Raw genomic sequence first — 72,089 nt, 5'->3', positions numbered from 1 at the left:
TCATGTAATTGCAATCAATTTGCTCACAATTTTTAAAATGCATATGCATTGGAGATCAGCCTGCCATGACTCTCAAGCTAAGTCCTACCCTGTTTTTGTACAGTCAACCAGCTACAAATCGCTTTAACATCTTAAATGGTTAAAAAAGTGTTGAAAGAAAACATTTGCAAGATACATGAAAATCACACACCATGCAAATATCTACATGCAGCTGTACTTGTCTGCTTTTACAGGGCTGCTTCTGCGCTAGAGCAGGAGAATTCCATATTTGCAACAGACATGACAGCCCACAAGATTTAAGCAGTTTCTTTCTGACCTCTAACAGGACAAACTGACAACCTTCGAACAAAACTCCTGTGTGTGATAGCCTATTTACACTGAAATATTTCCAATAATAATAATATTGCATCATTATCTATTAATTAGAATAGTTATGTGTTATCACTGCATTTCATAACTCTCTGGATATTGCTGCAATAAAAGTGAGTGCTAAGATGCTATCTACAGTCATCTCACAGACACCTCCACAGATCCAGGTAACTGACAGACCTAATAGTGTCTAAAGCAGCACACAACACACTAGTTCCAATTCACTTTTATTTGGTTTGGTTTCTATTTCTGAGAAGAGGGTGTTTCTACCTAGCCCATGCTGGTTCTTAACACATGGTTTGCACTCCTCTGCTTGCCCAGGCTGGTCCTGAACTCCTCTGCTAACCCAGACTGGACTCAAACTCATGGTTTCCTGTCCTCAGCTGACTTTGCTAGCATGTCAGGCAAGTGCCAACAGTCTCAGCCTCTAATTTAGTTTTTAATGACACCCTCAATCAACTGCCCCATCACACACTTGATGATTTATTTTTGTATTATGTTTAGTGTGTTCTAAATACAATCTAGTGTTTAGTGAAGGTCAAAGGGCATTTGATTAGTTCTTAAAACACAATTCAAATTTGCTAGTATTAAAAATATCTCTATAGGAACTGGTGAGATCACTGTGCTTAAAAGAACATACTGCTCTTCCAGAGAACCTGAGCTTAGTGCCTGCCACCCACATGGCTTGGCTCACAACTGCCTATGACTCCAGCTCCAGGAGACTTGATGCACTCATCTGGCCTCTATGTGTGCTACACTCGTGTGCATAAACTCCCTCACACAGCTGCACACATTTACACATAATTTTAAAACATTAAAAAATTCTTTAAAAACATTTGCCTATTAAACTTCTTTCACTATATATTTGGGTTATATGACATAAAAACTTTGCTTGTTCTTCTGGCTGATAAATCTTTATACATTATCATGTATAACGTGGGATTTTTAAATCATGACTTCATTCTAGAATGACCACATTATAATGTGTGATTTATCTCAGATCCTTATCATTTTGGGATGCAAATATTTAAAATCTTTTCTTATTATTCTTCAAAATTACTCTTCTTCTTCTACTACTACTATCTTCAAAAATGTAACAGATAATACAACACATGGTTTCTAATTATTGTTCCCACACTGTTCCACAACCCTCTTGTTTATAATGTCAATTTTTAAACCACACAGCCACTGAGGAACAAGCGATCTGTTATGCCATCTTATAATTTCTACAAGCATCTGTCATACATTTGGCCCCTCTATTTTTACCTTCATTCCTTTTTAATTTAGCCCATCCATATTAAATTCTCCTTTAGTTATAAATGTACACGGGAAAAATCAACCAAAGTGTTTGCTTATAGAAACATGTGTTTTATAATCCACAAAGCTGGCAATAGCTGCTCCCTATATTACTTGACATACATTATATCTAAAATACATAAGTTACATTTTAAAATTGTTGCCTCAATGGTTGTGATTTTACAATCTTTCCCTAAGGAGTTATGATACAATGTTGCCAATGTTTATATTGTGCACAAATGACTTCTGTGATGATACTGAATTGTGAGACCTTCAACGGTAACTTGGTCCTGGGTTGAGCTAAGGCTTGAAGCCCTGGAAACCCTGAAGGGACAGTAGGCACTTCTCCTGTTCCTGGGCACCAGGCCCCTGTCACTAGCCACAGCACCCCATAGCTTTGTGACCATCAGTCATGTAAGGACAACACCCCAAGTCCCTCCACATGTAGAGGACGTGACCACAGGTCACTTAGGCTCAAGAGGAATCTCTATTTTAATGAGGTACCTAAGACCTAGAGGACTTAGCCAATAAGCTTTGTCCTCTTATTTTTGCAGGGAAGAACAGACACTCCTCCCTGCAAAAGGTATTTAACCTCAGGCCTGCCCTGAGAAGTGGGGTATGGTTTTACTCATCCACTTTCCGCCATGAAAATAAATGTCTTAAGACTACAGACTCCCTTTTTTCATCGAGATCTGTCGTGGGAGCGATGGAGAAGGTCTTTGCCTATAGAGCCGTGTCTAATCTCCTGCAGAAGGCCTCTCTGCGCTCCCAGCCATGGCCACCAAGCCCATGCCTGCAGCTGCCATCAAGTCAAGGACTCCCCCACTGCCCCACCCCACTACACCCCTTTGGGACCAGATGGAGGTCCCCTCCCCCCCCAAACCTGTTCTCAGCTCTTCTGCTGCTGGACCCCAATAACCCTACACTGAATTCTGCTTTTATTTCTACAAAACATAGTGAATGGTCATTATCGTACTCTGTAGTTTCTTGGATAATTTTCTTGATGACAAAGTTTTACCAACAGCTGGATCATGTATATTTGGGGGCCAATCAAGCATAACAATACTTTTGCCTTCTTGTTACAGCCTTTGGTCACATGAGTACTTATAAGATTTTCTGTGATGTTTTTACATAATTGTTAATGTGTTACTATTATTCCATGCTTGCTAAGAAATATATAATAAATGCTAACAGTTACTATACACAATTTGATTTTTTTTTTTTGATCCAAGGTAATCTTTTTGAGGTAGAATAACTATAATGTCGCCATTTTTCCTCATCTGGAAGAATTCATGTCACTGTGCTGTGGATCAGACCTTGAGTGCTCCAAGGCCATAGGCTGAAGAACTGGATAGTCCGTGTGCTATTGGACAGTTGGTGGGGTTTTTAAGAAGTGGGGCCAGGTTGAAGGAGTTTGGTTGGTGGAGGAGACATTGAAACCCATGCCCCTTCTTGTCTCTGGCTTTTTAAAGTTTTTAATGGTTCTTTGTGAACTTCACATCATGTATCTCAATCCCACTCATCTCCCCCTCCTCTTGTACCTGCCCTTGCAAACCCCTCACAACAGAGAAAAACCACCTCACTGTGGACGCTGTAGTGTGTCACAATGCATGCCACAGTGACCCCTTTGTCCAAGCTTCTTTGCTTGCAAATGTTCATTGCAATGACTCATCTGCCTGGTACAAGACCTCTGGCTTCTGCGACACTGTCAATACTGAAACTTCACTGGGACTCCTCTAGGATACCCTGTTGTTACCTGTGTCACGCAGAGCCTGTAGGTTTGGATCTGTAAGACCCGCCCCTTTATGCACTTCAGCAGCTCCTTGGTGGAATAGGAGTTGAGGTGGGCCAATTCAAAGCCCTGGATCTGGGCCTGAGAGGTATCTGAGATGATGAGCCTGCTGGTAAGGCCCACTAGCAACCCTCGAAATCAGAGCCAACTCTACCCTGCTGCCCAGATGAGTTAGAGGCTCCACTCTCCCGAGTATTGCAGGCAGTGGGACATGCCCCCAGGGCCAGCTCTACCACAATGTCCAGGCAAAGGGTGGGGTCAGTTTTGCACAGCCTTCAAACATTATGTCCCTAGGCTGAAGCCAAGACCAGGGATGTCCACCTAGCCTTTGATTGTAACACGCCCTTGCTGCAGCAGGGCCACAAACCCAGATGTGTCCCCCAGCAGCACCATAGGCCAGGACCCACCATGGTCCCAGGTGGCATCACTGGCTACTCCCATCAGGCTGTTCTCACTACCTTGAGTCTCCAGTTCTGCCTCTCTTCACTGTGTTCACATTCTTCTGTTTCTCTTTCTCTTCCATTTTTTCACTGCTTACTTGCTATTCTCAGTGGCACCAGGGTGTCTTTGAGTGTCTCGGGTCATCTCAGGAGTGGTCTCAGGAGTGCTATTCCCCACCAGTGCTTTATGGCACTGGGCAGGGGTCACCTCAGGAATGGTCTGCTCCCCCCACTCCCTGTTAAGCACAACACCAGATTGATGGTCATCTCAGGCTAGCCCCTCACCCAGGCCCACCCAAGTAACCCCATAAGAAGGTTCTCTGTGTTAGGCTCACTCCCACCTGGGACCTCAGGCCTCTGACTCGATCCCCACCCTGAGAGCCCATCTGAGCTTTCAGGGTGACTGGCAAGTGGTTGTCTCAGGCTAGATCCCTGCCTGGGGCCCCCTTATACTGGACTGGTGGTCATCTCAGGCTCACTTTTTTCAGGAAGTGTTAGATTACTAATTGTTCAGATATTCCCAGGTCAGGACGCTGAGCATAGACAGCCTCTCCTCTCTGCTACCTGCAGACGCACATGTGACACAGCGGTCACACCTGCAATGCCTCTAGGGACAGTTGTCTCTGACATTTTGCTTCCTGGCCACCATGATGTAAACTAACCATATCTACCACATATTCCCACCATGGTACCCTTCATCTACCACAAACTCAAAAGCCACAAATGGCTGACCATGGACTGTAATCTCAGAACCCAGGAGTCAAAATAAAACGTCAAGTTCATTTTCCCAGGTATTTGCCTCAGTAGTGGAAAGACGACTAATAAGGATTACTTCTGAAGTACTCCTCCATAGATTTATTTTGGAATACTGTATTTTCTTACAAGAATTGTATGGTTTTCAACCGAAGCATCAGATCCTTTTGTTTTGTATTCAAATGAACGGATCAATAATTGGCTAGGAATTTCCCACTTTTATTTGTTCTTTTGTTTTGATATAATGGGGTGGAGATATGTGCGTGCTACAGCACATGTGGAAGTCAGAGGACAACTCCCAGGAGCCAGTTCTCTTGTCCCACAATGTGAGTTCCAGTGATTAAAGTCTTTCCTGCCAAGCATCTCACTGGTTCCCGTTGCTCTTGAAATACTTCGTATGAGTTTACCTTAAGGTGGGAGGTAAATCTCCACCCTGCTTCATTAATGGCTAACCTTCAGCCAAGCAGTACTGATGTGAAACTGTTCACTCTTATGTTCTGTCATTCCACATAGTTCCCCAGAAAATTTATTTAACTAGGAAGTTTTTTTTTTTTAATTTCTAAAAATCACCCAATGTTTCTTTTCTGTTACTGATGACTAGCTCAAATTTTCTCTTCAACATATGGAAGGATGTAGATCTTTTACACAATTTTATAAATTTTAAAATAATGCCACATCTCCAAATTTAGAAGTCTATTTTGTAACACCCTCCCCATAGTAACTACAACAAAGCCAAATGCTACAATAAAATTAACAAATTGTTACATGGCAATCTCTAATTTATATCTATGCAAACCATACTTTCTGAATTTTTACTGGAAATTGAATCATTGCATAGTTACTTGTGTCACAATGTAAGACTCTTACATGAAATGGTAACTTGGCATTGCAACTGTAGCCCAGGAAACAGGATCCAGATGGCACAAACTGTGACACGAAATAGATAGTTAAGTCCATGTGGGAAGCCAGTGGAAGAATTTTCTAAAAGATATTTACCAAGATAAGTAAGCAATTTCCATGTTTGGAGACCCAGGTTCCTGGATCAATATGTTTCTTACTGCTCCTGGAATGAAGCACATTCCCCCTTCACAAGGGGACACAGGATGAAGCTCTCCATTACAATGAGACACTCCCATCTGTGGGGAATTGGTCACGCTGTGTTGGGGCTGGTAGAGCAAAAGTCTTTACTCTAACAAGTCAGAAATTTGACATAAGAAAGATGCAGATTCTCTATTTTTGGAGTTAGCAAAAATAAAATATTTTTAAAGATTCAATTTGTCAACAAAGATGGCTGTATTTGAGGGGTTTTTGTTTTGGTTTGGTTTGGTTGGTTGTTTTTTTTTTTGTTTTTTTTTTAACTCCCTGGCCTTTTATTATTTATATTTGCCTATCTGTCAATGCTGCCCATGTATGGAATAATGTTCAAAACCTAGTCATCTTTCTCAAGGCCTAAACTTTTGGCCTTTTAGGTATTTGTAAATGTTAACATCTTTTAGTTTCTGTTGACTCAACAGGCACACACCCCTGTGGGGTACTGTGCAGTAATTCAGTCCAAGAACACAATGTGCAAGAACCAAATGCCAGTAGTTAGCTCTCCCATCTCTTCAAATGTTTGCCATTTCTTTGTGTTTAAAACCTTGAATTCTTCTAGTTACTTACAAAATGATATGACCAGCTGTAAGCTACAGTGACCCCACTCACTTCCTCTGTTGTTTTATTTATCAAGTCTCTGTTATCCCCTTTTCCCTGGCTTCTTCCTCATCTCCTTCTCTTACTGTTTCCACATTTATCTTAAATAATTTTCAACTTACAGTACATTCTATGTTAGTGTTGTCACTAACTGGTCTGGGACTTTAGTGATGAATTAGCAGGATTTAGTAAACTTCAAGTGTGTTTCTCTATCTTGTACAATTTGCCATTGTGGTTATAACAATCTGTTTTCTCCTCTCTGAATGGTAGTGGGTCTTGAATCCCCAAGAATAAACTATTCAGAGCTGAGGACGTGGCTTCATGGTAACCTGTTCTCGTAGTGCATGTAAGGCCCCTGGTTCAGTACTGGATACCGGAAACAACCTCCATCACTGGACAATGAAGGCAGGCAATTGTGATGACTACGTCTACATCCAGATGGCTGGTGAGCATCTCCTCTGTGTATGTTTGTGAAGGAGTTTCCATAGAAATCAGTGTTTGTCCTGGTTTCACTTTGGCTACTGTGATTAGATACCTGGACAAAAAGCAACTTAGGGGAAAAGGGGTGTACCAGGCTTAGAATCCCAGGCGATGGTCTGTGACAGCAAGTATAACTAAAGAGCCAACTCTGCCCATAGCTAAGAAGAGAATAATATGGACTCCTACATACCCACAGCTGCTTGATACTGATGCTGCTCACATTCAGGGTGAGCCTCTCAGTGTCAGGAACCACTGAGGATGATCCCCTATAGGCGTGCCAATTCCAACCAGTTTTAGATAAATCGTCATTAAGAGTCTATTCCCATATTTCCAGATGGTGCCAAGTTGACAGTTAAAACTAACTAGCACAGTGCTTAGCATTAGGGCCAGAGAAGATGATCCAGTCACTGATGTGGGCAAGCTTCCCTCCTCCTAGTAGGGCCCTCCCTACTAGCTCAAAGGAAAGGGGGGTTCCTTGTGCCTGTGGTACCTTCACCCACTGCTGACTGTGGACACTGGAGCCCCTGGTTCTCACATGTTCACCCTTTAGGTCTCACGTGTTCCTGTTCTTCCACTGCCGAGGTCTTTGGACATCAGCAGTTCCTTGATCTTTCTATGGTCAATTCGGACTGGACTACCTCCAAAGCTCTCCCAGTTCCCCAGCTCACTGACTGTGAAACTTCCTGGTTTCCATCTAAACCTCCTCGTGTGTCTAAGGAGGGATACAGGCATGTATGTTCTCCAGTGACTTGAGTCACTAGAGTATGCCAGTTAGGAAGATCTAAGTTAAAAATGGAGGATCCTTAGCTAGTGTGACTAACTTTTCTGAGGCCACACATGTAACAAGATCCATCCTTTGCCACTCTCCCATGATATCTTCCCACAGGGAGGCCACCAAATGTTTCCCACGAGGCACGCCCATCACAGTGCACTCTTACCCCTCATAAAGCCAGGCTCACAGAAGCAGCAGTATTGGAAGAGGAACAGCTGTGTTTTGTCTTGCTTTGTTTTTGTTTTTTTGTTTGTTTGTTTGTTTTCAACTATGCCTTTCTACCAGAGTTGTCCAAGAAACCACATAGAATCCTTAAAATTTAAAATTCAGACCAAATGGAGGAAACTCTGCTTGAGACAAATCATTGTCCCTTAAAAGAAATATTTCCTGATGAGGTAAAGAATTACATGAACAAGCAAAAGAGCATTAGAAAACTGTTGGGTGCTTAAGATGTAGGTTGACACCTTACCTAAAAGTCATGAAGGGTTTGATGCCCAGAATCACATAAACCAGGAATGTCACAGGCACCTATGATCCCAGCACTAGGGAAGTAGAGACAGGAGAATGAAAAAAAAAAAAAAAACCCAGGGTTGGGGAGTCGGGGAGTTGGGGAGCTGGCTTAGTGGCTAAGTGCCTGCCTGCAGAAATGTGAGGTCTGGAGTTTGAGTCCCAGGGACTCACATAAAACCAAGTGCTGTAGGGCGTCTCTGCAACCCCAGCACTCTAACAATGGGGTGTAGAGATAGGATAAGCCTTGGAGACCTGAAAGCCAGCTGTCACAGCATAGACAGCAGCTCACAAAGAAGAGACTCTATCCCAAACAAAGTGGAAAGCACTGATTGACAGCCAAGGTTGACCTCTGACTTCCACATGCCCACCATGGCAGTGCATGTCCATTCTCTCAAACACAGACATACAAAGCTAAGGTTAGCCTCAGCTATACAATAACTTTGAAGCTAGCCTGAGCTACATGACACCCTGCTTCAAAAAAAAAAAAAAAATAACAAAATGTAGTTTCAGTGCTTCAAACTGAGAAATACATCCTTTCAGTAAACTCCCGAGACTCCCTGAACAGTTTCTTTAAAGAAAAGGGGGTGATTGTACACCTTTGAGGGAAACACAGAGAATTTACATCATAGTCAAGTCACAGGATGTTCCCTAAGATTTAGTCTTTTAGATTCCATATGAAAATGAGGTACATATTGTATATTTTCATCCTTCCCAGGTGTACAATACTATCTGACGACTAGGCTCACAATGGATAGGCCCTTGGCTCCTCTTCCACTCATCTCCTGTGAGGAGCCTGCTCTCTGGGCATGCCCACACTGGAAACACTTGGGCTGTGGTCCATTTTTCATTGCCTCAAAGGTTTAAAGGCAACTCCATCACAAGAATATGAATCACACACAATGAAGCTACAGATTCCCCAACATTCTTGAGCAAGATATGCTAAGCCTCGTGTTAGGTTTGGCCCATGGAGACTTTGTCAAAGGGAGCACTCAGAGTTCCAGAGACTTGGAGAACAGCCACCTCTCAGCCCCATCATTTGTTATATGGTATAGGATAAGGCTCAAATTAATTCTATCCTTGTTTCTGTTACTGTACCCAGATACTGTCTACCTGAAGCCTAAATAATGTTTGGATCAACTTAGTGACAGAAAAATTAAACTAACTTTAATCAAATGGACAAAGCCTCAACCACGCAGACTTTTTAACTCCATAGCTACATAAGTTGGTGTTACATTAACAAACACCAAGCTCAGTGTGTGTTCTAAATAAAATCAAGTGTGATCTCAAAACCCCAGTGTGACTCAGTCACACCCTCCAACCTACACTCCTCACTTTAGTCCCTCCCTGAGGTCTCTCCAATTTTCCTTTCTTCAAATGAACAAAGCTTGTTCCTGTTGGGCTTCTGTACTTCAGGACTCCTCCTCATAGGAGATCCTGTACCCATGTAGATGCATAGTGGGTCTCAACTTGCCAGTTACACATCAATCCATCTATATGTTCCCTTCTTTGAGACCCATTTCCTGACCCAGTCCCACTATCTTAGGTGGTTCTCTCCGTCCATAAATACTCTGTGCCTTTATTATTTTTTCATATAACTTTTTTCTCTAAAAGTGTGTTGTTTGTTTATCTGTTTGGCTGTTTTGTTTTCCTGTTTACTCTATGCAACATATGTTAAAGTACCTTGCTGTGACTTTCATCCTCCAAGGAACTGACTGTTGGCTGTCTGAACCCAGGTATGAGTGTGCATGCCTGTCATCCCAGCATCCAGGGCCTGAACAGAGGGCTCAAAGCCTAAGAGGGCTTGCTGAAATTGCAGAGGACCTGAGTTCAATTCCCAGCACACTGTGGTGGCAACTCATAACTGCCTGTAACTCCAGTTCCAGGGCTCTGATGGTCTGTTCTCACTGCCTGGAGTACCTGCACTCACAGGCACATATCAATGCATAGATACTCATGAATACACACAATTTAAAGATTAAAAATTAAATGAAAAAAAATGTATTGGTGAACGAACAAAATGGATAGATACAAAGAATATCAATTAATAAAATCTATAAGCAAAGAAACTCATGCCAGACACAAGCAAGGTGTTAGGGTGAACCAACAGGCTGCTACAGCACAGGTGAATTACTGCAGGAGGAAGATACTGCATACTTCCTCCTCCGTAAATGAAGGGCTTTCCCAAAAGTGAGCAATACGCTTTAATGTACACAACTCATTTCTTCTGTCCTGCTTACTCTGGTGTGCCTCCTCCCCCAAAGTTACAGGTACGATAACCACGTGAAGGCTGCAGCATGTATATATCTGGGTTCTTCCTGTGTACAAGATGACAAAGATAGCTGTGCTGCATCAGAAGTGCTGAAAAAATGAGCCAGAAACGTGTCTCGTTCACCCTCTGAAAAGACACTCACCATGACTGTCCTTTTAAGAAGAAAAAATATTTCTGTTTTATTAAACACCCCTAAATCACAGGACTTGTACTGAAATATTGAGAGGGGAACAGACATAGTAACAGTCTAAAGATTTTTGATAAAGTTAAGATTTAACCATTCATGGTGATACATGCCTTTAAGCCCAGCACTCAGGAGGCAAGCAGATCTCTGTAAGTGGGAGGCCAGTCTGGTCTACACAGTGAGTTCCAGACTAGCCAAGGCCATGTAGAGAAACCTTATCTCAAAAGGCAAAGGAACAAAAAAAATAATATAAGCAGTCCCTTCTATTTAATATCTGTTATTCTGAGTTATTCGCATAGTGATGGATAAGCTATTTGTGGACCTTATGTTTTCAGGGCATATAAAAATAATAAAAGAACAATTTTTCCAAATATGTTTCCTCGTTGTTTCAAGATGGCATTCATTGGAAACACAAGATTCAAAGGCAGGATCTTTATTTTTAAAAACAGGAGTAACAGGACTGTCCGAAGGCCAGACAGGCTGTGGTAAGAGGTGCTGGCTCATCACCGGGCTCAGTGAACGATTTCAGTCAATCCTCTGTGAAAAGCTGGAAGTAGTTTTCTGAACACAGTGTAGGCAAAATTGAAGCAGACAGTGCAGAATTCTAATTATTCCAATTGAAAGAAACAAACTATTAGCAACTCACCACACAATGTTTTCTCCTCTTTCTAGGTTCTTACACTGGAAACTTTTCCACTCATTAATTCATTTATCCAGACAACAAAAATTTTAGCACTGGGCTAAACCGCAAAGAATTCTTCAAATTAGTGTTGCGTCTAAGGAAAAGCCCAGTTTCTGGATTTCAAATAATCTTTTTAAAACAAACTGGACAAAGTCAACAGTTGTGTTTTTGACAACACAGGGGTTAGTTCAAATGAGGGGGTGGCTAGATTTCATTCTTCAGAGAACAATCTAGATAAATGTTTCTTTCTTTTGTTCTGCTTTACTTTGATATTGTTAAATACAACACACAAAAAGTAGATTCAACAAAAAAATGTTGAATGCTTGACCTACTATTAGAAAGTAAATATTATGGACTCAAGATAGAGTTTTTAAAATTCCAAAAGGTAATGATGTTACATGGGAATGAGGGGTATGAGTGCAGCCTGAGACTCTACCTCTCTGCTGAGGCGCGTGCACAGCCTATGTCATCACTCAGGGTCCAGGTAATCTCATATAAAGCCACCATATGCTTAGTCACTGAGTCAGTGCTTCTGTTCATAAACTTTCACCCAAGCAAAAGAATAAAGTATATTCCTACAAAAGGTGTTACACAAAATACTAGGAAGGCATTTGTTTATTATTACAAAATTTGTAGATAACCCAAATATTCATAAACACATCTCAAAAGCATCATGCTGAAAGAAGCCATATACAGTTGCGTGTGTGTTGATCACAGTTACAGGCCCTATTTTTAAAGTAAACAATGATGTTCTTTGATAGTAAAAATCAAGTCAATTGTTTGCATGGGACATGGGAAACCTCTATTGGTGGAATTACAGTGGTTCAGGTGGTCTTCCAAGGTCTGTACCTCTGAAATGGTGTATCCAAGCAGGGTATAGTGGTCCACTACTTTAATCCCAGAACATAGGAAGCAGAGGCAGGTGGATCTCTGAGTTTAAGGCCAGCCTGGTCTACAGAGTTAGTTCCAGGATAACCAGGAAAGATCCTGTCCCAAAATAAATAAATAGATAAAACTCTGCACGTCCATCATGTGCAAGCTTTTCATCTCCTTCCTAAGACTGTTGTCAGCACAAAATAAAACCACGAGCCAATAAGCAGCTGCACCACACACCTCCCGGCACCCAGCAGCCACTAATGTGCTTTCTGTCTGCTTTCTGTCTCTGTGAACTGACCTACTTTGGGTATTACACATATATGGAGTTACACAACATATGGTGTTTTATGTCTAGCTTCTTTCCTTAACAGCGATGAGTTAAAACATAAACAATCTTGAAGTACCTTTTAGTCCTGAGTTCTATTGTGTGTCTAAAAAAAATTACGTTGTATGTACATGTCATAACTTACATCATCACATTACAGTACACTATAGTACATTACAGTATGTTATATTATAGTACAGTACAATACAGACAGTGGTGCTGCATCCACTGATCAACATTTCTGTTTTCACTTTTTGGTTATTGTGAATTGCGCTTCTGTGAGTATTGATGCACTTGTATTTTCTGGAGTTCAGGTGGTATAGTCGTCGCCTCTAAGTTGAAACAATCCATTCTAGAAGAAGACTTGTGAGACTCAAAAGTAAACAGGTTTCTCTCGTTCTAGACAAATGAAACCTAAAGTCCCCTCTTGAGATTAGAGGCACAGTAACATCCTGCAGACTGAAGAGACTCTGGCCAGCACAGTGACTGGAGTAGATTCTGTGACCAGTAAAACTCTCTGAAAGTCACACAGAGAGCTTCAAGGTTGCAGCCGTGTCAGTCATCATGGTGCAGTGGGCTTCTTCATGATGCAATTGCCTGTGAGTCAACCCCACTCCTGTAAGTAGCCCCTCGACCACACTCCTGTAAGCAACCCCCATAGACATATAAGTTTGCCAGTGGGTATAATCATTATTTTGGTCAGTATCAGTTTGGATCTGGGATAAATAGATGTTTATGTTGTGTCTGGCCAAGAAGAGTCTCACACAATAATCCTCAAGAGTGGAACTGCTAGGTCAGATGGTAACTCTAAGTCTGATTTTGCAAGATGCCATCAGATTTTCCCAAAGTAATAAAGCCAATTTATATCCCTGCCAGCACTGTCTGCAGACTCTGACTCCCCCGTTCCTGTCACCATTCGCTCCTCTTTTTAGTCTGTCCTAGTGAGTGTGAAGTGGATTTCACTGTGGATTTGTTGTTGATTTTGTAGAAAGCTTACACACAAAAATCTATCAACTAACATTCTTAACAGCCTTTGCTGGTCTCTCAGTAAGGAGTTCTCACCCCTCACACACACACCCCACTCCCACCCCCGACCCCCATCCCACCATGTCATACCACACCCACACCCACACTCCTCCCCACTCTTCCAGCACATCTTATTTTGCAGCCACAATGAAAATAATAGTAACACTGCTTACCTTATATGTATTACTATTATTAATTCTTAAGAATTATGGAGTTCTCACAACCTGATATGGAAGGCATTTTGATCAACTCCCCTTTCCTAATGAAGAGACTGAAACTTTGAAACCCTGAACAGGGGATGGGGCTGAGAAATAGTTAAGAGCACCAGTGACTGCTCTTGCAGAGGACTCAGGTTCGATTCCCAGCACCCATGTGATGGCTCACAACCCTCCAGTTTCTCCAGTAACTCCAGTTTCGGGGATGCCCTTCTCTGGCCTCAGTGGGCACTGCATACACAAAGTACACAGGCAGTACACGAAGGCAAAATGCCCATGCTCACAAAAATAATTGTTTTAACTAAGATCTGAAGTGAGAGTCTGATTCCCTGAGTCAAACACTTGCCACGCAAGTGTCAGGACCTAAGTTCAGATGCCCATGACCCACATAAGCCAGATGCCGGTCCCCGCATGGTGATGTGGGAGGCAGAGACAGGAGACTCCCTAAAGCTCCTGCAGCAGCCAGCCTGGATACACAGCAGTGAACAGGAGACCCTGCCTCACATCCAAGCTTGTCCTCTGACCACCATGCATGCTCATAACACAGGTGCACCTACACACACCCACACACACACACACACACCATATATACAATACAGAAAAGATTTTTTTAATGACCTAAGTCTACAGTAAATACTAAAACCTGGATCAAAATCTGGGTCAGTGACTTTGAGCTAAATTTTGTTTCAGTTACTAGATTACACTCCCAGATTGGTTGAGGCCTGGTTGCCTAATAAATATAAGTTGGCTAATGTAACTTAATTATAATCCACAAGTTTAAATGTAGGCACCAACACTGCTTTGGAAATACACATAAGTGACTTTGAGCTATGCATAACTGCCTCAGGCCACCTGTAGCGGTGCCATTCTGCCGCCACTGTCCTATAAGGCCCAGTCTGATCCCTCTATGAATACTTCCACCTCAGCTGAGATGAAATCTGGCCATGATGGTAAGAAATCTTTAGATTTTCTCTTAGGACACTATCCATTCCCTGCATGGATGCAGCCATATGTTTGGGGTCTGTATAAATACTGGCTTCAAGGAGAGAAAAAGCACAAAACCGCCCTAATGAGCCTGGCTCCACTCTCCGCTAGCAAGAACTCCTACCATTTCCATTAACTTTGCAGTGTACCTCAGGGTTTTAGATAAAAAGAGCATTCCTCTCTGTGCTTCACTAACCCCCAATCCACAGCAATCAGTCTGCAGCCAATAAAGACCAGGGGCCCTTTTTTTTAAATTTATTTTTATTGGGTATTATATTTACATTTCAGATTTTATCCCCCTACCCCACTTCCCCCCACCACCCAGGAACCTCCTATCCCATCCCCCCTCCTCATGTTTCTATGAGGATATGCCCCCACCTACCCCTCCCACTCCCACCTCCCCACCCTCACATTCCCCCCTACTCAGTGTTCGTCCTTCATGGGACCAAGAATCTCCTCTCCCACCTAAGCCAGACAAGGCCATCCTCCCCTACATATACAGCTTGAGTCATGGGTCCCTCTCTTTGTGCTCCCAGGCTGGTGGTTTAGACCCTGGGGTGCTCTGGTTGGTTGGTATTGTTGCTCTCCTCATGGGGTCACAAACCCTTCCTGCTCCTTCAGTCTTCTAACTTCTCCATTGGGAAACCCTTGATCAGATCAGTGGTTAGCTGTGAGCATCATCCTCTGAATGTGTCAGTCTCTGGCAGACCTCTAAGGAGACAGCTATATCAGGCTCCTGTCAGCATGCACTTCCAGCCATCCACATCAGTGTCTAGCTTAGGTGACTGTGCATGGGATGGATACCCAGGTAGAATGGTCTCCAGATGGCCCGACCAGGGGCCTTTTTAAAAAGTCTTTCAAAGAAAATTAGTAGCAAAAATCATGAACCACTGCAAAAGATATGTGCAAAAAATACCACAGAATGACCAGAGAACGATTCAGAAAGTTATATAATGTCCTCGAATCTCCCAGAGTCTTCAGAGAGACTACAACCTTTGCCTGCTTCATGCTTGTCACTCCTGGTCTGCTGAGCAGGGTCCAGACAGTTCTTGGTGTGTGGTTGTCCTGCCCAACAACAGATATTGGGCCAGCCTCCACCTAAATGTCTGTGTGGGACTATGCTGTGCACCAAGCTCTACAGAACCAAGAGGTAGCAGGGGAAGAGATGGCTCTCAGAAGGCCAAGAGACCAAGGGTTAGCTTTCAACTTCACCTCTTACTGGTGGCTTCAGGAAAGTCACTGCTCTGCCTCTCCCTTTGTAGGTCTCTTAAATCTTTTGGTGAATACTGCTGCACACACAGCCTGCCAAGTGCTTGGCGCAGAGCCCGGAAGACACTAATTGCACTGTGACTGCTCGCTATCAAAGGGTGTTGCCATCATAATTACCATTCCATTATCTCACAAGGCTTTCTTAGGTAAGGTCAGAAAAGTCTGGAACGGAAAGGACAGCCCAAGTCCTCTGAAAGCAGTGGCCAGTTACAAATGGACACTTATCCCAAAGTTGCTTCTACAGTTAAGGATGTCATTGCTATTAAACCACAGGCCAAGGGATGGGTGGTGCTAAAATGAACCCCACTAACTCTTTGCTAACCAAGCTGGCTTTGGGGGGATGGAAAAAGATCTTCCATGTGTTCCATCAACGACAGGACAGTTGAAAACCTTGGCCTATTTTGAGAACAAAATTGAAATTGGCCTTTTATGGACATTCCAAAGCAGACAGATAGTATCTGCAATTATTTCTTTCTTTGCCTTTCTGGAATTGCTGTTCCCTGAAGCAGGTGGCCTGAAGCAAGATGTGTCTGCTGTTTCCAGAACCATCCATGTTTGTACATCCAGTCTCTGTGCACACTCAAAAAAAAAAAAAAAATCAACAGGCACTAAACAGAAACAGGCTCGCTCAGGAAAAAAACCAGGTCTGTGACGCACACAGCTCAGCCCATGGTGATCCCAACTGTTCTCCCTCCTTGCTCAATTAAATGGATGATTTTCAGCTCTTTGCCTATTTGACCTTCTGAATGCTTTCTGAGGCAATGTGTGGTTGTTCTCACAGCTTGCCAGGGACAGCCCTTCCTGTAATCTTGTCAACACTTGAGCCTCATCTCTGCTTCTCTTAGAGGTTCTTCTCCACCCACCCTCCTCTCTAGTACCAGGGGTCCCCCCTCCCCAGGATTTCCAGCTCTGTGTCACCTTTAAGGCACACACATCCAATGACACATGACACCTACCACTGGAAGAAACTGAAAGTGAATGGTACATCTCAGTTAGAGGAGATGTACATTTTTAAAAATAATAATAATTTACGTGCCTCAAATAAAGCAAGTTAAGGCAAAGCTTTAGTATACATCGTATTTACAAGTTAGGAAGTGGCCTTCTGCAGCCAGGCAGGACCCTCAGTAGAGGGAGAAGTACACCAACCCACCCACAAAGCCTTCAACCCAAAATTTGTCCTGTCTGAAAGAAATGTGGGGACAAAGATGGAGCAGAGACTGATGGAACAGCCAACTAATAACCAGCTCAACTTGAGATCTATCCCATGAGCAAGTACCAATTCCTGACACAATTAATGATACTCTGTTGTGCTTGCAGACAGGAACCTAGCATAACTGTCCTCTGAGAGGTTCTACCCAACAGCTTACTGAAACAGATTCGTATAACCACAGTCAAACATTAGGTCAAGGTTGGCAACTCTTATGGAAGAGATAGGGGAAGGATTGAAGGCCCTGAAGGGGGTAGAAACTCCACAGAAAGACCAACAGACTCAACTAGGCTGAAGCCTTGGGAGCTCTCAGAGACTGAGCCACCAATCAAAGAGCAGACATGGATTAGATGGAGGCTTTCTAGTGCACATGCTTTCCTCCAGTATGGTAATGAACTGAACCTCTGAACCTGTAAGCCAGCCCCAATTTATAGTTGCCTTTATAAGAGTTGTCTTGGTCATGGTGTCTCTTTACAGCAGTAAAACCCTAAAACGAGAAATATGGGGGCTCACCGGGCAGTGGTGGTATACACCTATAATCACTGCACTCAGAGGCAGAGGCAGGCGTATCCTCTGAGTTTGAGGCAATTCTGGCCTACAGAGCTAGTTCTAGGACATCCAGGGCTACAGAGAGATACCTTGTCTCAAAAAAACAAATAAACAAATAGCAAGAAGTGTAAGGGCTGGAGAGATGGGGAGATGTAGATAGAATGATCCCTGTAGCCAGGCATCAGAGCCAAATTGATGAGCTCCAAGTTCAGTGAGACATGCTGTCTCAAAACATAATAGGAGCAATACAGGTCCTAATGCTGACCTTTGGCCCACCCAGATACGCAAAAACATGTGCACCCTCATACACATATGCATGTAGCCACACAAATACACACATGCATGCATACCCACAAAATAAGAGCAAAATAAAAGAAAATACATGGGTTTTACTTATTCTATGGATTCTGTGTGCATGTTTTCAAATTTTATTGAAGTGTCACAGAGAAGAAATAAGTTATTCAGGAAAAGGCTCGGAGAACAGGAGGTCTCATCAATAAAGGCAGCACACGGTGTGCAGCCTCTCAAGATACTGAGGACTATATAACTAGTGTGTGTGTTTCACAGGGAGACAGATCTGACTGAACAAGTTTAAATCTTGTGTGAGGCCAAGCTAGGGACAGCGGCAGTGGTTCCCGTCTCAGAACTTTACACACAGTAGAGAAAATACTTGGCTGGTATCACTCCCTTAACTTCTGTGGGACATGGAGTGTGTGTGCTGGTGGGAGTTGCCTTGGCAACTAAAACAGTGGGGTCACCTTGACCTACCCATTAACTGGATGGCAGACCTGTGACTGGCTGCACACGCTGGGCCCAGATTCTTCTCATTTATAAAACAAAGACACTCTTCCTTCACCCAGTGCAGAGATGGTAATGGCATATTGTTTTTGTTTCAAGGATTTCACCGTTGTGAGTTGGACTCCACATTTGTGAGTTTGCCCATCCACCAAAATGTATCTGTAGCCCTCAAATCGACCCTCCCTGTGTCCACGCCCGTACATCCTCACATTTGACCAACCAAGCAAACTTCTGACGTCACATTCCAGCTTTCACACCATGAGCACCTGTTCTTTCACACTTGTTCTACCGAGTGCCGCAGTTGTTTTCATTTTTGCACTCTTGTGTGACGGAGGGTTCTGGCATATAAAACGACCCTTGAGCTGGTGCTGAAGTATCATTTCATATTTCTAAGTACAGAAAGCTGTGGTGTGCCAGTGAAGGGTATGTGTGTGTCAGGCAGCCTTCGCCAAGGCATGAGCTACAATGGTGTTGACCTGAGTCCCATGTCAATGAATCAACAACACATACTAATCGATACTGTTGAACATAAACACATAAAAATCAGGGTTGTAAGTTAGTCTGCTGGCGAACACATGATCAGAGACTCACAGAAACATAACCCTGTATTTTCCTGCATGTGCAATATCTAGTATTTGATAACTTATTATTTCTGGAAAATGTATAGATAACAGGATTAATGAGAATAAATGCTGATATAGTTTCATTTTTGTTGCTATGATAAGCATATCCTGACATAAATTGAATTAGGGAGAAAGGGTTTCCCTGGCTTATGATTCGAGGTTACAGTCTATCACTCACAGCCATGGTCACGAGGAGAGATGAATGCAGGCTTGTGCTTGGCTCCATACGATGACCTCTTGTCCAGGAAGTGGTGTTATTCACTCTGACCTGGGTCTTCACATCACCTAAGGTGATGAAGACAATCCCACTTAGATGTGCCCACAGACCAATCAGATGTAGATCATCCCTCACTGAGGTTCCTTTCCCATGGGATTCTAGGTTATGTCAGGTTGACAACTAAAACTAACCATCACAGACTGTATGTACAATTTGTTTGTACTTTACACAAATATTTTATTGAATTTCAACATAAACTAGAATTAATATGGTCCCTAAAATGAGGAAAATAAACATCTATTAAATTAACTTAATTAATAATTAATTAATGTCACCTCACATAAACCAGCAGGTGACTTAAAACTTAGGAACTGCTTTTATTGGTTCATAGAGTTGCGGTTTCTGAAGAAGTCAATTGCTCAGAGGCATCGTGTGCCCTTGTCTGAGCTACATTTGCAGCCCCAGCTCATCTTACATTTCCCAGGTCACATAGCTCATCCACAGTCAAAGATCTTACAAAGGCAGGTCGCCAAAACAACTACACTATGACGCTTTGGCCAAGGCTCTTCTTTTCATAGCTGCTCAGAGCATCTTATCATTAAAGAGAACAGGCAGTCAGCGTCTTTCCAGCCAATGTCCTCCTTCTGCAAGGACACAACTCCAACTTTGTTACCAGTACAGAATTACTGATTCTGCTGCCTTCAACAGCAGTGTTTCTGAAAGAGACACCAAGGAAGAAAGGCTTTTGAAAAGACAAGGAAATAGCCATACGCTTGTACTAACCCCTCAGAACTCACCAATGTAGGCAGGTTTGTAGAACTCCAGTGCTCTTGGAGAGCTTCACCATGGCCACACAAGACAAAGGAAGACAGGGACATTGTCACAGACATGAAGACTCTAAGGAACAATCGCACATAAGTGTCACCCTCAAGTCTGTGGTGAATCTTAAATCAGAAAAGAAGACGTTAGTTGGAAATAAAAAATAAAAAAATAAAAAAAAGAAATGGCACCAAACTCTGTGGTTTTGACCGTTGTCCCCTGCTGGGTTTCATTTATCTGACTGGTTCTTAACTACATTTAGTGTTTACATTATGAGAAGCTGGATGAAGCTCCAGAATTCTATACTGTATGTATAACTGTTCTCTACAGTCTTCGACTAACTCAAAGATATTTGTGACATGAGGATAAAGGGAGGGAGAAAAGAACAGAGGAGGAGACTGGACTCATCCTACATCCAAGAGTGACCCTTGACATGAAGCCCGGCTGTGGGAAGGGTGGGCAGACAGCTGCTGTGGTGCTGGGAAGATCTCCCACCTCACTGATGGATTTCTCAGTGAACAGACAGGAAGTGGCTCTCTTCCTGGGGCTGGGTAGGATGACTACTCTTCCCAGGGCCTTTAAACTCCTGGCACAGAGCAGATGTCTCAAAATAGACTCGCTGTTGGGCATTCTTCCCTTTTCCCAATCAGGATAAAATTGTCCAGATGAGAGAATGACCCAGATGCCACATTTGGGAGAGTGTTAACTCACCTGCAAAGGGCTCTATTAGTCTATAGGTAGTATTTTCTCTCAACAGAAACTCCATGTTGAGGAATAAATAACTTCAAATGACCTTCTGGGATAACATGCTCCCAAGGCTCCCAATGTGCAGTCATAATATGACCATAATTATTTCTAGCTTGTTGCCATTACAAGTTAAAATTATTTCTCTCCCAAGTTCTTTTCAAGGATCTTTGCTGCTTAAAATCTTCTATTTAAATAGTTACTGGCAATTATACAGTTGTGACCCAAACAGACAGTAAGAAGCTATCTACTTACCTCCTAACAAGTTAGAATAACCAGCCCAAAATATTCAAAAGTTTTCTTCTCCATGCTCCACACGAGTCTGCCCTTATTGATAGTCTGTGGTTGGTAAGGCTACCTGAGCCCTTAACAATCTTCCTACTGTTTTCTTTCTTGACTTCAGCACAATAGATGTGACTATAATGAGCATGCAGGACACAAGCGAGCGCACAACCCATACCAGAGTTAGCCTACCAGATTAATAGCTAACCTGCAGTACTGGGCCTGATCCAAGAGAGATAATAAAAATGGTGGCACTGAGCAGCAGCATAAGCAGTACCATTAGTAAAGGGAAGAAACGTTAGTATCCATTGAGCTACAGCTGTGTTGCAGCCACTGTATTAAATACCATCTGAGGGACATGAACTCCTGAAACTCTCCCCTCCAACCTTGCAATAAATATGAACATCATCTAATCACATGAGTGAGGTCAAATAGCTTTGCAGTCTTCTCAGAATCTAACAAGTGAGTAGCATTGCACTGACCCCAGCATCTCCGAGCTTAACAATGACATGGCACTAGGCACAGTTTTTGTTGATTAAAATCAAAATGCTCCAAGTGTACCTGTCATCCGAGTTCCATAATGATCTGGCCTCTGGAAGATGCTTTCTGGCAAACTAAAGTGCCTAGGAAGCATTCTGGGCCTCCTTCATTTGCTTCACGTGACCTTGGTAGACAGCTTGCTTGAACCCAGGCCCTGTATAGGTCCTGGACACTTAGTCCTTCACAAACTGTTGCTTTTGAAGACCTATATTAACACAGCTGTCTCAGAACCTGTGGTCAGGTGCAACTGACCTCTCTAGGGCATCAAAGGTAAGTTCCGATAACACATCAGGATGACTTGCAGGGACAGTATTTCTTTTCTGCACAACTGTCCCATGAGTGCCCTTCCAAGTCCTTTCTGACTAACATGAATGTAGAGAAAGAGGGTCTGTCTTTGTTCTCTTGAGCCCCAAGTTGCAAAGGGTTCTTAGTTCACTCCATTCACTTTCTTCTTTTGCTTCACGTCTATTCAGTCAACAAATTTTGTTGGTCCTGTTTTAAAATGTTTCCTTAGTTTAGTGTTTATTGAAAAGTTTATTCATGACATAAGGCTGAATGATGGCTTTTTGGTAACTGAGAACTATTTAAAACTAAGCATTATAATCTTGTGGTGATTTGAATGAAAATGGCCTCCATAGACTTATAGGGAGTAGCACTTGTAGACGGTGTGGCCTTGCTGGAGTACATATGGCTTTGTTGGAGGAAATGTGTCACTGGAGGTGGGATTTGAGGTCTCAGAAGATCAAGCCAGGGCTAGTGTCTCACTTTCCTCATGTTTCCTGCCCATCTGGATGTAGAACTCTCAGCGCCTTCTCCAGCACCATGTTCTGCATGCCACCATGCTTCCTGCCATAATGATAATGGACTAAACCTCTGAACTGTAAGTCAACCCCAATTAGATGTTTCCTTTATAAGAGTTGACATGATCATGGTGTCTCTTCACAGCAATAAAAACTTAAGACATATTGCAAATAGAAAATCTCCCCCATCTGTTATTTTTGAACTCTTAGTATCATGTGAAGAAAGTAGATAGTCTGTTGAAGACCCACAATCAGTCAATAAGCAGCACCAAGCACTGGACATGTGAGGGAAGTCAACTTAGAGCTCATCCCACTGTTTCTGTGCTCACGGACGGTGGGAGCCACTGTCTGCTCCCCAGCAAGGACAGAGAACTACAAGGCTGAGCTCAGCATAAAGCCGACCCACAGAATCACGAGTCAGCAAAAGCAATCTCTCTCAACTCTGCTTAGTTTGCAGCAATAGAAACTAAGAGATGACTTGAGGATAATTTCATTGTGTGTAATTTATACAGGAAATATGTAAGAGTTAATCAAGTCCATCCAGCAAGAGGCAGGGCCACAATTCATAGGGAGACAGATAGCAGTTTTAATAACCAGCTGTTCCACCACCAGTCTTTGTAAAGTGTTACGATGAGAAATTACAAACAAGAGGTACCTCAAAGGGAGACTGTTTCAATAAGATTTGATACACACTGTGATGAGTCTAACCAGCACTAATGATGGCATAGAATACTGTTACCCTCCTAGAAACAGAAATCCACCATTTATCTAAGAAGATAAGGCTCGCCTTTGTGGAGTGTTACCAGGGGCACGTATATTCTTAGTGTTTTGCACGCTTTACATCACTTGCTGTTCAAACACTGGGAAGAGACTCTACGTGATTCCTACTTATTCTCATTCCTAATTATCCTATGTCCTCACTTATTACACTTTAGAAGAGAGGGTGCAGAGTGTGTGGACAAGTTGCTCAAGGTCAGAGCTAATAAGTGACAAAGCTGAGATCTCAGGCGAGGGAGCCTGATGTCCAAGGCCATGTTTCTCAAAACATTACACAGTCCGTTTGTCCCACAATGTGAATTGGTTGACCAAGATTAGTTATAAAAATAATGTCAGGTTCTATTCTGGTCCCAGGAAAGAACACATACTTGCTGACGTGGCATGCAGACCTAGAAAATAGCATGTGTCAACAATAAATCCTGACCAATGAGATTACGGGTGGCTTTCATTTTCTTTGTGTATTTCTGCATTTTCTGAAAAATTTTGGCAATGAAAGTTTTCAACTTTGACTGTAGGAAATATATTACTATTTTGAAAAACCTCAACATATTTGTTAAATGTTAAGTGAGAAGGACCTAGGTACATAACTCAGTGGTATGTTCTGTGCTTGTGCAAGGCCCTGGGTCCAAACAGCTGAGCTAAAACTAATTAATTAGTAATACTTTTTAACTGCATAAAGTTTCACATGTCCATATAAAGAAATGCAAATTAAAACAATCAATTAAAGCAATTAGTCCATTAAAACAATTGTTTATCTTTGCAACAAATGGGCAGCTTTTAATGTTAGTTTTCAATACTTGCTGGAGCCCTGGGAGATGCTTGCCTGGGGCATGAGTGACTCAGCATCTTTGAATTGCGCTTAGCAATTTGTGTGAAGGAGTCCATATCATATGAAGCAATAACAAGGAAGTAGCACTTAAATCAACAAATCAGAAAAAAAAATAAAAATCTAAGAGTAAGTAAATGGGGAGATGCTGCTGTGTGTGGACAAGACAAGCAGTGCAGCCATTAAGTCCTACTCCTGGAGCGCTCAGATTCCATCAGATACTAAACCCCACTCCACCCCCCACCCACCCACCCCCACCCCCTGCACCTGCAGAATAGCACTCCCCTTCCGCCCCTCTCCAGGATCTGAGGCCTGGACCAGACCTCTACCCAGTCTGCTCGTGTGTGAGCCCCAGATTCTGCCCGAGACATTCTGGAAGGTCCATTCAACCCAAAGCCACAGAGGAACAACTGAACTCAGAGCATCAGACAACATATCCTGAGATATCCTAGAGGAGTCACTGCACTCAGAGCAGTGGGCACCTAATCCTGAGACATCCTAGAGGAGACACTGCACCCAGAACAGCAGACACCTAGCTGGACTGCTACCTTGGAGGCACCATATCCTGAGGCATCCTAGAGGTACCACTGTACTCAGTGCAGCTGGAGAAGATCACAGAGACATCTGGACCCCGAGGAGATCAGATACAAGCAAGATAACTGGAAAGGCAGGCTTCAGTCAGAGACAGCAAGTACAGGCAGCACTAGAGTTAACCAGATGGTGAAAGGCAAGCACAAGAACGTAAGCAACAGAATCCAAAGTTACATAGCATCATCAGAACCCAGTTCCCCCATCATAGCAAGCCCTGAACACCCCATCACACCAGAAAACGGGATTCAGAATTAAAATCGCTTCTCATGACGATGATAGAGGACTTTAAGAAAGACATAAATAACACTCTCAAAGAAATTAAGGAAAACACTGGTAGACAGAAACCCTTAAAGAGGAAACACAAAAATCCCTTAAGGAATTGCAAGAAAACACAACCAAACAGGAGAAGGAATTAAACAAAACCATGCAGGAGCTAAAAATAGAAGTAGAAACAATAAAGAAATCACAAAGGGAGACTACCCTGGAGATAGAAAACCTAAAAAAAAGATCAGGAGTCACAGACACAAGTATCACCAACAGAATACAAGAGATAGAAGAGAGAATCTCATGTGCAGAAGATGATACCATGGAAAACATTGACACAACTGTCAAAAAAAAATGCAAAATACAAAAAGCTACTAACCCAAAATATACAGGAAATCCAAGACACAATGAGAAGGCCAAACGTAAGGATAATAGGTATAGATGAGGGTGAAGATTCCCAACTTAAAGGGCCAATAAATATCTTCAACAAAATTATAGAGGAAAACTTCCCAAACACAAAGAAAGAGATGTCCATAAATATACAAGAAGCCTACAGGACTCCAAATAGTTTAGACCAGAAAAGAAATACTTCCCGCCACATAATAGTCAAAACATCAAATGTACAAAACAAAGAAAAAATACTAAAAGCAGTAAGGGGAAAAGGTAAAGTAACATATAAAGGCAGACCTATAGGAATTACACCAGACTTCTCACCAGAGACCATAAAAGCCAGAAGATCCTGGACCGATATTATACAGACCCTAAGAGAACACAAATGCCAACCCAGACTACTATACCCAGCAAAACTCTCAATAAATATTGATGGAGAAACCAAAATATTCTATGACAAATCCAAATTTACACAATATCTCACCACAAATCCAGCACTTCAAAGGATAATTGGTGGAAAACTCCAACACAAGGAGGGAAACTACAACCTAGAAAAAGCAAGAAAGTAATCTTCCAACAATCCTAAAAGAAGGTAGCTATACAAACATATCTTCACTGCCAATAACAAAAATAACAGGAAACAACATTCATTTTTCCTTAATATCTCTTAATATCAATGGACTCAATTCTCCAATAAAAAGACATAGATTATCAGACTGGATACATAAGCAGGACCCAACATTTTGCTGCATTCAGGAAACGCACCTTTGTGAAAAAGACAGACACTACCTCAGAGTAAAAGGTTGGAAAACAATCTTCCAAGCAAATGGTCCCAAGAAACAAGCTGAAGTAGCAATTCTAATATCAAATAAAATTGTTTTTCAGCCAAAAGTAATCAAAAAAGATAAAGAAGGACACTTCATATTCATCAAAGGAAAAATGCACCAAGAGGAACTCGCAATTCTGAACATCTATGCCCCAAATGCAAGGCCACCCACACACATAAAAGAAACTTTACTAAAGCTTAAAGCATACACTGTACCCTACACAATAATAGTGGGAGATTTCAACACCCCACTCTCAGCTATGGACAGATCATGGAAACAGAAACTGTACCGAGACACAATGAAACTAACAGATGTTATAAACCAATTGGACTTAACTGACATCTATAGAACATTCCATCCTAAAACAAAAGAATATACCTTCTTCTCAGCACCTCATGGTACCTTCTCCATAATAGACCATATAATTGGTCACAAAACAGGCCTCAACAGATACAAAAAGATTTAAATAATCCCTTGTACCCTATCAGACCACCATGGACTAAGACTTTGACATGGACAAAAACAACAGAAAGCCCACATACACATGGAAACTGAACAATGCTCTACTCAATGATAACTTGGTCAAGGAAGAAATAAAGAAAGAAATTAAAGACTTTTTAGAATTAAATGAAAATAAGGACACATCATATCAAAACTTGTGGGACTCCCTGAAAGCAGTGCTAAGAGGAAAAATCATAGTTCTAAGTGCCCACAAAAAGAAAATGGAAAGAGCATACATTAACAACTTGACAGCACACCTGAAAGCATTAGAACAAAAAGAAGCTAGTATACCCAAGAGGAGTAGACAGCAGGAAATAATCAAATTCAGGGCTGAAATCAACCAAGTTGAAACAAAAAGAACTATACAAAATATCAACAAAACCAGGAGCTGGTTCTTTGAGAAAATCAACAAGATAGACAAACCCTTAGCCAGACTAACCAAAGGGGGCAGAGACAGTACTCAAATTAATAAAATCAAAACTGAAAAGGGAGACATAACAACAGAAACAGAGGAAATTTTAAAAAATCATCAGATCCTACTACAAAGGCGTATACTCAACAAAATTGGAAAATCTGGATGAAATGGACAATTTTCTAGACAGATAACAGGTACCAAAGTTAAACGAGGAGCAGATTAACCATCTAAACAGTCACATAACTCCTAAAGAAATAGACACAGTCATTAAAAATCTCCCCATCAAAAAATGTTCAGGGCCAGATGGTTTCAGTGCAGAATTCTATCAGACCTTCAAGGAAGACCTAATACGAATCCTCTTTAAGCTATTCCATAGAATACAAACAGAGGGAACACTACCCAATTCATTCTATGAAGCTACCATTACACTCATACCTAAACTACAGAAAAACCCAACAAAGAAAGAGAACTATAGACCAATCTCTCTTATGAATATTGATGCAAAAATATTCAATAAAATTCTCGCAAACCAAATCCAACAACACATCAAAACAATTATCCATCAAGATCAAGTAGGCTTTATCCTAGGAATTCAGGGATGGTTCAATATTCAGAAATCCATCAATGTAATCCACTACATAAATAAACTCAAAGAAAACAACCACATGGTCATCTCACTAGACGCTGAGAACGAATTTGACAAAATTCAACATCCCTTCATGTTAAAAGTCTTGGAAAGATCAGCAATTCAAGGCCTATACCTAAACATAGTAAAAGCAATATACAGCAAGCCAGTAGCCAACATCAAACTAAATGGAGAGAAACTTGAAACAATCCCACTAAGATCAGGGACTAGACAAGGCTGCCCCCTCTCACCTTACCTATTTAATATAGTACTGGAAGTCCTAGCTAGAGCAATTAGACAACAAAAGGAAGTCAAAGGGATACAAATAGGAAAGGAAGAAGTCAAAATTTCACTATTTGCAGATGATATGATAGTATACTTAAGTGACCCTAAAACTTCCACCAGAGAACTCCTAAACCTGATAAACAACTTTAGCAACATGGCTGAATATAAAATCAACTCAAACAAATCAGTAGCCTTCCTCTACTCAAAGGATAAACAGGCTGAGAAAGAAATTAGAGAAATGACACCCTTCACAATAGCCACAAATAAAATAAAATATCTTGGAGTGAATCTAACCAAGCAAGTGAAAGATCTGTATGACAAGAACTTCAAGTCTCTGAAGAAAGAAATTGAAGAAGATCTCAGAAGATGGAAAGATCTCCCATGCTCATGGATTGGCAAGATTAACTTAGTAAAAATGGCCATCCTGCCAAAAGCAATCTACAGATTCAACGCAATCCCCATCAAAATTCCAAATCAATTCTTCATAGAGATAGAAAGAGCAATTTACAAATTCATTTGGAATAACAAAAAACCTAGGATAGCGAAAACAATTCTCAACAATAAAAGAATCTCTGGGGGAATCACCATCCCTGACCTCAAACTGTACTATAGAGCAGTAGTGATAAAAACTGCATGGTATTGGTACAGAGACAGTCAGGAAGATCAATGGAATAGAATTAAGACCCAGAAATGAACCTGCACATCTAAGGTCACTTGATCTTTGACAAGGGAGCTAAAACCATCCAGTGGGAAAAGGTCAGCATTTTCAACAAGTGGTGCTGGCTCAACTGGAGGTCAGCATGTAGAAGAATGCAAATCAATCCATTTATATCTCCTTGTACAAAGCTCAAATCCAAGTGGATAAAAAACCTTCACATAAAGCCAGATACACTGAAACTAATAGAAGAGAAGTTGGGGAAGACCCTTGAATACCTAGGCACAGGGGAAAATTTCCTGAACAGAACACCAATGGCTTATGCTCTAAGATCAAGAATCGACAAATGGGACCTCATCAAATTGCAAAGCTTCTGTAAGGCAAAGGACACTATCAACAAAACAAAACGGCAATCAACAGATTGGGAAAAGATCATCACCAATCCTAGATCCAATAGAGGGCTAATATTGAATATATACAAGGAACTCAAAAATTAGATGCCAAACAACAAAATAACCCCATTAAAAATGGGGTACAGAGCTAAACAAAGAATTCTCAACTGAGGAAACACAAATGGCCGAGAAGCACCTTAAGAAATGCTCAACATCCTTAGTCATCAGGGAAATGCAAATCAAAACAACTCTGAGATACCACCTCACACCAGTCAGAATGGCTAAGATCAAAAACTCAGGTGATAGTAGATGCTGGCGAGGATGTGGAGAAAGAGGAACACTCCTTCATTGTTGGTGGGGTTGCAAGCTGGTACAACCACTCTGGAAGTCAGTCTGGCGGTTCCTCAGAAAATTGGACATAGCACTACCTGAGGACCCAGCTATACCACTCCTGGGCATATACCCAGAAAATGCCCCAACATATAACAAAGACATATGCTCCACTATGTTCATAGCAGCCTTATTTATAATAGCCAGAAGCTGGAAAGAACCCAGATGCCCTTCAGCAGAGGAATGGATACAAAAAATGTGGTACATTTACACAATGGAATATTACTCAGCTATTAAAAATAATGAATTCGAGAAATTCTTAGGTAAATGGATGGAACTAGAAAATATCATCCTGAATGAGGTAATCCAATCACAAAAGAACACACATGGTATTTACTCACTGATAAGCGGAGATTAGCCCAAAAGTTTGAAACAACAAAGATTCAACTAACAGACCACATGAAGCTCATGAAGAAAGAAGAACAAGTGTGGATGCCTAGGTCTTTCCTAAAAGGAGTAACTAAACACCCAAGGGAGCAAATATGGAGACAAAGTGTGGGACAGAATCTGAAGGAGACGTTGTATGGAGACCATTCCACCTGGGTATTCATCCCATGTGCAGTCACCAAAAATAGATGTTGATATGGATGACAGAAAGGGAAAGCTGACAGCAGCCTGATAAAGCTGTCTCCTTAGGGGTCCCCCAGAGTCTGACATACCCAGAGGCAGATACTGGCAGCTAACCATTAATCTGATCAAAGGTTCCCAATGGAGAAGTTAGAGAGTAAACTGAAGGAGCCGAAAGGGTTGGTGGCCCCATGAGAAGAGCAACAATACCAACCAGCCAGAGCTCCCCAGGGTCTAAACCACCAGCCTAAGAGCACATATGGAGGGACATATGACTCCAGCTGTATATGTAGGGGAGGATGGCCTTGTTGGGAGAGAGGAGATCTTTGGTCCCATGAAGACTGAACACTGAGTGGGGGGGATCTGAAGGTGGGGAGTGGGAGTGGGGGGTAGGTGGATGCACACCCTCATAGAAGCAGAAGGAGGGGGGATGGGATAAGGGGTTCCTGGGTGGTGGGGGGAATGAGGTAAGGGGATAAAATTTGAAATGTAAGTATTATATCCAATAAAAGAGGGGGAAGAAAAGAAAAGCGGTTAGAACCAACATCCTTAGTAAAATGTCAGCCCTCTTAAAAAATTATCTTGATACTAAAATTTGTTTTGAGAATTGTATATTGCAGAATGATCAGCCTTGGTGTATCTACTCATCAAGCAAGCTGGGCAGACCTGTTCAAACCTCTGAGGTCCTGGAATTCCATCTGGATGCAGTGAAGACAGCATCAGAGGCTCATCAATTTACTCTTCTCCCCATCTCTTTCTCTCTCCACGTGTTCCTTGCTAACATCTTCTCTCTAACTCTTAGCTACCACTAGCCCCTGCCTAGTTCAAAAGACTAGGTCCCTCTCTTTCTCTCTCCATGTGTTCCTGGTCAGCTTCTCTGCTTTAACTCTTCTCTCTTCCTCTTTCTCTCTGTCTCTCCCTCTCCATGTGCTCTCCAGCTCAAGGGCAAGATGGCGGACTCCCTAGCCTCCATTTTGCCTGTCCCCCAGCTCCACAGAGAGGGCTCCTTCACAGCTAACAGCTATCTTTCAAGCCACAGCGCCTGCTGTAACCCTCGTCCTAAGACTCCCTTGGTTGAGGGGCTCTAGACCTCAGCACCAGGAAGCTTCTTCTCCTGCTCCCCCATCATTTGCAGCAGGCTACAGCTATTTGGCTTAGCCAGCTTGCCTGAGGCAACAGGGGCGAAACCCTGCTTGCTACCCAGCTCTGTGTTTTTTAGACAGTTTCTTTTGTGTGGCTAGAAACTCCAGATTGAGCCTAAAAAAAAAAGTGCATGCCACCTGCTAGTTTATCCCTGGAGCTGCCGACTCCAAGTCTCTCCCATAGACACAGCCTCTCACTCCTTCTGACTCTTGGCTCTCCTATCAAGCCTCTATGGCTCTTCCTCTAAGGTTTCTTCAAAGTTAGTCCTTTTCTCCTTCTCTACATTTAAGATTTCTAAGAAAAACAAGGGGGAATACAGGACCTCTCTGCCAGAGCACCGAGACGCCATATGGCAGAGCAAGCCCCTCCTCCACTGCTTCAAACCTGCCATTAATGCTTCTTCTCCCCAACAGGAAGACCTGTAACAACATTCCTGTTTTTCAACCAAAAATTTTAAAGTCCTTTTCTCCCTAACAGGAACACCTGAAGCAACAATGTTCATGCTTCTCAACCAAAAATTTTCTTGTTTTTTTGTTTTGTTTTGTTTTGTTTAAATGTGTTCTTTTCTCTCTAACACTCGTGATATATGTCCAACATTTTTTTCAACTTTTAAGATTTCTTTAAGGTTCAAAAGTCATCTACTGGACTTCCACAGGTTAAATCAACATGTTGATCACCATTTCTCAGCTCTTAATTAACAACTAGTTCCCTTTTACAGACACTGTTACTGCCTACCCCAGATATAAATTAGCATGATATTTTTCTTACTCAGCCATCGAAAACAGACTCAAAGGTGCCTTCTAAGACTGAATTTCCTCAAACATCTTTGCTTTTCTAGGATCTCAACGACAGACCATGACATGCTTGCTCCCAAGAAGCCTAATGCTTGCTACACACCCTTTGCAGACATCCCCCTGCCGGGGTGCTGCTTCCCTGTTGTGATTACCCTATAGGTGCTCTCACAAGTCCAGCAGAGACAATGCCATCTCCTGGAACCTGCCTGTGATGCCAAGCTACCTTCTTCCAGCCACTTTGTCTGACTGAAGACCCCAGAGATACACGCTGAGACCCAGACATGCACGCTGAGATCCAGAGACACACGCTGAAGACTCCAGAGACACATGCCAGACCCAGAGACTCTCACTACAGAAGACAGATCCAGACCTTCCAGCTGCAGATGAATTCTCTTGCCAAAGTCACATAGCTAAAGTTTCATGTTAATAAAGAAAACATAATGTCTATCTAGATTAATCAGATGTTATTGCCCTCAAACTGTACCACCTGTGTTTAATTGTTTCAATGATCCCTTGCCTTCCTAACCCCCACCCCCAGCTCCCCTTACCCTGTGGCTTAATTGTGCCACACCTTATGGCCTTTATAGTATTTTCTTTTGACTTCCTCATCCAAAATTTTCACTACAAATGACAGTGACCCCCCCCTTCTTTTTTAAAAAAGAAAAAAGGAGGAATTGTGGGGCAGTGGGCTGTGAGAAGCAGCTGGGTGCTTGGTCAAACATGAGCTTGGAACCTTACTGGGTGGCAGGAGTTCAGCTCTGCTCCCAGGCCCTGGTTCTTTTCATTTAGCTTCAGCCCTCCAACAACCACTCCCACAAAGAGGTCTATGGCCAACAGTCGAGAGGAACAGGTCTCAGGCCCTAGAGAGATTTACATACTAATGAGGTACCTGAAGGCCAGAGAGTGGAGCCAATTAAGCATTCTTCCCCAGCCCCTCCCCCCTCTCTCCCTCCCTCCGTATTTAACTCTGGTTTGCCCTGGGTTTTGGGGGGTGCATCCAGATCCATCCACCATCTGCCATGACATTAAAGCCTGTAAAAACCCATGGCCTTTCTCTTGTGTCATTGGGGCTGCGCCATGAGGAACCGTGGAGCCACAGCAGCCGTGCCTAACTTCCCCCTGAAGGAACGCTCAGCGTTCCCAGAGCCACCCTACCTGCAGCTGGCGCCTCAGCAGCTACAGCCATTACCTACAGGATTCAAACATGCAACCCCTTCTTCCCATGACATCGAGACAAAAAAAAAAAAAAAAGTTTGTGAGCAGATACAGAAGTTTGCCCTGAGCAGATGACACGCCTGGAGGCAGCTATCCTGGAACAGACTGTGAGGATGCATAAGCCAGTGGGAGATGTCTCAGTGCTTTCCCTGCTCTCAGCTGGGAAGCACAGTCATCTGAACAGTTGCCTTGTTTCAGTAATTCTCAGGCACTAATGATAATAATCATCCATAAGTATGGGGTGGCCCTCTACGTGCACAAGAAGCCGGAAGACCATGCTGATGGTGTCAACCCTGGCCCCTCATGACTAGTAGAAATATATGGCATGTAGAGGAGAGGGATTGTGTTTAATCGTCACTTGGATGAACATCAACTGGAGACTCACTTACACACTCAGATGGCTGTGTGCTGACCTGTGTGGAGACTCACTTACACACTCAGATGGCCGTGTGCTGACCTGTGTGGTAACTCCTAGCCTTTTGAACTACTCAAGTTTAGCGTCTTTATGTTAAACAAGATGTAAAAATCCAGGCCCTTGGTTCTGTTAGCTACATTTTAAGTGCTGACAGACCATATGCTGCCATCATCAGTAGAGTCTAATGTTCTGTGGAACACTGCAGGACCAGGGCAAGCTTGGCTATTGAAGAATTTAAAGACTGTACGTTTTATTTCACTTTGGAGCAAATCCAGAAATAAGATCTTGATCTGTCATCTGTGAAATTCTGGCCACCTTTCCCCAGGGGAAAAAAAAAAAAAAAAAGTCAGGACAGACAATATGATCTCTGTTAATAAAAGAAGCTTACACTCTGTCTCCCCAGCAAAGAGAACAACTCAACCTCACATGGAACGTGACAGTAACAGCCTGAAAGAATGATGGAGAAAGAGAACGTGAAGCTAAACAGACTGAGCACTCTGCTCGGGATACCGTGCCAAAACCATTTTGTGCCTTCCTCCCTCTTATTCTCTTGACCTCTTGCAGAAAGCAAAGCCCTGGAGAGAAGGTCTAGACGTTAGGGAGAACACTTCCTCTCCTGCCCTATCAGGAATACTCCAGTCTGAGTAGAAATGGAAGCAACAGACAAACCCACAAAGGGATGCATAAGTTCAGCTTCTCTGTAGAAACAAAACCAACAGAAAGATATTTACAGTCAGTGACAAGGAGGATGGCAAGTCTAGATCTGCAGCACAGAAGGTATCAGGGTCCTGAGGTACAATTCCTTGCACAAGGGACTTTCGTCTTTTGAACTGACTGTGCAAGGCCCACCCATGTTATATGGAGTGATCTGTTCTACTTGGGGTCCACTGTTTTAATGCTAGCCACATCTAGTCTTCACGGCAACACTTAGACTTATGTGAGTAAACATCTGAGCCTGCTGTTCTTGCTAATGAGACACAAACATCACAAGGGACGGGCATCAGGAAATCCTTAACCTGGGGTCCTCCTGGCAAGCTCCCTTGAATTTTGTCCATAACTGAAGCACAACTCAGGAAGAGGCTTTAATGATCATGATAGCTGCTGTAATGGCAGGCAGCTGTCTTAGCTGCTTCTGTCTGTCTCATTTAAGTCTGTAGACCCCAGAGAGATTGCTATGGGCTTTCAGAATAGGTCATCTGATGTCACCACTAGGACCACTTTGAAGACAGTGGTGAGCATGGCCTCCCTTCCAAAACCTTCCTAAGACATTATGAACTGGAGTTCCATCTTTTTTTTCATGATTTATTTATTTTTGTTCACATTACATCCCAATTGCAGGCCCCCTCCCAAGCTGCCCTTATAAATCTCTACCCCCCATAGTCCCCGCTCCTTCTCCTCAGAGTAGAAGAAGCCCTCTGATAGTACCACCCAACCCTGGGACATCTAGTTGCAATAGGACCAAGTGGATCCTCTCCCACTGAGGCCTAACCAGGCAGTCCAGTTAGGGGAAGGGGATCCAATGGCAGGCAGTAGAGTCAGACACAGCCTTCTGCTCCGATTGTTAGGGGACCCATGTGAAGACCAATCTGCACATCTGTTACAAATGGGGGGCAGCCTAAGTCCACATGCTCTTTGGTTGGTGGTTCAGGCTCTGTGAGCCCCAGGTAAGTTGACTCCGTAGGTCTCCTTGTGGTATCCTCGACCCCTCTGGCTTGCTCAGTTCTATCCTCCCACTCTTCCTCAGACTCTCCAGGCTCCACCTGATGTTTGGCTGTGGGTCTCTGCATCTGTTTCCATCTGCTGCTGGATGAAGCCTCTCAGGAGACAGTTATGCTAGGCTCCTGTCTGCAAGCACAGCAGAGCATCATTAATAGTGTCAGGGGTTTGTAACAATATTTTCTATATGTAAGTCCCAGCAGCAGGTTTGCTACCTGCCTTGATAAAAGACACACAGAGCCTTTATCTTTTGATATGCCTTAAACAGCGCAACAGCTGGGTCACTTCCTAAACTTCACGTGGCTAATCCATCTTCCACGGATAATGCCAAGTTATTATTTACTAAAATTTATATTCTACTTTGGCTGCCCTGGACCAAGAGAGCTGCCCAACTGGGCCTCACTCTCCCCACTCCTTAACATGCTGGCTATGCCTCCCTGTCCCCACTCTTCTCCGGCATGGATCTCCTTCCTCCTTCCTCTCGGTCCTAAGCCCTGGTATCTTAGAAGTCCTGCCTCTGCATGCTCTGCCCAGCCATTGGCTGCTGGCACCTTTATTTACCAATCAGAACCAACTGGGGGCAGGGTCCCTCAGTGTCTTACAAGCAGATATTCCTGTAAGCAATTTGGGGGACCAAAATTAACATTATAATACAAGCAACATTAACCACACTCACCTCAGGGGTTGGTTCTGTCACATGGGATGGGTCTCAAGTTGGGGCAGTCATTGGTTGGCCTCAGTCTCTGCTCCATCTCTATTTCTGCACATCTTGTAACCAGGACAAATTTTGGGTTGAAGGTTTTGTGGGTGCATTGATATTCCCCTCCTTCCACTGGGAGTCCTGACTGCCTATCTTCTTTATAGTATGACTGCTTGAGAAATTTGAGAAGTAAGAAAATGTTCATTAACTACTTTAATCACTTCCTGTATAAGAATAAAGAGAAGAAGAACATTAAAATAGCCTTTCTAGGCTCCTAAACCCAACTTGAATTTCCCCTGGAGTTGGTATATAAGAAAAAAAAAAAAAAGAATAAATTTACTGACCTAGAGAAATAATTCTTTCCATGATCTTCATGGTTTTATAAGTATGTTTTTTTCTTATTTTACTGAGATATGATTGACAACTTGTGTGTGTTTAAAGTGTAGAATGTAATGTTCTGACACATATCCTGAAATAATTTTCCCAGTTGAGTGGATTATCATATTTACCACTTCACATAGTAGAGAGAGAGCTTATGTGCTTAAAAATCTGTGTAAAGGATAGAAACCTTAAGTCATAATAAGATAAATACAATCTGGGCTTTCATGCATGGCATATTAACTGTATAGTAAGTTATATCTTACCGTACAGTTGGAATTTTCTGGGAGATGCATTTATACTTTCTCCTCAGATCTCCTTCTGCCTTTACTCCCAACTGTAAAGTTTCCACTGACGTCCTCCTGAACAGGAACCATTGGTTTAGTGATCCTTCCTCCCCACAGATTTTGGCTTTAATCTTCTTTCTTTGCTATTTGTTTGGAAGTCCAACCATAACCCTTATGGTTCACAAGGCACTGCAGCTTTCTGCATTCACCATGGTGTGGTCCTTGGGGACCTCTTTTAGAAGCATTTGGCCTGATTGTGTCCCACTGCCAATATTTATAAAGGACACTCCCTGTGTCTGTTCATTCCACACAACACAAACTCCATAATCCCCAGTTACTCTGCACTCCTGACTAGAGAGGAAAGATTGTTAGAATTAAAGTTGATAAGCATACGGGTTCATTTTCTTTCTTGGAACAGGCTTCCAAAGCTTCCAGTGTCCACCCTGATGAGGTATCACAAGAAGCTCAACAACTGGTAACTGGGCATGGTATCAAAGCTCTGCCATTCCAGCCCTGGGGAGGGGGATGGGTATCCAGAGCCACGCAGTCAGATCCTGTTTCAAAACCAAAACAAAGGATTGTATCTAATTAAAGTGACTTTGTGTTCATGGTCTAAATGAGTCTAGGAAATGAAACTAATAAATTCATTCATATAGTGCAAAATAATAAATGAATAAACAAATAATAAATGAATAAACAAACAAATGAACAAATAACTAAGTAGCTCCTTCATAACTCAGCTCCCACTTTCCCATCTTACAAATGATTCCTGCTACCTTTAACTACTGTCTTTTACTCCACTTCTCAAATTCAAGCCTCCCCTTAGCTACTGTATATACAAGTTCATTGAAAGGCCCCTGTGAGTTGCACTCGCCAGTCAAGCCTTACACTTCTGATAACCCTGGAAGCTAATTACTGGACTTCACCTCTCATCCTTTGTTTTCAGAACAAAGAACAAAGATGAATTCCTCACCAGAATTCATCTGGTTACATTTCAGGGTGGGACTTCTTGTGCCTTTCTCATTATCTGTGGGCTCAGTTTCCTGTCTCATCCCCACCCAACACCTAACACACCATCTGCCAAGATAAATTCTTTAAAAGAGATGGATAAAGAGCAATGGAAGAACCTCCAACAGAAACAGTTCCTCAGGCACAAGGTACACAGCTCTTCTCAAACCAGTCTCTCTGTTCACTGTAACACAGTATCTCAGGTCTCCCAAACCCAAAGATGGGAAAAAAGTATCGACACGTGGTCCTGTCCAGGGACACGCTAATAAGAACCAGGATATACTCACACTCGAGAAAGACCTGCCTTGCCCTGTTCTTACAGGAAGGCTCACCTGGGTTGACCTCCTATAGGTATGACCAGAAGAGCTTTCCCACAGACCTAGCACGGTCTGTTTTTAACACACTGTTACATGGTGGAGCTTGACTGTTCTGTGCATTTTGTACATATAGAGTACCCAGAGGTTAAATGAGCCGCCTTTTCAGCCCTATTCTAAAGACTTTCATGGTATCACAAATGGGTTTCGGTTCTTAATTTTTCACAATTAGATTATTTATTTTTAGAAATATTATTAATTCTGTGTTTTGACCTTAATATTCTACAACTTTGATGCATTGACTTATGAGTTCTGATGGCTTTTTATAGAGTTGGGGTTTCCTATGCACAGAATCATCTGCAGCCTGTGAAGTATTTTCCTTGTCTAACAGACATTTTGAATACTCCTGGTCTTATACAGAACAAAAACACGAAGAGCAGGCTTGCATCAGAGAGTGAGTGTGGTTTGAATGAGAACATCTCCAATTGGCTCGTGTGTTTAAACATTTGGTCCTCAACTGGTGGCTATAGTTGGAGAGATTTTATAAGTGTGGCCTTGTGGTGACGTATGTCACCCTGGGCAAGCCTTGAGAGTTGAAAGACTCACATTCTCTCTAACGGTAACTCTCTGCTTTTGCTTGTGGTCCAAGATCTGAGCTCTCAGCTTCTGCTCCAGCCACTGTGGCTGCCACTTGCTGTTATGTCTCCCTGCCATGACAGAGTCTACCCCTCTGGCATGATAAGCCCCAAGTAAACTCTTCCTTCTATAAATTGCAGTGGCTGTGGTGTTTTATCACAGCAATAGAAAAGTACAGTTACTTTACAATGGGTTATCGTAAGTACTAGATCTTAAAGGGAACGCTTCCACTGTAAAGCCCGAAAGCTGCACTACCACAACCTCCTGAAGGAAGCTCGCAGATTTCTGAATCGATGCAATTGCAAGAGGATTTTATTGTTCCAATGCATTGGGGCCAATCACTCACACAGGAGAAGAAATGGCCCCGAGCACACTTTGGCAGCAACTTATATATAGTTTGAGCAGGGCAATTTTTAGCGACAGCAACTGGGCATGATTCTATTGGTGGTATAGTTTAATCTTTAAACTGCTTGATTGGCCCTGGTGGGCTGTTGGGGACCTTCTAAGGGGGAACTATCTGCTGCCAGGAGGCTCCACTCAACCGATAACCCATGGTTGTTCTTGGAATCGTGTGGCCACACCCTTTTTAGGAAGGGAGGGGGTCAGAGGATAATTTTCCATTGACATGGACTTGATACCACCTTCTCCCCATTTGACTGTGATGGTAGCTATGGGTTTTTCATGCTTCATATACATATTACATGTATACACATATACATGTATATAGAATATGTCCGTTTTTTAAAAAGCACTAAAATAGACTTAGAGAGCTTAAGGAAGCTATAAATGCAGGACTCGGGGGCTCAGTGGTACAATTGCACTAAGGAAATAAACGAGATTACTTTGAGAATTGTCTTGACTAAGCCAAAAGACAAATGCAGAGAATTATGAAAGTGGCTCCTTGTTCTCACCCACCCATGCTGATGCCCATTAGGAAGAGAAGCAAGAAAAAGTAAAGATTCTGGAAAGGTGTGTCCCAGAAGTCCCAAGGCTACTTAAAGAACCAAAAGAAACCCATTGCCTCCTTTCCAGTAAAGGTATAAACTAAGACCTTAGCTGCAGAGCCAGTGTACAGGGCTAGATACAAACATGCTTCCATATAAAATTTGCTCAAGTTCTAAATGACTGCCAGAGAAGTAGCTCCCAGAAGCAATTTTCTCACTCTAAAAATATAAATTTTGTTTCATCCAGAGAAATAAACCCTTCTCACTCTTGCCTGTTAAACTCAGAAGAGAAAGGAATCTGGTGTAACTTCCTTTTAAAATTGATTATAAGACAAAACTGTCATATAGAAAAGAAGACCAGAAAAGAAAGAAGCAAGTATCTCCAGCACAGAGGTTAAGGGATGCTCACTCTGTCTGAGCCCCAAGCTCTCTGGCAGCCTAGTGAGTGAAGGGTAAGCATTGTGAGTTAGTTAGACAAAGGCTTGAGGGGAAGCTGTACACACTTCAAGGGAGAAAAACCTTTGTTTCTGGTAATAAATTTTCTTTTCCTAAAGGTATTCACCCTCAGACTAAACGGTGATGAACAACAGGAGGCATCATGGAGGGTGTGGCTTGTATTTGTGTTTCTTAAAGACTACTGTATTTTGTCTTGAAAAAAAATTGTTTGCATTTGGAAATGTAGGTGCTGGCAATATTACAATTGTATAGTTTTAGAAAGGTGTCTAAGAATGTAAGCAACAAGGTACAGTCTGGCTTTAAGTTACACATAAACAAACATCACCACTGTAACCCAAAAGAAATGCCAGTCCGGTGTAGCGTCCAATAGAACTGGCTTTTGTCTTCAGACGTACCAAAGGCTACAAGGAACTGCCAGTATCTTAGTAAATAACTGGTTATTCTTTTGGTGCCAAAAGAATAACCATGCCAATAGGTTTTAAGAAAGCTTTGATGTTTTATTATAGTCTAAAGCCTTTAGGAGTGTTGTTTGTTTCCATTTTCATGTCAGAAGCAGGGGGATGGCTACTCTCATTCTGTGCAATAATAGTCAAGTGTGTCTGCAAAAGGTCAGGGCCTGTAAAAGGTCAGGGCCTGTTCTCTGGCCAGGGCAGCAGAAAACAAGAAGTCAGAGGTAAAGTCTCCAACCAAAAGCAAACAACTGAGCTCAGACAGCAGGGAGACAGGGCCACCAAATGCTAATGAAGAATCAGAAAGAGAGGACGAAGACAGAGAGCACAGAGGCCCAGGGGACAAATGGCAAAGTTTAATTTCAGAAGAGAATGATTCGAAACTGTTGAAAAGACTTTGTTAATTGCTGAAGTCAAGAAGAAAAACAACAAAGACTTTAGGAATTCTGGAGTCTGAGGAGGAGTGTTTGCAGTTTGAGAAAAGTCACACAAACCAGGAGTAATGACATAATCTTTGATCCCAGTACTTGGGAGGCAGAGGCAGGCAGATCTTTGTGAGTTCAAGGCCAGACTGGTCTACAGAGTGAGTTCCAGGATAACCAGGGCTACATACAGAGACATTGTCAAAAAAAACAAAAACAAAAACAAAAACAAAAACCAAGGAGGAGGAGAAAGAAGAAGAAAGAAAAGGTCACATAATATATTATACACATATTATATATTAATATAAACATAAAATGTGTTATGTTTATACCTCATGTTTGCATTAGGTGACAGCATTTGTAACTGTATCCATGTAAGGACTTAAAGTCCTAAGACCATTCCTATCACAGGTAAATGCAAAGGGCCTATGGCCACTGGGACAGGACAGGAAGGACTGAGCAGGGCAGCTGTTCACTCCGTTGAATGGGAATCCATTCTCACTGTTTCCTGGTCCCATGACAATGAACAAGAAACAAGGCTTGTGGCCTCAGTCCCCTGGCTCATGGGAAAGAGGTATCACCAGAAGAATGGGGAGAGAAAAAGTTCAAAGCGCTTAACACAGTGCCATTCCCAAAGATGGTAATGATACACTTAGAGATTTCTGGAATGGAGCAAGAAACAAAAATGCCAAGAAAGGGGGAGGAGAGAAAAGGGAAAGGGGAAGAAAGAGGGAAAGAGAAAAGGCAAAAAAGAAGGGTCTTGTTATGTCAACAGGGAATCTTAGAGCCCTGGAGATTACTGAATTCAACATCAATTTTGCAGATAAGAAAGAACAAACAGATTCAGGAACACACTGCAGGTTTTCAGTAAGTAGACTTTTCTCTGTAAGAGAGAAAGAGAGAAAAGAAGGAAGGAAGGAAAGAGAGGAAGGAAGAAAGGAAGGAAGGAAGGAAGGAAGGCAGGCAGGCAGGCGGGCTACAGCACTATTTTAAAATTAATGCTGACAAAGTTTGGTAATTTACGGCCTTAAGCAGCATTTACAGGGGCCCTGTGTTCATTATCACCTCTCTCTCTCTCTCTCTTTTTTTTTTAACCTTCTTTGAACTTAGTCATCTGAAGGCCTTCTCCTAAATTTAATGAATAGTATTTTATATTTTTATATTCCATTTAAGTTTAAAGTTAAAGGAGCCATTGAACATTTTGTTCATTACGAGCCTGCCAAGACTGGGCATGTAGGGTTTTTTTGGAGTAAATAATTATTACCTCTTTGTTACTTTAACAACTGTCTCTAAAGACAATTTGGCCCAGACATGTTAATTAAAGGCAGAATCATTAATACTTGGCAGTAACAGCTTTTGATAACTTCTACCGAGTCCTAAACAAACTCTAACAGCCGCAATCACAGAGGTCCTTTCTGCTGCCCTATCGACTGCTTGATTTTACATTGTGGGCAGAAAGAATATATGCAAAGGGAAAACGGTGTTGCTTTTATTCCTCGAGGGATAAGGTGACCTGCTTCCGCCCGCTCCTCTAGTCAACCATGTTTGTTTGCAGAGCGCAGGGTAAATTTAGATTCTTTCACTCACCCTGGGAAAGTCCAAATCACTAAAGCGGACACTTGACATGGGATCTTGATTAATGCTTGTTTTTTCTTTTAATTATTTATTTTTTGAGATTATAATTATATCATTTCCCCTTCCCTTTCTTCCCTCCAAACCCTCCCAACCTCTCCTGGTTCTTTTTCAAATCCATGGCTTCTTTTTTTACTTAATTGTTGTTTTACACACACACACACACACACACACACACACACACAGTATTTTATATAAGCTTACTATAAGCTTTCCTGCATGTCTGCTTTCAGGGCTGACCATTGGTGCTAGACCCCCAACTGCTGTGCTCTTCCCTGCTCAATGCATTCCTTAGTGGCCTGTGGTTCTCGGCCCCTCCCACATCAGCTTGCCTACTGTTGTTGTCTCTGTTTAGCCCACATTTAGTGGCTGGTGCTGGTGAGACTCTATGAGTGTGGTTTATGACATACCTAAGAGACAATCTCCCAGCCAAATCCCTGTTCCTATGGCTCTGACCATCTTTTTCCTTCCTCTTCTTCAATGATCCCTGGGTTTTAGGTGCGGAGTTGTGTACTCTGCATCTTGCTTGGCTGTGGTTCTCTGTAACGGTCTCTGTCTCCTTGGTGAGGGATGCAGACCACACTTTATCTGTTGGTATAAGGACAAGTGTTCAGATGGCTAAGGCCTATGCTGATGCTGCTTCATTCTCATCAACATACATGCACCTGTCAGGTCAACTGCACCTTAGAACTACTTAACCAGATTTCTCAACTTGGAAACCACTGTCAACCACACTTCAATCAACAAACACTAACAAGATGTGTTAAGGTCACTTAAACCTTTAAGTATTGGTTATGTTCCCCTATCCTTATGAAGAGTTTAATAGTTAAAGATGAATTGTCTTATTTAGGGATTTATTGCTGTGAAGAGACACCATGACCAAGGCAACTCTTCTGAAGCATCAAAGCCCACCCCCTCATGACACACCTACACCTACAAAGGCATACTTCCTAATAGTACCACTCCCTATGGGCCGATGGGGGACATTTTCATTCAAACCACCACAAGAATAGAATGTTTAGTTTCAAATAATTCCCAGTTAGCAAAAAGCCACCATTCAGCTTCATGTCATGAATAAATTACTCCATGAGTAAAGCTGTCAATAAACACCAAACTAGGGAGATATAGATGAGGATGAGGAACGACCTATGCTGTCCCTCGTCTTCATCATCATCATCACTGTCATCTTCATCATTGTTGTCAGCAGCATCATGTTAACATCTATAAATGTTTATTGTGTACCATAGGCTTGCCATAAATCACTCAACTTTTCTGTTTGTTTGTTTTGGGGGGTTTGTTTTTGTTTTATGTTTGTTTGTTTTTTGAGGCAGGGTTTCTCTGTGTAGCCCTGGCTATCATGAAACTCACTCTGTGTAACATGCTGGCCTTGAACTCACGAGATTCGCCTGCTTCTGCCTCTCTCTCTCTCTCTCTCTCTCTCTCTCTCTCTCTCTCTCTCTCTCTGCCTCTCCCTCTCTGCCTCTCTCTCTCTCTCTGCCTCTCCCTCTCTGCCTCTCTCTCCCTCTCTCTGCCTCTCTGCCTCTCTGCCTCTGTATCTTGAGTGCTGGGATAAAAAGCATGTGCCACTACTGCCTAGCAATTAGTCAACTTTCATAACAACCTTTAAGGATGGGTGATAGTGTCCCTGTTTACAGATGAGAACATAGAAACTCAGATGAGTTATAGACCCCTTGGAGATCCTCAAGAAGTAACATTTTATTATTGTCCTGCAGGACAAAAAAAGGTCTCCCCAGCTATGAGGAGATTGGTAGGGAAAGGCATAGGCAATAGAAAACTGGTAAGAGTGTCACAGTTCACTGAGTAGAAATAAGATTGGAAAGGCTGGCTGGTGTGTTGTACTGGCAACCAATACACACACACACACACACACACACACACACACACACACACATTTATATACTCAAGTCGCATTTTAGAAAGATCAGCCTAACAGTAAGATACATTTAAAGAGTAAAGAGAACTAGTAAGCAGACCTTCATGATAAAATAAAAGATAAATAAAATAAATAAAAAGATAAATAAAATAAATAACAGATATGAACAAAGAGTATTGAAAAAGAAGAGATATAGTAAGATTAGATCAAAAGAAGTATCATATTCTGAATCTGAACAATCAGAAAAAAAAATACAAAAAGGAAATCAACGCTGGCTCTGAACTGAACCTGAGCACATACCAAAAATGACCCTGTCCTTGGCAGATGTGACAGAAATGAGTTTGTAAGGACAATGATCACCTGAGAGGATGATTTTCTGAAGTCATTTCTACAACATACATGGATCTTCCTCAATTTCCTGCCTCCAATAGTCTGAGTTTACGTCTCCTGCAGCTGAACCCCTAGTCTCTTTTCTTCTTCCAACTCTGCCCTACAAACCAGGCTTCATTCTCACAGCCTCAACGTCCATGTCTCTGTTGATTATGCTCTAATTCCAGATGTATATGCAACCTGAGCCTATGCTTTGATACTGCTCTGGTGTGCTCGGGTATCCATCCACATAAAGACAAGCTGACATCTCAAGCAGACACATCCTCCAATAATCGACACAACGGCACAGACGGAAAGGAATTTTTTTTTTACTGCAAGTCTCTAAGTCTGTGTTAAAATAAGCCACAAAGTTCACACAGAGACTAGCATACTACTGAATATCTAGTGGAATGCCATGAACATGTATGACTGAACATGCCCATGAGTCTTTGTGGAGTGAGGGTTGAAAAATCCTTAAATACTGGTGAGAAAATCAGTAGAACTAGAGAGTTCAAAGCCTGGAGAAAGAAAATACAGCAATCAGAAGCTTGATCAACATTGCAGAATAGAGTGCTTTTCTTATATAAAAAATGAATAGTGATGTTAGAGACACAAAGTTTGAAATGCACTACCAAAAAATAAATATATATATAAACTATTGCACAAAAATAGTCCTGAGGAGAGGCATGAGAGTTTACACAGCACCCTTGCAACTATGACCCCCAGACTAGCAGTTTCAACATCACCACCAAACTTAGAAAAAATCCTGACACTTGACATATGGAGTGCAAAACTCTGGTAATACAGCCAGCCATGTGAGGGCTAAGAAGTCTTTGAGAAAGGGACCATGCTAGCTCAAGTTTAAATCAATAGCCTTGGACTGGAGAGGTGGCTCAGTAGTTAAAAGCACTCACTGTGCTTGCCAAAGATCTGGGTTTAGAAAGCTGAACCCAGATGCCTCCCAACTGCCTATAACTTTAGTTTTGAATCCCTTTGGATGCCCTCTGGCCTCCAATGACACATGCATGCACATGACAAACATAAACTCTTACTTGTACACAAACATTCACACACTCACATATACACATACATACAAACACACATACACACATACACACATACATACACATACATATGCATACACACATATACACACATTCACACACATGTACACACACATATATACACACATACACACATACACATGCATACACATACATACATATGCATACATACACATATACACACATTCACACACACATACACACATATACACAATATACATACATACACACATACACACACATATATACACACATATACACACATACACATGCATACTAATAACAATATTTTAATAAGCTAATAAACTTTTTAAAAGAAAAAACTCACTAGACTAGAATCTCTGAGCAGGGGCAGAAGACCTAAAGAGAAAGGAGGCATCTATACATCTTGACCTCTTTCAGGGTCACCTGGAAAACTTACCATGTCTTTATGCCAGGAAGGAACTTTGACCTAACACTAGGACTGATACCTATGGATAGCCATGCAGCAAAGTTAGAAATAGGTCTTAAGATGTCTGCAAAAAAAAAAAAACCATAACATTAAAAACTAAAACTGTATTTCTAAATAACTCATCAAGGAGATAAAATCCATTTTGGAAATTATAAAAGACTTAGCCCTGAATCTCAACAACAATGCTAGCAAAACCCTCCATATCAAATTCAGATGATGCAGCTAAAAATGATATTTGAATGAACAATTTTTTTAACTTTTTGTTGATTCTTGTTAGTTTTACATCATGTACCCCAGTCCCACTCATCTTCCCGTCTCCTTGGCCCTTGCAACCCTCATTCCCCTCAAAATAAAAAGCACATAAACACACCAAAAACAAAAACAAACAAACAAAAAGCATAGAAAACATCTCATCATGGAAGCTATAGTGTGTGTCACAGTGTGTCCTAAGGTATACCCTTCTGTCCACACACCTTCATTCTGGTAACAATGTCATCTTTACCTTTACTTGCAAATTTGGTTGGAGATCTCTGGCTTCTGTGACACCATCAATACGAAATCCTCATCAGGACTTCTCTTGGTTATCCTGTTGTTACCCTGTGTCGTGGAGATCCTGCAGCCTTGAATCAACTGGACTGACCTTTTCACATGCCCCAATGGTTCACAGATGATATAGATTTGAGGGTGGGCCAACTCAGAGCTCTGGATCTGGACCTGGGTGGCAGCTGAGATGGTCAACCCACCAGCTCTCCCTTATCAGCACCACCAGAGTGAACTCTCCAGCACTGTTCCAGTTAGGTCACCGAATGCTGCCATTGACAAGAGGAAGGGTCAGCTCTTCTACTCTCATGCCTTTGGGGCCAGCTCAGCTGCACCCACACCTCCAGAGCCAGGTCCACTGTGCTTCGAGGTCAAGTGGCAAGGCCCACTCTCCCAAATGCGGAAGCAAGCGAGGGGCTGGGCCAGCTCTCCAGCTCTCACACTCACAGGGATGGCTCACCCACGCTTTGCCATCAGGGCCAGATCCACTGTGTTTCCCAGACAAAGCATAAGGCCTGCTATAGCCTATGAGAGAGAGGCAGGGGCCCCTCTCCCGCTCTCATGACTTCTGGGCTGGTTCTCTGTTCTACCACAGGTGGTGAGGGGTGGGTGGGTGGGTGGGGCTTTCTTAGAATCACTGTGTACGGTTGAGTGTGTTTCCAGAGGTGAAGCTAATAGTAGTTACACTAATGAATATAATGGATAACACTTTAAGTATTTCCTCCCACCTCACTTCATGAGAAGATGGTAATTTATTTTTCAAAAAATTGGTATGGGCTAAGGAGCTCACATTTTTCCAATGTCCTGAATATGTTCTAGAGTTTTCTTTGTGATGACTTCTCACTATAACTTAGTAGTGTCTTGGTGAGGTAATGGCCAACATCACTACCTCTAAATGTACCAGAAAGAATCTAATCATCATACAGAGCCAAGTTGGCCTGAATCAATTCAAAGCAAATGGATCCAAGAGACAATGTGATAAGAAACTAGACACAAGGAGATCAGACTGTTTTTAAAGAAAATGTTGTAAAGGAAGCCAAAACCAGGGCTGCAGCTGAGAAAGAAATTCAAGTCAAAAAAAAAAAAAAAAAGTGAATGCTTTCTAAGTAATAAAGTAAACCTTTCTTCTCTATATTCTTTTTAAAAAGTATTCTCCAAATGCACTGAAAGTATCACTTTTTAAAAGAAGACTTTTAATGCTCAACATTGTATTAAATTAATTCACATTCTTCATCTCCACATGGTGCATCTGAAATGCCTATCTATCATGCTAAAGAATTTGATAAGTTAATCATTGCAGTTATGTCTAAAAACTAGTTTTTCACGCCTGCAGTTTTACCCACAAGACAGGACAGAGCCTTTGACCTCCCATGCAGCATCCATTATTCTGTCGTATGTCTTTGGAAAGCCATTCCCTGCCACCCACCAGATACTTTGTCCTTTGAAGGTTCCATTTTCATGACTTCCGGTCACAGGAGGGTTGGATTGGATTGCGCATGCCTTGTCCTTGTCCGTTAGAATGTTTGATTTTTTTCCCTGCAATAAATATCCCCCAAGGTTATTTTCCCTGGCGGATTAGCTGGGTCTAAATGAGTCCTAAATTTGAATGGTCTGACTTCAACATTGTTACATTGTTTCTTTTACAATTCCTGGCCTGGCAGAATTCTCAAACTGAAGACTGATGTACACAGACTACTGCCCAGTTAGGCGCTCTAATTAAAAGAAAAGCCTGTTCACGTGACACTAGTTGTACAGAGCTAACCTAAAGGTGAGTCGTAAATCCACTCTAGAGAAAAGACACACCCACACAAAATGAACACGGCGTGCTTGGACCAGACGCACGCTAAGCAGGGCTACCTCACTCGAACCTTTCTGTGAAAACATCTCCAACATGGCCTCTTTGCTGAGGCATAACTTAGAAACACTAGTAAAAACAAATCTCTCCTTTCCATCAGATCTAATGAATTTTTCTATTTCATTAAGCAAAAAACACTATTTGCATCTGTCTTTTCTCATATAGAAATATCTTTAACAGTAAAAAGTTGTGTTCAAGCCACCATCTCTAAGGAATCAGGAGTTCTGTTGATTTTTAATGTCTAATCCCTGGCCAGGTGGTGTGGCTGGTAAGGAATAAGAAGATTTTTCATTTGTCTTGATTCCCGTCTGATTAGCACAAGACCCTTGGGAGAGAGGGAAAGGCGAGGGCAATCTGTTTGGAGATTGTTGAGAGATTAAAGTGCCAAAGGGAAGTGTTAGTCACTTTCTCATTGCTGAGACAAAATCCCCAACAAAGGCAACTTAAGGGAACTTACAGTTCCAAAGACAGGCAGCCCAGGGAAAGGGAGGGGAGGGGAGGGGAAAAGAGGAGAGAGGAGGGGAGGGGAAAAGAGGGGAGGGGAGGGGAGGGGAGGGGAGGGGAGGGGAGGGGAGGGGAGGGGAGGGGAGGGGAGGGGAGGGGGAGGGGAGGGGAGGGGAGGGGAGGGGAGGGGAGGGGAGGGGAGGGGAGGGGAAAGAATGATTCCAGTCAATGACCAATACTAAGTCAAACTCCTCTGCTGGCCATGAGCTCAAGGACTTGCTAATGACCTTAAAGTACTTCCTGAACAACAGACTGTGACACACACGCACGGTCATCTTAAACTAACTTCCTTTTATCAAAATCTTTACCTTCAGTGAGGATCTATAACTAAAATGATGTTATAAATATATTTTGGTCAGTTACCAGTAGTCTTGTCCCTGTACTAGAATGTTAGCTCCCTGGGGGTAAATCTATAGTTGGTGTGTGTTGCCCCACTGCCTAAGACACAGTAGAAGCTCAATTACACTAAATTGGTTCTACAAAATATAGGATATTTACACTTCAGCCCTGCAATGATTAATATGTAATTAACTTTATAGCCTTTAGCTCTATTTGTCATCAGCCAAAGCACATACACTTTAATTAGGATGCAATTTGATACACTGCTGCTGCTGCTGCTGCTGCTGCTGCTGCTGCTGCTGCTGCTGCTCCTACTACTGCTACTGTGATAGGTACGCCATTGAAAAATTCTGATCCTACAGCCAAGAAATGCTATGTACAGGTTATCAATGAGGTGAGAGGAGCTCTGGCAACTGATACCTGTTGACAAAGCATCTGGAAGACCAGTGTTGGAGAAAGTGAAGTTTCATCTGACTAGTGTCAGTTACAAACTGCATTTGTGACTGAGTGAATTGAAGATGTAGTAGGAAAGAGTGAACTTGAAAATCTTTAAGCGTGTGTGTGTGTGTGTGTGTGTGTGTGTGTGTGTGTGTGTGTGTGTACAGACAGGATCTCTCGATGAACCTGGAGCTCACCAGTTCGGCTAAGCTAGTATTCAGATAGACCCAAGGATCCCCCATCTCTGCTTCCCACTACTGGAGTTAGGGAGGCTTCCCAGCATGCCTGGCTTGACCAGCTAGCACTTTATCCACTGATCCATCTCCCCAAGTGTTAGTTAGTCTTTTTCCCAATGAATACTGCTATGAAAAACCATTCTGAAACATTAGTCAGGTCTGTGACTAAGCTCCTATTGCACTGCTCTGAGAGAGAGAGAGGGGGGGGGTTATTAACAGAACTTTTGGAAATGTTAGCTGTAAACACATTGATAAAGCTTAAGAGGCTGTACTGCGGTAAATGAACTAAAGACTACTCTCCAGAAAAATCAACTAGTGCAACAAACTAATCAACTCTGAGAACATTTCACTTGCCACCTGTAGCCTGATTGCCCAGCCATTTAGCTCCTCATTTTCTTGGGTCCAGGGACTATTCCTACCGTTCTTTTTGTTTTCTTTATTTGGTCTCTTGTCTTGGTTTGGTTTTCTTATTAAAAACCCCAATGAGGAAAGGGTGTTATAACTAAACAAGCAGTTTAAAAATCTAGCCGATAATGAACACCCAGGGGCCAGATCCAGTGCAATGCCTGGGCGTGTTTAGGAACAGCCCACTAGAGCAGCAGGTAAAAGGACAGCATGTGTGCAAAAGTGCTCAAGTACGTTTGCCCATTGCAGCTCAGAGAACAACGCAGGCGCAACACAGACCCATGTTTACTAAGTTCACTAAAGCTGTACGGTGGTTTCTGCCCACTTTACGCTATGGTTTTGAAGACGTTTGAGTGGACTAAGTGGGCAACGCCGTGGTTCTGTAACTGAAGACCTAACTAAAGACAGGAATGAGAAATTGAAACAGTCTTTGATACAAACTCTTCTTAACTTACCTCCGATAAGATATTAAGAATAAGGACAGTGAATGTTCTGGAAAGTCATTAAGACATCCAAACATCTCCAGGAAGCGAAGTAGATAAGGGTAAAAAGTAAAGCCATGTCTAAAAGTTAGCATCCTCAAGACAGGATTGATTTTCAATCTCAGAGAGACGGAAACCACAGTATAGCCTTAGTAAGCTTCCCTGAGGGGACACGGGGGTTCTGTGACTAAAGCAACGAGCACAAACACATAACTACTTCCTCCAGACTCACATACATCAGTGTGTCTCAATACTCTCTAAGCACAAACCGCTTTAGGAATGGTGACATGCAGGTGAATCATGAACCTAGAGCCGTGATGCAGAAGGAAGCTCAGAGCTGGGTGACATCACCGCCTGGGAAACACCCAAACTGAATACTTGTATTTGAGAGGACACAGGCAGTGAACACAACCAAATAAAGTGGGAATGCTCTTGTATTTTAGAGATACAGGAAATCAAGTACTTATTGTTGGGATGTCTTTACATTTACTATAAAAATATTCCCACTGAATTATATGTTTATGAAAAGAAATATATATACTTGTGAAATAACATAAAGTAAACTGTGAATATTTTTTGTTGTTGTTTTGGTATTCTGTTTTTTACTTTGCTTTATTTTATTTTGTTTTCAGGAAAGGGTTTTTGTGTATATCTCTGGATATCTGAAACTCACTCTATAGACCAGGCTGGCCTAGAACTTGGAGTTCTCCCTGACACTGCCTCTGTACTGGGACTAAGGTTATGCATCACCACACCTAGCCCTGAACATTTTGAGGTCATTAAAACTCAGAGGTCAGTAAAAGAGGCAGCAAACTGTAGCAGAGCTACGGGGACTAGAGTTTGACCCGTGCTCTAAGTATGTCTCCAAAATACCACTCAGGACCAAGTGTGAGTATAGACACTGCTTGGGATTGAGTTGTGTTCCTACACATTTCTCTGTTGAATTCCTAAATGCCAGTCCTTCAGAGCATAGCTATACTCACAGAGAGGACTGTGAGTGATCCTTTAATTAAATGAGATCATAAATGGTGGGACTGGCCAATCTGACAGCTGTTCTTAAGATGAGAGCATCAAGACACAGACACCAGCAGGACAGACACTTTGTACCCACAGAGGGAAGACCATGTGAGGATACCAGGACCAAGATCAGGACCAAGATCCATCTCCAACCCACAGAGGAGGCCTCAGGAGAAAGCAAAGCAGCTGATGGTTTGGAATTCCAACCCACAGAAGGGAGAGACACTTCTGCCTGGTAACCCACACAGCCTGCGGGTTACATTACAGCATTCCTAACAAATTCCTAGGTGCCTCTTTCCAAGTGCAATCAAACCAGAGCACTGTAAGCAGAGGACCTTGAGATGCTGTTGAAGCTAACACCGTTTGACAAGGACACCTGTGGTTTGAGGGCAATGGGGTAAGAATGTGTCGGAAGAACAGCTAATGCTCGTAAAAGCTGCCAACGTGTTGTGAATGATCCAATGGGAAGAGGGGAAGAGGATTCTGAAACTGGAAGTCCTGACTCTAAATTTGTTTTGTTTTCTGAAACAGAATCTTGCCTGCCCCAGACTACATATCAAACTCACTATGAACCCAGTGATTATAGCAGTTTGAGTGAAAGTGGCCCTATTAGACCCACACTTGATTACCTGGTCCCAAGTTGTTGGAACTGCTTGAGAAGGACTAGGACTTCTCCTTTTTTGAAGGAGAAGGAGGTGTGTCACTGGGGATGGGCTTTGATGTTGCAAAAGTCCACACCAATTCCAATTAGCTCTCTCTCTCTCTCTCTCTCTCTCTCTCTCTCTCTCTCTCTCTCTCTCTCTCTCCCCCTTGTATATCCAAATGTGAGCTACTGTTCCAGCTCCATGCCTACCTTCTCCTTGGTCTGATGGTCATTGACTCACTATCTGAAACTCTTCTATAAGTTTTCGTGGACATGGTATTCTATCAAAGCAATTGAAAAGTACTAAGACAATGACCTTGAATTCTTGATCCTCTTGCTCAGCGTCCTAATGCTGGGAAGATAAGCACACTACCATGCCCAACTACTGATTCAAGATTCTTCACATCATAAAATGTATCTATTTCAGAGCTGTCATCTTAAAGCTTTAGATAACAATAATGAAAAATGAGGAAGGGTTTGCTATAGAGCACACCCTATATTAAACACTTCTTAATTAGAATTATTATATGCATTAAAAACTAGAAGGCTCAAGGCCAGAGAGATGGCTCAAGGGTTAAGAACACATCCAATATTGTAGGTTCACTTCCTAGAGCCTGAATCAGGCAACTCACAACAGCCTGTAACTCCAGTTGGAGGGGATGCAATGCTCTCTTCTGTCGCCATTGACCCTTTATGCTCATGTTTATACATATCCACACAAACACACAGAGTTCAAATTTTTGTTGGTTGTTTTTTTGTTGTTGTTGTTTTGTTTGTTTGTTTTTTAAGACAGGGTTTTTCTTTGTAGCCCAGGCTGTCATGGAACTCACTTTGTAGACCAGGCTGGCCTCAAACTCACAGAGATACATTTGCCTCTGCTTCCTCTGTGCTAGGATTGAAGGTGTGTAGCACAACCATTGGTTAAAATTTAAGAAAATAAAAATTAAAATTAAAACTATTATATTTTTAACACAGAACTTGGAGCTGATGGCCCGAAGGTAGAAGGCTGACTTCTGTGTGTTACAAAGAGACAGATCTGAGCAAGACATGCGTGCTGCTTGCACAGATCACACAGAAGCTTGTGATGAAGAGTATGTGTCAATAAAAAAGAATTCATGCAACATAACGGAATAAATCTTGAGATTCTAAAAAGGTAAATTAGACATTAGAAAAGGGCTTTTGCACACACAAGAACTGAACAGTTTCAAACCAAACCAGATAAAATCCCAGCACTGAGAAGGGCAAGTGCACACAAAGTCCCACCCCCTAACCAAGAAGCTATTTGCAATTGATAGCTGCTAGAAAAAGGAAATATCAGTTTTCTCCAGTGGAATGTCAGTGGTAACCAACCACACTCCAAGACAACTACTCCTAAGAGCAGTTGGCCAACACAAAATAGATTCCAAAGTGAGGGTTGTTGTTTTTGTTTGTTTGTTTGTTTGTGTTTGCTTTGTCCTTTTGATTTTTCATTTGTTGGTTTTGAGTTTCAGTTTTTGGGTGGTGGTGTTTATTTTGAGAGAGAGTGGGAGAAGAAGAAAGGGGGAGGCAAGGGGGAAAGATTTGGGGGCTTGGTGGAAAGGAAAGATTGTGAACTTTATTCGTATATTGAATAAAAAACATTTTAATTAAAAAATAAAGGAAGAGGGCTGGAGAGATGGCTCAGCAGTTAAGAGCACTGACTGCTCTTCCAGAGGTCCTGAGTTCAATTCCAGGAACCACATGGTTGCTCACAGCCTTCTGTAATGGGATCTGATGCCCTCTTCTAGTGTGTCTGAGGACAGCTACAGAGTACTCAGATATATAAACAAATTTAAAAAAAAAAAAGAAAGAAAGAAAAAAGAGAAGGGCTTTGCTTCAAATCTTACTTTATTGTCTTTTTGTTCTCTATTCCAGAAAAAAACTATAAGGAGAATGTTTCCCAATAAATCCTTTTCCTAAAAGTTACCAATAATTCTTTAAAAGACTAATGCAGATGCTAATTGTAGAGGTGTTGACTTTCCTCTTCCAGATGATAAATATAAACCTAGTGAAAGGATTTATACTCAAACAAAGCAATGAGGCTATGTGTCTCTTGGCACTGTTTCTAATTACTCAGTTATTTTGAGATGTGTAAAGCAAAGGAGTGTACCTAAAGGCTAAGCCTGGCGTGCTTAGAACAATATTCCCCACTGGCCATCTCCAAGGCCACTCACTCTTCCCTTCCCCAACCTCTCAGGACCACCCATATTCTCTCCTTACTCCATGCCTCAGACACTGCCCTGCCCTGACCCCTCTGGTGTTTCTGTTTAGGGATAAGCTTCTAGCTGTTGCTGCAGTAACTGAAAATTTGGTACAAGGCTCATTCTGGTCTCTTTGCCCTTTTCTTTTTCACATTCTGTCTCCAGATGAAATAAATTCAACTCATGGCTTCAGTTATTAAATACCCTGCTCTCCTATTTCAAGCCTGAGGCCTTTACCTAGACCCAGATCTAAATGGGTATCTGCTCTCTCAGTTTGAATGTTTGCAAACTGTTTCAGGATTGAATTATTCTCTTATACTCCTCTGAGACATCCAAACATGACTTCCCTTTGCAGTGACCCTTATGTGTTCATAATCTGTATCCTTTTTACTCAGCCACTCAGTATAAATACAGTCCAAGGCACTTTTGTGCTATAGAAGTGAATACAATAGTTTTAAGGGAGACAAAAAAAATAATCTTCCTCATTGATAGCAATATACACATATAGCTATCAACTCTAGAGACAAGACCTTCACATTCTCCCAGTAAAGAATGTGCAGAGTTGGGGGTGGCTATGTAGTCTACAGGTAGAGCATATACTTAGCCTGCATTAATCTCCAACATCACAAATACCCTTCAAAAAAGGGACACCATTGTACTTTATGGCCCTGTTGTAAAAGTAAAAACTGTGAAGAACTTCAATATCTGGAAAGACTAACTAAGCAGTTATACAGCCATACCATGACAATGTTTCATGCCAGAGTCCTGCTTGGCCATGTGAGGGACAGTGTAACATGGTTCCCATGCCTGGAACAGAGCCAGCAGGGCATGGGCCTTCATGAGTGCTGACTGATGCTGTGGGCATGAGGCTTGTTTGTATAATAATGTACATATTTTCATGTTCTTCCTTTGGGGATTGTTCTCCCTAATGTTAATGTCTAATGTTAATGACTCTATGATAATCAGAGACAGCGTGAGTCCAGAAGGCAAGGGTGTGACTAATGTCTCAGCAAAATGGTGAATGCTGAGACCTTCAGAACAGCCCTTAAGGCTGTGGGAAAGAACTCTGAAAACACGAGTTCAAAAATATATAATTTCTTAACTATGCAAAATATAAGGATAAAATATGAATTGCATAATGAGCTTCACAGATCTAAAGGAAAGCATATTGACCTTTAAATCTATTGGCTGGCAAGCATGACATGCATTTGAACTCTACTTGGTACTTTCCAGAAGGTCAGGTGACTATCAGTCAGTACATTCTGAGAATTTTTTACTGAAGAATGTTCCTGTGGGTAGAGAATGAAACTTGGCCTAGCCTGGACCCAAGGTAGGTGGGTATAAGGCTGGTGAAAGCCCCTAGGGTTCTTCAGTATACAACTGTGATTTTTAGTGAGGTGACATCTTCTACCACAACTACCCCAGGAAACGTACAAAGAACATGGAAAATGGTTTTCCTTAGTGAGGGTTACCACTTAGTGAGGGTTAGTGGAGGTTTGCAAGCCAGCCTACTAGCATGAGCTGTTCTCTGCTGGATATTGGCATAGTTTCAGTTGGGAGTGTTCTCCATGTGTTTGAAAACTGGGACCCCCTGAAGTGGGAAAATTTTAAAAAACAGTGCGTGGCTCAGCTAGTTCCAGAGCCACTCCATGTTGGTGTTCTATGTCCCTGCTCTGACACAGCACCAGCTAGCCAGAAGCTGGTGTGGCCACTGCCTTCACCGGCCAGTTCTGTAGACTCTACAGCTGCAAGCATGGCCTTTGGGTCAACTCCACCACCCTCACAGTTCTTGGCTCAGAGCAGACAATGCCCGCCAACTTCACGGTACCTGGTAGAAAGAAAACTCTTAATGTTTAAAGATTATTCAATGGATTTATATATCAGCAAATACAAAACACACAATTAGAATTGTTACCCAGTATCTAACCTTTTGACATGAATAATTACTCAAGACTGCTAGAGACCCATACATCTACCTCCATTTTCTTCTGTCTCCTTCCTCTTCTCTTTCGTCTCTCCTCCCCTTCCTCTTTCCTTCTCCTAGCTCCACCAACTCTTCTACTGCCCAATCACCGAGCTCCATTGCAAATGCAATGTGGCAGAAAAATTTCTGCCACAACCCCCAACTGATAGTGTTGTTTGGAAAATATTGTTTGGAAATAGAAGTTTTAGAATATGAAGACTTGCTAGAGAAGTGGTCACTGGGAGCAGCCCTTGAGGTGGACAGCCAGCTCCAGTTTCTGCCCCATCTCTGCTTTCTGATCCACCTTACAAGCATGCTGCCACAGCCACAAGCAGCTCCTGTCACTATGCTGTCCCCACCATGATGGACTGGACCCTCAAATCATGAGCCAAAATAAAACCTTCCACCCTTAAGTCACTTCTTGCCAATATTTGACTGCAGCAATGAGAGAAATAACTACTGTAGGTGTCACCAAACAGAAACATATAGGTCAAACCCAGAGAGGAACTTGGATTTTTTATTTTTATAAATAAAGTATTAAAATGGCTCTACTTGCATATTTTCTTGTATTGTCTATTACCATTCTTAAGCTTCAGGAACAATGCTGAGTAGCTGACACAAACACCATTGGCTCTCAAAGTCAAAGACTTTAATATCTAATCTCTTACACAAAGGGGTTTGCAACCTCTACTCTAGAACAGTGTTGAGAACACATCTATTTTAAATGTTGTGTGTGTCTGTTTGTGTGTGTCTATCTGTGTGTGTGTGTTTATCTCTGTGTGTATATCTGTACGTGTGTGTGTGTGTGTGTGTGTGTGTGTGTGTATCTGTGTGTGTATGCAGAGGACAGAAGTCAATGTCATATGTCATTCCTCAGAAGTTATCCACTTTGATTTTTGAGTGAGTCATTCACTAGTCCCTGAACTCACCCATCAGGCTAAGTTGGCTGGCCAATGGGTGTCAGAGATGCCTCTGTCTCCATCTCCCCAGCCTGGGGGTTACTTCTCTGGGCACCACATCCAGCTGTTTTGCATGCATGCTAAGAACTCCAAGCTTGGGTCCTCAGACTTGGACAGCAAATGCTTTAGTGACCAAACTATAGCCCAAGGAGGTCAAATGAAAGCTTCATGAGGCTCAGACTCCTGGCTAATCTCGCTCTGGCTATGCTCTAATCAATTTAAACAACATAGACATTGCCTATAAAAGCAAGACAGATGTCAAACAAGTTTTTTCCCCCACAAAGCTCTTGCCCTGTACTTTACTTTGTTTTAAGTGCCAACGTATTTTTTTTTTTAATTTGGGCAAAGTTTGGGTTGGATTCCATTTTCTCTATCTCTAGACCAAAACATCTTATTTCATCTATGAATTGAAAAGGTACAATTGATCTCATATGGTTATGGTTCTCAACCAGCCACAGATTATATGTTCTGTTTGTATACATAGAAGCAGAGACTGCAGAATTTTAAATTGTTTAAAGAATTGCTGCCATTAGATTTTAAATATTCAAAGTACTTTGAATTGATATGTATTCCTATAAAATGAAAGTAAACAAAGCCCCTACCCTCTTGTCCAACAAAATAAACCAATGGAATTAGTAGATAGTTTCCTGGAAGTGTGACAAAAAACACGCAGATAACAGTACCTGACATGAAGCTCACTGCTGGGTGCAGAAGGCATGAGCCTGGAATCTCACCAGACAGCCAGTGTAGCCCAGTTGGTAAGCTCCATGCTCAGTGAGGAAAGCTGTCTCAAAAAGTGAGGTGAGGGCCCTGGAGAGATGGTTCAGCCATAAAGAGCCTTTTTAAAATCTAACCAGAGTAGCTCAAAACTACCTGGAACTCGGGGTTTAGGGGGTTTGATACCATCTTCTGGACTACTCAGGTATCCTCATATGTGTGCACATACTAATGCAAACAGGTACACAGACACACACACACACACACACACACACACACACACACACACACACACTTCATTTTGAAAAACTGAGGTAGAGAACAGTAGAGGAAGATGTCAATGTCAACCTGTGGCCTCTATGCATGCACACAAAGGCATGTGCACCCCTCACACACACACACAACAACAACTAAAATAACCAAATAAAATAAGGGAGTTGGTGTCAATGATACAATCCCACCCATCAGTTAGCAACTTGGTCCATTTATGTTGCAATAACAAAAGGACACCTAAGCCTAGGAGCTTGTAAGAAGCAAATTACTTCCCACAGTTACAGAAGCCAGGAAGTGGAAGGTCAAGTGGGTGTCTGAGGTCTGCTCTCTGTAGCCAAGGCAATGCCTTGTCCCTGCATGCTCCAGATGAGCAGATAGACAGAAAGGCTAAGAGCATGGTGGCTAGTTTCTCTAGCCTCGTTCAGAAGAGCATCTATCTATTCATGAACACATTGATAACTTAATTATCAATCCACCTCCAACAAAGACCTCATCACTTAGTGCTATCAGCATGGAGATTAAATTTCAACATGAATCTTGGAGGGGGTACACTCAAATGACATAACCTTAGACAAACTGCCCGGCTTCTCTAAGCTTTGGTTTTACCCAAAGCAACATGAGACCATAACATAACTTGCTATACAGAGATGTTGTGATGGCTGCAGGAGACGATACGCACAAGGTACTCAATAGTAATAGTTGTTAATAGTAATTCATAAAGACTCATTACGCTAAACAAGTATGTAAACAAGGACAGGGCCTCAAAACAAATGGAAATCAACTGCAGCAGGGAAAGGACCATAACAAATACAGCCACAAAGACTTTAAAGAAAAGTTCAATAAACCTACCTACAACCAAGGGTGTACAACTTTTTGATGTTTTAATATGATGCTGTCATCTACAAATTGGCCACATTTATATCTATCCTGGTACTCAGGTGCCTGTGGTCTCACACAAGGAAACAAACAGAGAGACTGAATAATATATATATATGTATATATATGTGGTATGTGGTGTTATTTATAATAAGAAAATAGCTTAGTCTAGACTTCTAAGGTATAAATAGGAATATATCTTCCCACAATTCTGGAAGCTGTGCAATCAGGGTTTGTGTGATACATGGTCAGATGCTAATGAGGGCTGTCTCCCTGGCATGCAGATGGTCACCTTCTCCATGTGTCATTGATGATAGAGACACACCTAGATCCCTTGCTGTCTCTTAGAACAGGGCTAATTCTCCATGAGAACCTGGCCCTCAAGACTACACTGAGCTCTAAATGTCTGCAAAAGGCTTGTCTGCAAGTACATCAGATCAGGTGGTAAGAGATGAACCCATGAATGATAGGCGACATAAAAACTCAAGCCACAACTTCCTACCTTTTTGCCCCTAAAAATCCATGTCCTTTTCACATTAAAATTTCCCTGTTCCTAACAGGCCCCAAAGTCTTAGCTCTTTTAATAAAAAGTTGAAGGTCTGGGATAGGGGTTTTCTAAGGGGGGGGGGGGAATGGGGAAACGGGATGGTATCTGAAGTGTAAATGAAAGATCTAATAAAAAAAAAAAAAAGTTGAAGGTCTAAAGTCATTTAAATATCCTCTAAGTCAGAGTTAAATGAGACCAAAAGAACAACTGGTCCTGAGGCAAATTCCTGTGCAGCTGGGTCCCTGGAAAGCCAGACTAGCTACGTGCTTCCAAAACACAACCCTGCAGAGGCACAAACAGAGCTCCCACCCAAAGGGTAAGAGAGGACAGATTCTAAGTATAAAAGGTAGTTAGGAGAATCCCAGCTGATCTTGAGGCTGAGAGTCTAACTATGGTTTCATTCTTTGTCTTCCAGGCCTTCTTTCATGGCAGTGTGACCTCCACACCTCTGGAGGTGATTGGGTCCCTGAGGCAGCAGAAGGAATCACAGAGGCTGCTCAAACTCAGAGGCAATCCCAGTCATTGACACTGATATGCTCACAGACTTCCTTGGGCCTGTGGTGACAGTGGCGGCTCTGACTTGATTAATGGTCTCTGCATCACCTTAGGGTCCTTCCTTCCTTTCCTTGAACAATAATGCACAGTGACTGCTGAATAGCTCTGCTGTCCTTCGGTGACACCCTTTGACCTGGGACTTGTCTTATGTGTGTCTACCTTGATAGTTCTTTGTCCCCTCTCGCTTTTTACAACTCACATTACTTTGTTTATGCTTTGGTAGTGAAAACAATCCATAAAATAGAAAACTGTTCTCCTACATACTAAGACTAAATTTGAACATTTAATACATTTGGGGGGGGGCTGTATGTACACATGTCATATGAGTAGAGGTCCGAGGACAATTTCTCAGGCACCTTCTGCTTCTTTGTTTGTTTGTTGAGATGGAATCCCTCACTGGCCTGTAACCACCAGTAGGCTGGTTAGCTGTAACCACCAGTAGGCTGGTTAGCTGTAACCACCAGTAGGCTGGTTAGCTGGCAAAGTCCCAGAGATTTCCTATCTCTAACTTCCTAGCCTTGGGACAAACGCCTGTCAACCCATCTGGAGTCTTTTTTTTTTTTTTTTTTCCTTTCCTTTCCTTTCCTTTCCTTTCCTTTCCTTAGTTCTTCTTTTAAAAAAAAAAAAAAAAAAAAAAAAAAAAAAAATGTGTTCTCTGGGGCTATAACTCAGATTCTTGCCCTTTCAACACATTGCTGACTATACCATCTCCCCAGCCCCAAACCAGTAAATTCTTAATACTATTGAATACTGATTTCAAAATAAACAAAATAAACACAAAGGATGACCTTCAGGGTTGGTTTTCTAAACCTGGACCTAATCCAAGACAATGCTAATGTCCTGATCCTGTCCTCTTGTCCTTCCTTGAGTCTCTCTGATATGGGGTGGGGTGGAGAAAGGACTCCCCTGTCCTGGCTGGCTTGCCGGTGGTCCTGGTTTCTCTCCCCTGTCCTGGCTGGCTTGCCGGTGATCCTGGCTTCTCTCCCCTGTCCTGGCTGGCTTGCCGGTGATCCTGGCTTCTCTCCCCTGTCCTGGCTGGCTTGCCGGTGATCCTGGCTTCTCTCCCCTGTCCTGGCTGGCTTGTCGGTGGTCCTGGTTAAAGTCACACCTTCAAGCTGTTTGCTTCCTCGTGTTATTTGCTTCTCTCGTTGCCTCTTCACTCTCTTTTCTGGAAACAGAGACCACTAAAGCCTTGACCATATTCACGTTACTGTCCTTAGAACGGTACCACATTTAGGGCCGGGCTTCCTTCTTCCTTTGCTTTCTAGAAACAGCCTCTAGACACTCCCAGAGGTAGGTCTCCATGGTGATCTAGTCAGGTTGACAATTCCCTGCCACACTGTGCCCTTCCCACACCGGAGCCAGTGCCCACCCTTCCTTCATGAAGTTGCTTCTGGTCAAGCATTTGGTCACAACAATGAGAAAGATAACTGAACAGAGGGAACTCTGTGTCTAACTCCCAAGTTGTTTAAGTGTCAATCATATTTGCTTTTGAAAACAAAGCACTTCTGGACAATTCTAAACAACTTACCTCAGGCCAAAGGTGCTGCCTGACTGTTCAACCCTGCTCCTCACATGGCTCAAGATGAACACTGTAGTAATAGTTGCCAGGCTCTCGTTGACTATACATTTCCTTCTTCTTTCCTTCCTTTATCTTTGTGGTTCTCTGAATCCTTCCTGTTCTCCTCCCTGCTAGAAAAAAGAAAGGAAGGAAGGAAGAAAGAGAGAGAGAGAGAGAGAGAGAGAGAAAGAAAGAAAGAAAGAAAGAAAGAAAGAAAGAAAGAAAGAAAACGATGCACACTTTATTCTCAGAAAATGCTGAGACACAGGTGTTTTACTGTGGGCTGAGTTTGAAGATCCTGGAAGTTGAGCAACCATGAGATGAATTTGCAGATCTGAATTATGAAGTAAACAAATATGTGCCTTAGGAAACATGAGTGGTTGGTTTTTAAGTGCTGTCTTGATTATGACTTAATCTACGGTTGTTTATTAAATCAATACGATTCCCTGCCAGGCAGAGTCACTGTCAGAGGGAACCACGGTAGGAATGCTCACTTATCAGGCTGGTGGGCGCAGAAGGAAAGCAAGCTCCCTGAAGTCTAGAGAACTATCGAGCCTGAATGTCCCTTTCAGGGAAAACAAAAAACTTTTGAAAGTCAAGCCTGGAAACCTTGGCAAAAAAAAAAAAAAAATATATATATATATATATATATATATATATATATATATATATATATATATATATATATATATACTAATCGAATCCCCTTAGGAAGTACCAAACAGGGAGGACAGAAGAGTAGGCAGAGTGTTGTCGTGCCTACAGGGAGGAGGAAGCTGGAACTGAACCAACATTAATTTAACCAAAAAGATTAATTAGAGTTCACAGGGGCCATTGCCCTCAAAGTAAAACAGAAAAGAAGCTAAATTTACAGTCACAAGGAGAGTCTACAGGGTCTCGGCTACACACTTGATCTTAACCAAAAGGCCGAGAAGCAACAGGGTCTCAGCTATAATGAGGCAGGGCTAAGCTTTCTAGCTGCAGCTCTGTTTGGAAGCATCCAGAAGCACACTTATTGGATATGAAGGTCTTTCTTAGTCAACTCACTTTACAGATAAACAGAACACACAGCAATGAGAGTTTTTATCTCTACATGCGAGAGAGTTGTTTCCTCCTGGCAAACCAGGCATGGTATAAATGCAAGGCTTTAATCTTTTCAAGTGCACAGTGCATGAGCACTAAGCATGTCGACATTGCGGTGCAGCTCCCACCACTGAATCCCAGAGCCTTGGTATTACTCAAACCTCTTAAACACATAAAACAGTAAGCCCCCCCTTCTCCAAGCCCCAGGAGTCACTAGTCTACCTTCTCTATGGCTTTGACTATTCTAGGTCCTTTTTATAAATGTGATCATGGTGTTAAGTTAAAACAAACAAGCAAATAACAACAGAACAACACAGAAACACGTTTGAAATGAACTCACTCAAGCTTAAGTCCCTGTCATTAAGTGGAAACTAAGCTGTTATCTGACCTTTTGGGGAAGCAGTTAAACATCACGGGAGCTCGTAAGATAGCTCAGTGGGTGAAGGCATTTGCACTAATGCCTCTTACTAGATCCCCAAGGTTGCCTTATACAAACACACACACTCACACACACATACACACACAGTCATACACACACACACACACACACACACACACACACACACACACACACAAATAAACGAATTTCCCAAATAGGCCAGTTAGCTGGAATTCTTTCTCCCTGAATATTTAACACAAACACTAACCTGAAGTTACTTGATGCTAACCAAGCAGGTACCTTCCTGCTGATCAGTCTCTTGGGCCCAATCTTAGAAAGACACAGACCAATATCCATTCTGTTTCTGTGATCTTCAGCCTCACTCTGTCTACACCAACCTTGTGTGCCCATTTTATATACATATGCAGGACTGGAATTGCTAGACCCTTAGTATTTTATGTGTAATTATGTGTGGAGCATCGCTGGCCTTCCAGTGCTGTTGCCTCAAGTAGACAGGAGTTTGCCTCTCAGTACCTCAGACAACATGGCTTGTTTTCTAGTTTCACTTGTGTTTAAATAGTGACAGTAGTAAAGAGTGTGAAAGAGAAAACTTTAATGCTTAGTCCATACCACAGTGGGATCAGCAAGAGGTGGGGAACCCTGGGGTGCTGTTACAAAGATTAGCTTTACAGACATACTCAGTTACACAGATGACACACTGTCCAAGTGCCTGGGCATGGGGTGAGCAGGGCCTGAGATCCAGTACAGTTCACATACCAAGTTATGAACAGTCTTCTGGAAGAAGGCAGAAACTTTTCTTCCTGGAAAATAATGTCAGCTTGCCAAGCTGTCGCCACAAAAGCTTACCACTTCAGAGAAGACTGAGACAATTATTGTGCGTCCTTCCTTCTAGATAAACACTAGATTGGTGGACAGGGTAATGCCTGCTCCAACAGTACTAGAAGAATACTAAAATCCTTTCCACGGAGATGTTCTGCTGATCGCTGTGACAGTTTTACAGAGTGGCCCCTGACAAGTGGGTCTCTGTGCCCTCCCCCTTCAATCTGGGATCGATCGATTGGTGGCTAACAGAATCCAGCAGAAGCACCTCTGTGCCACTCTCTGGACCTAAGTAGGCCTTAAGTAGGTGGCAGTTTCTATTTCCTCTCTCTTGGGACATTTGTTCTTGGGATCTAGCCACCACTCTGTGAGGAAGCCGTTACAAAAATTCTCTCCCAGGGGAGAGATAGAAGCCCTGTCTCCCCGTTTTCCTAGAGGTCCCAAGAACAAACTGAGCTTCAATCCACTGTACATACTGTAGGGAACCAGTGAGGTTCTAGAGCATCCATACGGCCAAGCATCCGTCCCCAGGATGCTTCTCTCTCCTCCCACTCCCCCATCTTATCATACAGACTTGAACAGTCTGTGATAAAGACAATGTCTTCTGAAAGGTATCCTCATTGTCATTTCGATTTGCAGAGGTGATTTCTCTGAGCACACCCTAGAACCTTCCACAAACTCCCCTGCTCCCCTCTTTGCCTTGGGCTAAGAGACTGTGTAGCTTTGCAGGGTACACTTGAACCGAAGACATGCTGTCCACCTGGGTTCCATAACTTCCTCTAAGGAGTACTAACAAGATAAGCAAAGTTGACGGACAAAGGAGACACAGCTCTTGTTCCCTGGCTTCCCCTGCTAACCAAACTCTCCGGTACTCCTTGCTCAAGTTCCTTGAGTTTCTTCCTAAAACCAGGCACAGCCTTGACTTTGGTCTGTCACTCTCTACTTTCAACCCTACCTATCTATCCTAGACTAAACCCCAACTTCTTCTCAGGAAGGAAATAGTTAAAGATCCCTGCCCTTCAGGGCCTGGCGGGGGCAGCAGCATTGCAGCTTGGTGGCTGCTCCCTGGAGGGCAGGCGGGATAGCGCTCCTGCAGTTTGGTCCCAGAGTAGAGGGGAACGTCTGGGAGCCTGTGGAACCTAAGGAGGATCGCGGGAGGCGTGTTCCTCCGGAGTTTGCTTTTCCTTGGGAGCCTCGCGCGCACACCCATCCCCTCTGGTCTGGCAACTGTTGTCTAGGAAGTGAGGAGCCTCTCTCTGATCCACCGTCCATCGCTGGAGCCTGCAGGCTGAGCGAGATCTCCCCTAGAGAAGCCGGGAGGTCCGGGGAAGTTTCCCCGAGCCGAGACTGTGCTGCAGCCCTGGTCACCCGCCACCCTGCGCGCCACCCTTGTTCTCCAGCTCAGACTTCGTCTGGCCTGGGCGCGGACCTGGCGCTGTCTGCGTCCGAGGAGCTCTAAGGTCGGTGCAAGTCTTTCCTTCTGGGAACCAGAGATGGGACGAGGGACAGGGTCGCCGCCGGGGCAATCTGCTGGGAGGAGCAGAGGTGTCCGGCCGGGACGGCGAGACACAGCAGCCCGGCCTGGCACATACCTGCCCGGATGCCCAGTGCGGGGCGCTTTCCTGGGAGATGAGCACTGTGGGGAGAGGGTACACCGGACAAGACGATTGAGCTTTGACTCGGATTTTTAGGAAAAGGGAGCCCGGGAGTGGCGTGGGGGAGATGTCTTTTCCTCCACAAGAGCTTTCAGGAGCATCAATGCCCAGAGCGCTTGCTCCAAAGCCTCCTGGTGAAGTTGGTCTCTTGTAATCCCATACCCTGGGTGCGTGTAGCCAAGGACACTTACTGTGAAGAACCAACCTCTGTGGACCCCTCCTCACACCATGATGGCAGCTGGGGTTGGAAATCTGCCTGTTGTTGGAGGTCTAGGCGGTTTGCTCTGTGCTGCCCTGTCCTTTAAAGGGCACTTGTTGCCTTTCATGTGCAGAACACTGGAACTGTTTGTAGATAAAGCCACCTCTGAATACACCACCCTAATGGCCTCACCTCTGTAGACCTGGGGCAAAGGCATATTAAAGTAAGAGGGTGCCCCCAGAGAGAGTGGATAATTTGTCTTATTCAGAGAGCAAAACCACAGAGAACTTGAAAAAAAACTTTAGTTTAATTTTTTTTCTACTTGTTGTTTCTGGTTCCTTCAAAGTTAGATTGGCTAACTGTGAAACACTTGGGTAACCATAGCACACAAATTACCTGCCCTAAACACCTACCATTTGGTTGCTGTTGGCATGTCCAAATTACTAATGGCAAGTGAACATTTGTCCTGATATATTAAATAGGTAAAGCTTTTATAGGGGCCAGCTTTCAGGTGCCACCAGACTCTAGACCCACAAAAGGAAAACTGCAGAATCCATAGATACGTCCTTCTGGTCTGAATGTGAGTTGCTTCTCCAGAGCTCTGGCTGATGACAACAGATGATGCCTGGCAGAGCTTGACTAGAATATGCCAAAATGAGCTGCAGATCCATCCTTGGGAAAGCATGTATTCGAAAGAGGTTTCTTTTATCTGGTTTTGTGGGTTTCACTCTGTGACAACATGGCATCCACATGTTTTTGACAGATGTCCCTTAGATGTGGTGAGCTGACAAAGGTGTCATGAGAAATGAGTTCTTGGTAGTATCTTTGTTGGAGGAAAGCAAGAAGGAAGGAAGGAAGGAAGGAAGGAAGGAAGGAAGGAAGGAAGGAAGGAAGGAAGAAAGGAGTTTAAATGGCAGCTGGCTCACACCATGGTAAGAAGCCATGGCTATAGCTTTCTCGGTGCCTGTAGTAGTCAGCTGATCCAGGAAGGCAGAAAGTTCATGTGAGGACCAATGTGCTCTCCATGAGTTGTCCAGTGCCTGTGGCAGCCGAGTGGTTCATGAAGTCCCCTCCTGGATGATTCTAATAGACCATGAAGCTATTCTGTTTATGGGAAAGACCTCTGTCTCTCACTTTTAAAAAAAACTATTACTAAATCCTCCATTCCCTTTGAGAAACTGAGAACCATTAATCAGAAAGCAATCAAGAAATTAAAAGAATTGTGCTTCCCCTCACCATCAGAAGAGGGAGACAGATTGTAATAAGCTTTGTGCTTGGCATTCTGGTCTCCATCTGGGAGAGGAAATGATGATATTTTGTAGGCCTACTAACAGTTCAGCCAGCTATTCTGGACTGTAAGAGATGGGAGAGGAAATCTGTAACTACTTTACAATTAAGGGTGAGCAGAAGTGACAGAGATGATGGGTAAATGGCAGGCCCATTACTTTGAAATCACGGCAGCAAGTAAACGCCTACAGCCCAGCTGTGAGATAGGACGACTGTCCAGCCACCTTTTGGTTGTGAACCCGCAGTCACTTCACTTATTCAAGACTCCTTCTCAAGTTGTGCAGATGCTGATTCTGTCTGTATAAATGGTGACGCACAAGAACCAGTTGGTTCCCGTGAGATGGGATGTGTAAGATGCTATTGCTGTTTCGAGAAGGCAAAAGCATGCGGGTCTTACAGCTGGTGTTTCTCTTATACTTCCTATAGCATGTCGGTATGTCTTATTTGGCCCGCCTATTGACTAAGCTTAAACTTGATAATGTGCCATGACAACTGTCAAAATTCCTAAATGTGGTCAGCCGTGAGCAGATTGAAAAAAAAATTGAGTCTTAAAATTTAGGATTAGATGTGTATGCCATAGATACACAGACCACTGCCCATAAATGAAGTTACGGTCCTCATTTACAGATTAATAAAAGAAATGTACAGAAATACCCAAAGGGGAGGAGCAATTTACCTTTGAATGCTATTCTTCCGGCATCAGACTTCCTTCCATTTTCTAAGTGTCTTTTCTTTAAGTATGAGAGGAGAAATCTAGATTTACTGGGCACCAGGGACCAGGTGCCCTTCGCAAGTGATAAGACATACAAATGCCAAGTAGTCTTTGATAATATCTGAACACCCCTCCCAGTCTGCTGCCTCCTCTAAATTCTGGAGACATCTTCAGTATGTTGTTGGTACAAAGTAAGCATGAAAATGAGAGAGAGAGAGAGAGAGAGAGAGGATGGCTTAGTGGTTAAAGCTCAGGTTTGGAGTCAGATCGAGCTTCCTTGGAGTTGTGGATTTGTCACCACCTTGATCTTCATGAGCTACCAGGTCTTCCTCTCAGCTTCCCTGTCCTCCTGAAGGACCTGTGGATTGTATCATTACAATAGACAGCAGCAGCACGTGATGTATTCGGCACAGTGCCTGTCCTGTCCTACGATGCTTGCAAGATACTAAGAAGCCAGATAGCCCTTGGCAAACCAGTGTGGCAGCCTGGGGAAACCTATCACTCGTAAGACACCATCGACAAGCAAGTATCATGGTGGTTTCTGATGGATCAAAGTGGGGGCTTAAAAATATGTGCATTTTGCACTTAGTCATTAAGGGTTTCGAACTAAATCTCTTTCTCTTTATCGGTGATCTTTTCTCTGTGTGTGTGTGGTGCTGAAGATGGAGCAAGTGTGAGAACGCAAAGCAAAGCAAGCACAGCTCCTGCAGGCTCTCGATGACTTCACATCTAGTTAGAACTGGATTGGCAGCTGTAGTTAAGGTGCTAAGCAGACATTTAGCTTTAAATGAACACTGTACAGCTTTGGAGGATGCTCTGCCCCTTCCTGCCATGTGCAACCCAGCACTCACGGGGAGATGCCAATTCTCTGATCTCAGAGAATTAGATTCTTGTATTTTGTGCCTCAGTCTGAAGCAATGTTTCCTCTTTTACCACGGAGTTTTCTGTCTCGTGTCTGGAAGATTTGAGTTATCATTACCCTGAATAAAGAGGGAAAAAGCTGATATTTTTAAGGAAAGCTGAAATACTTTTATCCATATTATGGTCTATACAGATATAGCTGTGGATACAGCCAGGGCTGGGGAGACTTCTTGCTATAATAAATTTTTGGCCTTTTCTATTTTGATCTGATTGGTCTACATTTTCATTAAATCGGTAAGCATTCATTAACTATGATCTTTTGGGGCAGCAAGATTTTGTAGCAGAAAATAATAACTTTTCCTACCTTTTTTTTTCTTCTAGGTGAAAGAAAGAAAGGTGTGAGACCAACATAATAAGACGTTTCTTCAAATCTACGCTACCACATTAAGATGGATGTCTTTTGCCTTGCGGCACCCTTTTGCCTGGCCCTGGTGGGAGGCGCGATCGCTGACAATCCCGAGAGATACAGCGCTAATCAAAGCAGCCACTTCACCCCTTTTCCGGGGACAGAGTTCAACTTTCTGGACACCACGCATCGACCCCCTAATTTGGCCCTGCCTAGCAATGGCTCAATGCACGGCTATTGCCCACAACAGACGAAAATCACGACAGCTTTCAAATATATCAACACTGTGATATCCTGTACCATTTTCATTGTGGGAATGGTGGGGAACGCAACTCTGCTAAGAATCATTTACCAGAACAAGTGTATGAGGAACGGCCCCAACGCGCTCATAGCCAGCCTGGCCCTTGGAGACCTTATCTACGTGGTCATTGATCTTCCCATCAATGTATTTAAGGTAGGAAACTCCTGAGGACTTTGTTGACGGCTCACTGGGAGGTTTACTTAGGCTGTCTTTCAGCTCGTTGACGTTTTAAGAGTTTTACTGTTGAGTATTAGACGATTTTCTAATTTAGTTAATGAAACAATACTTCCAGGAGGAACCTTAAGATGCTCCTACTGCCGGAAGTACTTCCCGCGCCAGCACTCAGCTTGTTGGCTCCACCGGAAGTCTTGGGGCAATCCATGACTGGGAATTCTTTGAGACACAATTTTTAGGGTGAGACATACCAAGCTCCCAAAGAATATACGGTAAATAATACACAAGCAATTTCGGTTATCCTTCCATGAGATACTGTTCAGAGACCCACAGCAGAACTGAAAGTTTCTATTTCAGTCTGAGTCTCCGGGTGCTTGATTGAAGCACACGGGCTTGCTGGCTTCCCTCAGTATCAGTGACTTGGAGATAATGAAATCCATCAATAGCAGGCCAGGACTGAAATAGTAACTAAAACTATTCAAAATAGGCCTGATAACTCCTTCCCTCTTTGAGCTGTAATGTGGGCCCAGCCCTGAACTAAGCTATAGGGCCCCCAAAACAATGAAGAAAAGTTGGTGTTTTCATGGGAAAAGACAAGTGTCAAAACAGTGGCCAGGATTACCTTGCCTTAGAGAGACTCTTTAACCAAAATAAACTAAATCCAATGAGAAAAAAAAATATTCCATATTTGCTGTAGTAATTGTGAAGGGAAAAATTCCTGAGAAAAATTTAAGTACAGTAAAAGTCAAACAAAATTGGCATATATGTGTCACTTTTTAAGAAATATCTTCACCCTAAACTAGAAATTGCTTTTCTCAGGCTTTCCTCTCCCCTCTCCCCTCTCCCTCCTCCTCCTCCCCATTTATCCTCTCCCCCTCCTTCCTCCTCCCCCTTTATCCTCTCCCCCTCTCCCTCCTCCTCCCCCTTTATCCTCTCCCCCTCTCTCCTCTTCCCCCTTTATCCTCTCCCCCTCTCCCTCCTCCTCCCCCTTTATCCTCTCCCCCTCTCTCCTCTTCCCCCTTTATCCTCTCTCCTCCCTCTTCCTCCCCTTTCCCCCTTTCCCTCCTCCTCCTCCCCCTTTATCCTCTCCCTCTCCCTCCTCCTCCACTCTCCCCCTCCCTCCTCCTCTCCCTTTATCCTCCCCCTCCCTCCTCCACTCTCCCCCCTCCCTCCTCCTCTCCCTTTATCCTCCCCCTCCCTCCTCCACTCTCCCCCCTCCCTCCTCCTCCCCCTTTATTCTCTCCCCCTCTCCTCCCCCTTTATTCTCTCCCCCCTCTCCTCCTCCCCCTTTATCCTCTCCCCCTCCCTCCTCCTCCCCTCTCCCCCTCTCACTCCTCCTCCCCTTTATCCTCTCCCCCCTCTTTCTCCTCCTCCTGCTTCCCCTCTCTCCTGTTTCTATTCTTTCCCCCTTTCTTTCCTTCCCCTACATCCTCTAGTCTGAAGTCAGGCTCCTCCCCTTCCTCCTCCTCCGCCTCTTCTTCTTTCTCTCCTCCTCTGCTTTCTTTTCCTCTCCCCCTTTCTTTTCCTCCTTCCTTGCCACAGGAACAAATTATTCTAGGTCAGTAGTTCTCAATCTATGGGTCTTGAGGTCTCATATCATACACCCTGTACATCAGATATCTACATTACATCATACACCCTGTACATCAGATATCTACATTACATCATACACCCTGTACATCAGGCATTTACATTACAATTCATAACAGTAGCAAAACTACAGCTATGATGTAGCAACAGAACAATTTTCTGACTGAGGGT

The 72,089-nt window shown here is 42.8% G+C and overlaps 1 protein-coding gene, 1 long non-coding RNA gene and 1 other non-coding gene across 4 annotated transcripts in view; 1 reads left to right on the top strand and 2 right to left on the bottom strand.

The window, feature by feature from the left end:
- Positions 1 to 4,387: 4,387 nt before the first annotated feature.
- On the bottom strand, positions 4,388 to 4,515 carry LOC117723573 (small nucleolar RNA SNORA17). The gene has a single exon (XR_004608681.1). It is a non-coding gene; the product is annotated as a small nucleolar RNA SNORA17 (small nucleolar RNA).
- A 30,397-nt stretch (positions 4,516 to 34,912) lies between these two features.
- Positions 34,913 to 62,619, bottom strand: LOC143435031 (uncharacterized). 2 transcript variants are annotated; one of them, XR_013105003.1, is made up of 4 exons: positions 62,402 to 62,619; positions 37,057 to 37,217; positions 35,975 to 36,170; positions 34,913 to 35,427 (listed from the first exon to the last, which is right to left on the bottom strand). It is a non-coding gene; the product is annotated as an uncharacterized LOC143435031 (long non-coding RNA). The 2 variants fall into 2 exon arrangements; XR_013105002.1 differs by having other exon boundaries at positions 35,975 to 36,167.
- A 3,202-nt stretch (positions 62,620 to 65,821) lies between these two features.
- Ednra (endothelin receptor type A) overlaps positions 65,822 to 72,089 on the top strand; it is a 59,866-nt gene continuing 53,598 nt past the window's right edge. The window contains exons 1-2 of the mRNA XM_034523019.2: positions 65,822 to 66,193; positions 69,829 to 70,307. Coding sequence (XP_034378910.1) covers positions 69,897 to 70,307 — 411 coding nt within the window. The 5' untranslated portion in view covers positions 65,822 to 66,193; positions 69,829 to 69,896. The remainder of the gene's footprint in view (positions 66,194 to 69,828; positions 70,308 to 72,089) is intronic.

This window comes from Arvicanthis niloticus, chromosome 18 (genome assembly GCF_011762505.2).
Source record: "Arvicanthis niloticus isolate mArvNil1 chromosome 18, mArvNil1.pat.X, whole genome shotgun sequence".
NCBI classification, from domain to species: domain Eukaryota; kingdom Metazoa; phylum Chordata; class Mammalia; order Rodentia; family Muridae; genus Arvicanthis; species Arvicanthis niloticus.
This window is presented reverse-complemented; position numbering and strand designations above follow the sequence as displayed.